Source organism: Elephas maximus, chromosome 8, assembly GCF_024166365.1.
Source record: "Elephas maximus indicus isolate mEleMax1 chromosome 8, mEleMax1 primary haplotype, whole genome shotgun sequence".
Taxonomy (NCBI): domain Eukaryota; kingdom Metazoa; phylum Chordata; class Mammalia; order Proboscidea; family Elephantidae; genus Elephas; species Elephas maximus.
This window is the reverse complement of record NC_064826.1, coordinates 91,421,355-91,493,443: the sequence shown is the minus strand read 5'-3', so window position 1 is coordinate 91,493,443 and position 72,089 is coordinate 91,421,355. Positions and strand designations below refer to the sequence as shown.

The 72,089-nt window shown below is 43.9% G+C and overlaps 1 protein-coding gene across 1 annotated transcript; it reads right to left on the bottom strand.

Annotated features, from left to right (window-relative positions):
- Positions 1 to 38,092: 38,092 nt before the first annotated feature.
- On the bottom strand, positions 38,093 to 67,472 carry MTURN (maturin, neural progenitor differentiation regulator homolog). Its single transcript, XM_049894053.1, has 3 exons — positions 66,876 to 67,472; positions 56,283 to 56,405; positions 38,093 to 43,862 (listed from the first exon to the last, which is right to left on the bottom strand). The coding sequence occupies exons 1-3, from the start codon at positions 67,035 to 67,037 to the stop codon at positions 43,752 to 43,754; spliced, it is 396 nt and encodes a 131-aa protein (XP_049750010.1). The 5' UTR covers positions 67,038 to 67,472; the 3' UTR covers positions 38,093 to 43,751.
- Positions 67,473 to 72,089: the final 4,617 nt, after the last annotated feature.

The window sequence follows — 72,089 nt, the reverse complement described above, 5'->3', positions numbered from 1 at the left end:
GTTCTTTTGTGACTGACTTATTTTACTCAGCATAATGCTTTCAAGATCTAATCATGTTGTAGTCTATACCAGGTCTTTTATGGTCTTCCTTCCATACCACTTCCCCAAAGAAAGTCATCTCTTCACTAGAAGCAAGAGTCCATCAGCCATCGAAATTCACAAATGACCACACAATGGCTGCTGTCTTGTTCCAAGGCAAGTCTGTCATCCAGTAGTTGGTCATTTTTCCTCACCTATATAATGAAGCTTATGATTTATTACAAATTTGGTCCAAGGCCTAATTTCTGTTTATAAAACCCTGACATCCTTGGATGAACTGTGCTGTTTAAGAGCCAAGATTATAATGAAACACTAGCTTGACAATTCCCATCTGTGGGAATTAGGTAATATAGTAGATGCTGTCTTCAACAGTGAACAAAGAAGCTCAGAGTACCCAGTGTTACCGCCTCCGAGCTGTCAGGAGAGACTGCCTCCTTTCATCCCCTGTTCTAACATTGCCAAGTCTGGATCCTCATGTATTAATTGAATAACTTATCTTGAAATCAGCCCAATGTCCTTATTTCAGATCTTTTGAGATACCAACCATCTCTTCCAAGAAGTTTACTGAAATTAGGTGGAAGTGAAATAATGAACTTCCTCCTTATCCTGTTACCTTGGAACAGTTTCTTATTCCTCAGCACCAAAACTGGGACCAGCTCTTTATTTCATTCATCTCCAGATGGGTTCCTTTATCTATAACTGTGTTACAGTAACATTTTCTAGAACATTATCTTAGTTATCTAATGCTGCTATAAGACAAGTGGGCTAGCTTTAAAGAATAGAAATTTATTTTCTCACAGCTCTGGAAGCTAAAAGTCTAAATCAGGGTCTCAGCCATGTCAGTTCCTTCCTTGTCAGTAGCCCGAGGTATTCCTTGGTTCCTTGATATTCCTTGGCTTATAGAGGATCCTGACATGGTATCCCTTGTCTCCTGTGTCATTTCGTAACTTAGAAGTGATTAGATTTAAGATCCACCCGACATTGGTATGACCTCATTAACAAAACAAAAGAAAAACCCTGTTTCGAATCAGAATCACATCCATAGGTATGAGAGCCAGGAATGCAACACATATTTTGAGGAGACACAATTCAACCTACAGGTGGCTGAGCTATATAACATAAATGGCTGAAGACATCAGACTGGAGATATCTAAGAATAAGGAGACCTTATTAGATTTTGTATGTCCTCTAGAAGGAGCCTGGGCGGCACAAGCAGTTTGCAATCAGTTGCTAACTGAAAGGTTGATGGTCTGAACTCATCTAGTGACTCCATGGAAGAAATGCCTGGCAAATTGCTTCTGTAAAGATTACAGCCAAGAAAACCCTATGGAGCATTTCTACTCTGTAATATGGGGTCACCATCAGTTGGGGGCCAACTCAATGACAGCTAAACAACAATAACATGCCCTCTAGGGTCCAATACATGCCAAACCAAAACCAAACCCATTGCCACCGAGTCAATTCTGACTCCTAGCAACCCTAGAGGACAGAATAGAACTGCCCCATAGAGCTGGTGGATTTGAACTGCCAACATTTTGGTTAGCAGCTGTAGCACTTAAGCACTGCACCACCAGGGTTTCCTAAATAGTAGATTTAATAATGATTATGCTACTGATTTATCAGCTGAAAAGACTCAAAAGATGCTTCACACAATCCCCGGTATCTTTTAGGGCTATGGAAGGCTGGGCTGTGTTCCAAAAGGAAAAAAAAAAAAAAAAAGCACAACCAGAAGAAACAACTTGGACCTTGGACAAATAGTAACAAAGCCAGAAAAACTTAGTTCTGAAATGAGCAGAGTCAATTATCCAGCCATTGATTTCTTAGTATCTGGAAATTTACAGGAATAATGAGACGTTACCTTGCTAGTTACTCCAAATTACTGCTCCTTAGTCACTTAGCTTCCACAGGCTTATATTTTCTTTAACCCCAAACTACAATGGTCAGACCCTCAAAACTATGTACTGTAACAAGAGACACGTGCACTGCCATGGCATTTCTCAGTGTGTTCAACTTAGCAGCAGTCCCAGGAGCTATTTGTTTTAGAAAGTATTCAGTGGCCACGTGAGTTTAGTCAACATCGCATTATTATACCTCTGTCTTATTCATCTAGTGCTGCTATTACAGAAATACCACAAGTGGATGGCTTTAACAAAGAGAAATTAATTTTCTCAGAGCCTAGTAGCCTAGAAGTCCAAATTCAGGGTGTCAGCTCCAGGGGAAAGCTTTCTCTCTGTTGGCTCTGGAGGAAGGTCCTTCTTGTCAATCTTCCCCTGGACTAGGGTCTTCTCTGTGCAGGAACCCCAGGTCCAAAGGACTCGCTCTGCTCCTGGCGCTTAGTTCTTGGTGGTATGAGGTCCCCAACTCTCTGCTTCCTTCCCTTTCCTTTTTTATCTCTTCTAAGATAAAAGGTGGTGCAGGCTGCACCCCAGGGAAACTCCCTTTACATTGGATCAGTGACGTGACCTTAGTAAGGGTGTTACAATCCCACCCTAATCCCCTTTAACACAAAATTACAATCCTAAAATGGAGGACATCCACAGACTACTGGGAACTGTGGCCTAACCGAGATGCCGTATATTTTTGGGAGGACACAGTTCAGTCCATGACAACCTCCATCTTTGGCATTTGCAATGTTTGGTAGTATATTGAAGGCTCTGAGAAGTTGACCTTTTAAGTGTCTTTGGTCACAGAATCTTATTTTCATAGAATGTCTATTACTTTTGTATGGAACTCACTTTAAGAAACATTGCTCTGCCCTGAAGGTCACTAGTATGGATAGAACTGTGTCCCCCAAAAATATGTGTTGGAATCCTAATCCCTATACCTGTGGTTATAATCTTATTTGAGAACAGGGTTTTCTTTGTTATGTTAATGAGGCCATATCAGTGTAGGGTATGTCTCAAATCTAATGGTTATGAGATGTAAAAAGAGCAGATTAGGCACAGAAACAAGCAAGCACAAATGGGGGAAAGATAGATGCCATGAGGTGATCACCAAGGAACCCAGGAATGCCAGAGTTACAGAAGCTGAGATGAGTGTCCTCCCCCAGAGCTGAGAGAGCCTTCTGCTAGAACCAGTGCCATGAATTCGAACTTCTAGTCTCCTAAACTGTGAGATAATAAATTTCTGTTCTTTAAAAACCACCCCCTTATGGTATTTCTGTTATAGCGGCACTAGCTAACTAAGATAGTCACCAAGAGCGTTCACCGGCAAAGGGAGATGGTAAGCGAACTTGTCTGTCTTTGAGTTGGCTCCGGATGGGGAAAATGTATTCCATGATCATTCCTAATCATTGGTCTACCTACACTTATATGTGGGCTTCAAATTTACATTGCTTGCATGGTCTCGTAAAAGAAAAGAACAAAGAAGTTGGTCTTAAATCTGTGATACACTTGAGGAGGGGGAATGAGAAGGTAGAAGGGGACAGAAGCTGGGTGAATGGACATGGAAATAGAGGGTGGAGAGAAGGAGTATGCTGTCTCATTAGGGGAGAGCAACTAGGAGTATATAACAACGTGTATATAAATTTTTGTACAAGAAACTGACTTGATTTGTAAACTTTCACTTAAAGCACAATAAAAATCTTAAAAAAGAGAAAAATACTACTACTAAAAAAAAAAAAAAAAATCTGTGATACCCTTGAGACATCACGAAAAATCAAAGGCAGAACCAACCTGAAGGGAGGGACACATCTTCAACCCAGATCATGCTGCTAAGGCCCCCCTTAAGTGAGATTACAACCCAAAATTACAAAACAAATAAGAAAGTGATCCACCATGACCAAGAGCCAGCAAATGAAGCAAAACGTTCAGGAACGGGCTCTCTGGTCTTCAGTCCAAAGTACTCTCAGATGTTATGCTCTTTGCTCAAGCCCATGAAGACTCCCATGCCAATCTTAGGCACAGGGATCTTGCAAACTGGGAATACTGGTACCTGGGCTCCAGTCTCCCTAGGGGCACCATGCACATGCCTCCTGAGATCTTGCCATTAACCCAAGGTACTAAAAGGGAGTGTCTTAGTTATCCAGTGCTGCTATAACAAAAACACCACAAATGGGTAGCTTAAAAAACCAGGAATTCATTTTCTCACAGTTTAGAAAGCTAGAAGTCCAAATTCAGAGAGCCAGCTCTAGGGGAAGGCTTTCTCTCTTTGTTGGTTCTGGAGGAAGGTCCTTGTCTCTTCTGAGCTTCTGCTCTGGGCAATCTTCATGTGGCTTGGCATCTCTCTTCCCCATCTCTGCTTACTGGCCTTACTGGCGTGCTTGTTTAATCTCATCGTATCTCAAAAGAGATTGACTCAAGATACACCCTACACTAATCCTGCCTCATTAACATAACAAACACAACTCATTCCCAAATGAGATTATAACCATAGGCATAGTGGTTAGGACTGACAACACATATTTTGGGGGGGACACAATTCAATCCATAACGTTCCACCCTTTGGCCCCCCAAAATTCATGTCCTTATATTGCCACATGCAAAACACATTCACTCCATCACATCATCCCAAAAGTCTTAAATCAACTCCAAGCCCAAAATCTCATCTTCTGAATCATCTAAATCAAATATGGGTGAGACTTTAGGCATATTCCACCCTGAGGCAAAATTCCTCTTCATCTGTGAACCTGTGAAATCTAACTTACAATTTATTTATTTCCAAAGTACAATGGTGGAACAGGAACAAGTAGACATTTCCATTACAAATGGGAGAAATTGTGGGGAAAGAACGGATAACAGGCACCAAGAATGTCCAAAACCCAGCAGAACAATTTACGTTAGCTCTCAAGGCTTGAAAATAATCCCCTCTTCTTTGGCACCATCTGAACAAGGGCTCTGCCCTCCAGACTCTGGATTTTGGCCACGCCCTCTGGATTCTGGGTGGAGGACCCCTAGCCCTGGGGTTCAGTTCCACCTTGTAGGTCCACTGGAACAGCAAGCTGGCTCCCTCCAATTTGGGTGGCCCCATTCTAGCCCATCTGAGTGGCGATCTCACCCTCCTGATCTTGGCAGGCCCCATTCTTCTGCCCCTTGGACATGGCAGCCCCGCCCCCTAATCTGCTGATTAGTGCTGAAGAGAAAAGGATGGTCCATTTGTTAGAGGACAACAAATGTAGCTTCTTTGACAGGTTTCCTGCCCGTAGAATCTCAAGAGTCAGATAGTTTTCTTTCTTTCTCTGTCCCCTTCAGTCTGAACTGATGGGTTTTCTGCTGTTGTACTGGTTGGTTAGATCCATCAGTCACAAACTTGATCTCTTTAATAAAGATTGTGTAGCCACATCCTTGGTGAAAATTCTAGGACATGTGTCTTTAGTTTTGTACGACAGAATTTTCCAAATCTTTACGTTTTGTTTTCATTTTGCATTGTTCATTTTTAAGTCATCTCTTTCCTCTCACATTTTACTATAAGGGGCAAGAGAAACCACGTGGCCCCTTTAAGATCGTGTTTAGAAATCTCAGCTACGTCCAAGATCATCACTTAGAAGTTCTATCTTCCACCAAACATGTGAACATAATTTAGACAAATTCTTTGCCTCTGCATAAAAAACAGTGTCCTTCTTCCTTTGTCCAATCACATGTTCACATTTCCTTTGAAAGCCTCACCAGAAGAACATTTACTGTCCACATTTACAGCAACATTCTGTTGCTGGTGTCATATGTATTCTCCACGACTATAGAGACTTTGTCTATATCTCTCCTCACTTCCCTCTGAGCTCTCACCAGAGTTGCCTTTGAGGTCCGTAATTCTACCAACAGTCTCTTCAAGGCAATCAAGATTTTTACTATTGTTGTTGTTAAAAAAAAAGGTTGTTAGGTGCCATCAATTCAGTTCTGACTCATAGTGATCCTGTGTACAGCAGAACTAAACACTGCCCAAACCTACGCCATCCTCACAATCATTGCTGTGTTGGAGCCCATTGTTGTAGCCACTGTGTCAACCCAACTCATTGAGGATCTTCCTCTTTTTCACTGACCAAGCACTTTACCAACCATGATGTCCTTCTCCAGGGACTGGTAACCTCCTGACAACATGTCCAAAGTACATGAGACAAAGTGTCACCATCCTCGCTTCTACGGAGCACTCTGGCTGTACTTCTTCCAAGACAGATTTGTTTGTTCTTCTGACAATCCATGGTATATTCAATATTCTTCACCAACACCATGATTCAAAGGTGTCAATTCTTCTTTGGTCTTCCTTACTTGTTGTCCAGCTTTTGCATGCATGTGAGGCAATTTGAAATACTATGGCTTGGGTCAGGTGCACCTTAGTCCTCAAAGTGAAATCGTTGCTTTTCAACACTTTAAAGGGGTCTTTTGCAGCAGATTTGCCTAAAGTGATATGTTGTTTGATTTCTTAACTGTTGCTTCCGTGGGCATTGATTGTGGGTCCAAGTAAAATGAAATCTTTGACAACTTCAGCATTTTCTCCATTTAATATGACGGTGCTTATTGGTCCAGTTGTGAGGATTTTTGTTTATGTTGAGGTGTAATCCATACTGAAGGTCTTTGATCTTCATCAGTAAGTGCTTCAAGTCTTCTTCACTTTCAGCAAGCAAGGTTGTGTCATCTACATATTGCAGGTTGGTAATGAGTCTTTCTCCTACCCTGATTCTGTATTCTTCATATAGCGCAGCTTCTAAGATTATTTGCTCAGTGCACAGATTGAATAAGTACGGTGAAAGGATACAACCCTGACACACGGCTTTCCTGATTTTAAACCACGCAGTATCCCCTTGTTCTGTTCGAATGACTGCCTTTTGATTTATGTACAGGTTCTGCATGAGCACCATAGCACAATTAAGTGTTCCGGGATTTCCATTCTTCACAATGTTATTCATAATTTGTTACGATCCACACAGTTGTATGCCTTTGCATAGTCAATAAAACACAAGTAAACATCTTTCCAGTATTCTCTGCTTTCAGCCAAGATCTGTCTGACATCAGCAATGATATCCCTCATTTCACATCCTCTTCAGAGTGCAGCTTGAATTTCTGGCAGTTCCCCATCCATGTACTGCTGCAACCATTTTTGAATTATCTTCAGCAAAATTTTACTTGTGTGTGATGATATTGTTCAATAATTTCCGCATTCTGTTGAATCACCTTTCTTTGGAATGGGCACAAATATGGATCTTTTCCAGTCGGTTGGCCAGGTAGCTGTCTCCCAAATTTCTTGGCATAGACAAGTGAGCATTTCCAGCGTTACATCCGTTTACTGAAACATCTCCATTGGCATTCTGTCAATTCCTGAAGCCTTGTTTTTTGCCAGTGCCTTCTTCCTTCAATACCATCAGTTCTTGATCATATGCTACCCCCTGAAATGGTTGTATGTCGATCAATTCTTTTTGGTACAGTGACTCTGTCTATTCCTTCCATATTCTTTTGATGCTTCCTGCATTGTTCAATATTTTGCCCATAGAATCCTTCAATATTGCAACTCGAAGCTTGAATTGTTTCTTCAGTTCTTTCAGCTTGAGAAACGCCAAATGTGTTCTTCCCTTTTGGTTTTCTAACTCCAGGTCTTTGCACATTTCATTATAATACTTTATCTTCTCTAGCTCCCTTTGAAATCTGTTCAGCTCTTTTACGTTATCATTTCTTTCATTCACTTTAGCTACTCTATGTTCAAGAGCAAGTTTCAGAGTCTCTTCTAACATCCATTTTGGTCTTTTCTTTCTTTCCTCTCTTTTTAATGACCTTTTGCTTTCTTTGTGTATGATGTCCTTGATGTCATCCTACAATTTGTCTGGTCTTCTGTCATTAGTGTTCAATGTGTCAAATCTATTCTTGAGATGGTCTCTAAATTCAGGTGGAATATACTCATGGTTATACTCTGGCTCTTGTGGACTTGTTTTAGTTTTCTTCAGCTTCAACTTGAACTTTCATATGAGCAATTGATGGTTTGTTCCACAGTCAACACCTGGCCTTATTCTGACTGATGTTGTTGAGCTTTTCCAACATTCCTTTCCACAGATTTAGTCAATTTGATTCCTGTGTATTTCATCCAGTGAGGTCCATGTGTATAGTTGATGTTTATGTTGTTGAAAAAAGGTATTTCCAATGAATATGTCCTTGGTCTTGCAAAATTCTATCATGGGATCTCTGGCATCATCTCTGTCACTAGGGCCATATTTTCCAACTACTATTCCTTCCTCTTTGTTTCCAACTTTGGCATTCCAATCACCAGTAATTATCAACGCATCCTGGTTGCATGTTCGATTAATTCCAGACTGCAGAAATGGATAAAAATCTTCAATTTCCTCATCTTTGGCATTAGCAGTTGGTTCATAAATTTGAGTGATAACTGGTCTTCATTGTAGGTGTATGGGTATTATCCTATCATTGACAGTGCCGTACTTCAGGATAGATCTTGGAATTTTTTTTTTTTTTAATAATGAATGAAACACCATTCCTCTTCAGTTTGTCATTCCTGGCATAGTATACGGTTTATCTGATTCAAAATGGCCAATACCAGTCTATCTTAGGTCATCGGTGCGTAGGATATCTGTGTTCAAGTGTTTCTTCCAATTTTACTAGATTCATACTCCATACATTCCACATTCTAATTATTAATAGATGTTTGCTGCTGTTTATTTTCATTTTGAATCATGCCACATCAGCACCTGAAAGTCCTGAAAGCTGTACTCCATCCATGTCATTAAGGTCAATTCTACTCTGAGGAGGCAGATCTTCTGAAGTCGTATTTTGGTTTTCCAACTTGAGGGGCTCATCTTCTGGCACTATTATCAGACAATGTTCTGCTGCTATTCATAAGGTTTTCACTGGTCAATTTTTTTAGAAGTAGACTGCCAGATCCTTCTTCCTGGTCTATCTTCATCTGGAAGCTCCACTGAAACCTGTCTACCATGGGTAACCCTGCTTGTATTTGAAGTACTGGCAGCATAGTTTCCAGCATCACAGCAACACGGAAGCTACCACAGTACAACAAACGACAGACAGGTGGTCAGTTACTATTAAAACCCAAACCAAACCCACTGCCATGGAGTTGATTCCAACTCATTAGGTACCTTACTTGACTCCAACTCATGGTGACCACGTGGGTCAAAATAGGAATGTGCTCCATGGGATTTTCAATGGCCGATTTTTCAGAAGTAGATCACCAGGCCTTTCTTCTGAGGCACCTTGGGGTAGACTGTAACTTCCAACCTTTTGGTTAGCAGCTGAGCTAACCATTTGTACCACCCAGGAACTCCCTGGTCCTATTTAGGTACTATTCAATAATAATAATGCTAAAACAATAGCCAATAATTACTGAACACTTCCATTATTCTGAGCACTTGACATGTAGTATCTTATTTAAACTTACAACAACTTTATGAGATTGGTGAAATTATTTTCTTTTACAGGTGGGAAAACTATGGCACAAGAAAATTAAGTAAGCTGTCCAAACCCATACTGTAAGCATCGGAATTGGAATTCAAATCTATATAGTCTGATTTCAGAGCTTACTTGTCTTAGTTTGAATTTTCCCAAAAGTAGACCTTTGAGATAAGGCTCTGGGTACAAATAGTTGGTTTGGTAGGCAATTTCAGGAAACTGAGGTGAGGCAGTGGAGAAGTTAGACAGGGGAAGGAAGGAATCCATTAAACAGTACATTACTGAGAGGGTTTCTGCTGCAGACAACAGGGCTTAGTCCTGCCAGGGACCTTCTGAAGGGCCGCAGACAACATACCTCAGAATTGTTCCCCCAGGAGTGAGGGGGCTGGGGTATTGATTCTCTAAACGCAGTGCCTCATTTGCTGAGTGCTGTTCCAGCCAAGAACAGGCCTGCAGCCAGAGGAAGCCCTCAGGCAGACAGACACAAATGCTGGAGGTAGAAATCAGGTAGTGTGTATGGAAATGGTCCTAGGAAGTTATAACCTCCATGGTGGGCCAAGGGGATATATAAGCAGGCCACCAACAGCATCTGCTGCACCACCCACTCACCCATATGCCCTCCTGCCTCTCCGTCTTACCACTATTGTAATAACATTTGTCACGTTATCGTGAAATGTAGATTTACCTGTCTGCTGTATTAATCAGACAGCTGAACTTCAACCCTGAAGAGCACTTGGTAATTAAAAGCCTGTGCCAGTTTTCCAGGAGTGCCTTGGGTGGATTTGGAAGTGTGTCTCTTTCCTCGACAAGAGAAGCAGCTTTTGGTTTGCTCCGTGAATGGCCAGTCCTAATGGCACCCCAGGGGAAGCAGCTGTCTGCGGCACAAGGCCAGCTTTGTTTCCAGGCCAGCTGGTGACCCTTCCCTCCTGCTGCTGGGAAAGGCAACCTCAGAGGGGACTTCAAGGAACTCAGTGCTGGGGGGCAGCAGGAACCTCCTGAGAGGCAACATCCCAGTACATTGTTGTTGCTGTTAGCTGCCGTAGAGTTGCCCCTGACTCTTGGGGACCCCGTGTGTGACACAGTAGAACTGCCGCATATGGTTTTCTAGGCTGTAATCTTTATGGGGAACCCTGGTGGCATAGTAGTTAAGACCTTGGCTGCTAACCAAAAGGTCATCAGTTTGAATTCACCAGCCACTCCTTGGAAACCCTATGGGGCAGTTCTACTCTGTCCTATCAGGTCACTATGAGTTGGAATTGATTTGATGGCAATGGGTTTAGTTTTTTTCTTTTTCTTTTTCAATCTTTATGGGAACTGCTGGGCGGGTTCGAACTGACAACCTTTCCGTTAGCAGCTGAGTGCTTAATCTTTGCGCCAGCAGGGCTTCTCCCAGTACATTCAAAAACTTGTTGCCATTGAGTCAATTCCTACTCATAGCGACCCTACAGGATAGAGTAGAACTGCCCCATAGAGTTTCCAAGGAGCTCCTGGTGGTTTTGAACTGCCAACCTTTTGGTTAGCAGCCATAGCACTTAACCACTATGCCACCAGGGTTTCCAAGAAAAACAGATCTGAACCTACCTAGAAAAAAAAAAAAAGTTAAATGAGATTGCATAGTCCTGAAACTGAATTTTCTTTCCTTTTTTCCATAGAAATGGATTCCCAGAGGTATTGAGGTAGAATGAAATGAACACAGTTCCAACCAGAGGGCACCTATCAGGAGGATGGGGGAGGGGACAAATAACCACGTTAATGGTTCTGTCACTGTCCCATCTGTTATCTAAATAAGAAAATTAAAGGCAGGCCTATCGTTCTGTTATTGCCAAAACCATACATGAGAAACCTGGGTTTTATTTCACTGATAATATAGTCATGCCCAAAGGAATTTAAAAATGAAAGGTAAAGGTATTCAGAATGTGAAAAATTTGAATACCATTTCTTTAAATAATGTAAATTAATATAATGTTTAAAATAAAAAAGTTTATATTTTCAAATGTATATTTTCTTCTAAAATATTCAAAATTGATCTCTAAGATTAAAAAGGCAAAATACACATAATAAAATGAATATGAAATATTTAAATCAAAATTAAAATCATTTTTGTATAAATGAAACTATTCTAGTGTTCAATGTTCATCTAGTTGCCAATGTAAAGAATGTGTCACCGTTCAGGCGTGTTATGTTGAGTCCTACATATAAAATTGCTTGAAAGTAATGAGTTGTTTAGTATTGCAAAATGTCCCCCAGTTGCCACGGACATCTGTTGTGAGTACTGTGCCAATTTGTGAACTCCCTCGGAACTAGGAATCAAAGCTCAGAAGAAAGGACGCTGGCAACACTGGCAACTGATGCTTTGTTATGCAAGGATCTATCTACTACATTTATACCAAGATAAATGACTTGCCAAATTGATCAATTTGTCTTTTCTCCTATCTATGGCCTGATGGTATAGTGGTTAAAGCTCCCGGCTGCCAACTGAAAGATCAGCGGTTCCAACCCCCTAGCTGCTTCTCAGGAGAAAAATGTGGCAGTCTGCTTCTGTAAAGATTTACAACCTTGGAAACCCTACGGGGCAGTTCTACTCTGTCCAGTAGGGTCACTATGAGCTGGTATCAACTCGACAGCGGTGGGTTTATGCCGCTCAAATCCTTCTCGCACCCGGAAGCCCACCCCAGGCAGGAACAACAGAGCCTCGAACCTTTCTGCTATGGAGATGTAGTCCCTTTTGTTCCAAGGCCACGGGCAGAGATATGCAGGTTTCAGTCATGAGGACTGAATAGTGCTGATCTCCATAGCGGATACTTAGGGTTACCACCTGCCAGTGCCATGGCCCGAGAGACAGCACTGCCATGTGCTCTTCAACAAATTTATTTTTGTGTGGTTTGTGATACTGGGGTCCGCTAAAGCAGGAGTCGGCAAACATCTGCACTCGCCCCTGAAACTACCCAAGTCTGCCATTGTGTAGTGCAAAAGCAACAGAAGACAATTTGTAAATGAATAATCCTGGTTGTGTTCTAATAAAACTTTATTTACAAAAACAGGCCCGGTGTGGTCCTGTTCACTGACCCGTGTTCTAACTCACGCACAGACCTGTGAGCAGGGGCCTCTCTTGCCTGGTTCTCAAGGCAGTCCTGACTGTTCCGGTTCTACAATCCCATGATTTTAAGCATTTTATAAAAATATATTTTATTGTGTTTAAGGTAAAAGTTTACACAGCAAATTAGGTTTAAGCTTTCGCAGCAGTAATGAGAACACTGGTTGCCTTTGCTGTGTGAATTGCACAAATCACTTAGCCCTTCTGAACTTGTTTCCTCATCTGAAAATGGTCAAATTGCCATATTGTTGGAAAAGTAAAAATAACAATGATGGTGAAAACACTTCTCATTTGCAAAGTGTTTTATAGTTTTCCAAATTGTTTTCAATGTAACCCCTATGAAAATCTTATGTGGTAGTTAGTAAAAATTAGTATCAGCCCCATTTTTACACAAGTGGGAACTATGAGGCATAGAGGTGTAGGTAACTCGATGAAGAACTCCCAACTGGTAACCAGCAGGACCAGGTCTCAAAACCAGGTCTTTGCAATTCCAATTTAGGACCACTTTTACTTCAACTACGTGGGATCGCTATGTAAAATATTAAGCGCTGTGTAAAACCAGGACACCCTGGTGGCATAGCGGTTAAGGGCGACAGCTGCTAACCAGAAAGTCAGCAGTTTGAATCTACCAGGTGCTCCTTGGTAAACCCTCTGGGGCAGTTCTGCTCTGTCCTGAAGGGTCGCTATGAGTTGGAATTGACTCGATGGCAATGGGTTTGGTTTTTTTTTTTTTTTTAATGTAAAACAGTGTTTTTTCAAAATATTATTTTTTAGTCTTGGACCAGAGGCCCTCTGGATTATAATTCTCCTAATACTTTAAACTCGGCTGCTAACCAAAGAGTCGGCAGTTCAGACCCACTAGCTACTTCTTAGGAGAAAGATGTGGCAGTCTGCTTCCATAAAGATGACAGCCTTGGAAATCTTATGGGGCAGTTCTACTCTGTTCTATAGGATCACTCACTATGAGTCAGGACCGAATTGATAGGAGTAGGTTTTCTGGCATACTTTAAACTGACTGTAGGCACTAGACATTCTCTCACAAATGTCTGTGCTACGTTTGACTTATTACCAAACAAACACCAATTATGCCTGTATATTGGGTTGTGCCAACAGGAACAGAAAACATGCCAACTTTACTAATTTCTCCCCCTATAGGCTTTTCCATTCGGTTGCCAACAAGCAAGCTCATTGCCAGCTCAGCAGTGAATGTCATAAGCACTGCTACCTCCATTATCTTTTCCACAAATGGCTGTCACAAGTACAGGTTCAAGGTGTGGTTTGAGTAGGACATTCAGGAAACTCCCTTCTATTTGGTGGGCTTCATGATTAGATCTGATGCTGCCTCAGTTGTTCTCCATGGCTCCTTAACAAGTGGTGCAAATTTTGTTACTGTAAATTCCTAGTGAAAGTTCAATCTCTTTTTGTTGCAGGGAAATTACAATTTGTCAACTATCTCCTGAAGCTGGATTGTTTGACCTCTAAAGTTTAGAAATGGCTCGTGTTTTGTGCATTTTTGCCCTAAAGAAATGTAACAATTATGCCCATCACTCAATAAAAACTTCATTCTTTCCAACATTTTCAATCCTAATAAGTTCTACGTTTCCTTATACTTCCACTGAATTGTTCTCTCACAACATTTGCCCTTTCTCACATAGACTGGCAATATCGAATCTTATAGAGTTATGCTGCCCAACAGGGTAGCCACTAACCACATAGAGCCATTTAAATTTAAATTAATTAAACTTGAAAATTCATTTGCTCTAGTCAAATTTCAAGTATTCAATAGCTACATGCTGCAAGTGGCTCGAGTATTGGGCAGCACAGATATAGAACATTTCTATCATCACAGAAAGTTCTATTGAACAGCTCTGTCTAGTGGATTCAAACTTCATGGTCTGCTACAAATTCATTTGAGGACTGCTCTTAACCCACCCACCTTCCTCTTTCAAGAATTCATGCTAATATGAAGGCTAAGATCAAGACTGTAAGTAATAACAGTATCATTTGCTGATTACCTATCATATACCACGTGCTGAGCCAAACCCTTAGCATATATTATATTATGTCATTAAATATTTATAATAAGCCCATGTTATTATCCAGACTTATTTGGAACTCGAGGCTAAAGGTCACACAGTAAGAGGCAGGTCTGAGATTTGAACCCAAGTCTTGCTGGCTCCAGAGCCTGATTACTTTATCACTCGGCTCTCATCATCATCCTCTGCCTGCTCCCTGTGCTGGTGTAAGCCTGATCAGGCAACCCGGGGATAAGGCCAAGGCCGAGTGCCATGCTGTAGGGGGCACCCTGCCAGAAGAAGGGCATGAGTAGGCAGCATGAATTACCTTCGTGGGGATGACTCAGCCCAGGCTAATTTTGTGCCAAAATGAAATGTGTCCTTCATAATAAAACTAGTGAGGCAAGTCCAGTGGATATTATTCCACTGGAAATACCCAAATAAGAGTAATCACTAGTGGGTCTGTTAGGATTGGTGAGTAAAATTCGACATTAACCAAAAGAAATGAATGTGTGTGTGTATTCTTCTTATTTTTAGTATCTTTTTTTCTTTTTCAAAGCACTGATTTCATTCCACAGATCCCACGTGCCAGCTATCACTGCAGTCTGTGTTTCAAAAATTTTCTCTGAGCCAACTCTGGGAGAGGACTAGCTGCTGTCACTGGTTCAAAGAAAGCAGCCCATATGCCTTCACTGAGAGTTGAGTTTGTGCTTTGAAGCTTAAATTTAGTTGTTTTTTTCCTTTTTTTCTAATACAAACTAATCTGCAGATTAAAAAAAAAAAGATTAGATAGCAGGAAATTTGTGTCTCTAGGGAGATGGCCTAGAGGTTTCCTTTAGCTCACAATGAAAATTCTGTGTTTCACAATAATCATGGATTTCTTACTATAATCTTTCTTAGCATTTCTTTCTTCTCTTTTTCTCTCCTTCACGTGGTTTCTCGAAACTTGGTTTTTCGGTGGCCAAGACTTGCCATACCTATCATTACTTTGTTTATAAGTCATAACTTTTCCAGAGTGAGTTACTCCAAATTGGAGTAAGTAAGACTGAGAGCTTCCGCCAAAATGTGCTTTCACAGAAATCATGCTAAAAGCTCAGGATTCAGGGAAAAGGTCTTTGGAATCAAAAAGTGTCATATGAGCTTCAGGATCTACTTCAGTCTCCTTAAACCTACTCTAAGAGAAAAGGTGCTGGATGACAGTGCATTAAACTTCACTCAGCACCATGGTTCTCTTGAACCTGAATATGGTGTTTCAGATCCAGTCATTAGACCATTCATTAAACATCCATCTGGCATATCAGACACATTGGGTAATTAGGAGTAATGAATATGAACACAAGAGCAGATCAATTTAAAAAGCTCCCCCTATTAGTCATGTTTCAAGTCACCAACTGTCAAATACCAGCCAAATCCTGCCCATAATCAAGAATAAAATAAAACATCTATTGAGAAGGCTGACTTTTGAGATCATGATGTTAGAATTGGGTTGAACTGCATGAGTCAGAATGGAAATTCACTAGGTCAACATTCAGAGTGAATGATACAAGATAATGGAACTTGGAAGAGTTAGAACCAAAGAGCTGGGATATAAGAGGATCATGTGGCCAAAGTCAAATTCAAGATTTCAGGACTAGCCTTGAGTAAGATTGGTACCAGACTCTACATTGTTGAGTACACTGTAAGTACGGGGGTGAGAGGCCATGGACCATATCTATTTTACTCCCCATTGTATCTCCAGCATCAGACAGTGCCCAGCATAAAATAGGCATTCAATGAGTATTTTGTAAGTCAATGAAGTAATAGATAGATGAATAAAGTGAAATTTCTCTTCTTCACTACCACTTTTTCTAATTCTTTGTCACAAATACTGCCTCTCTTGGTCAACCACTTCCAAGGTATTGTGAGAAGTTATATGGGTGCCTAGGTGCCCCAAATGGGCAGGCCATAATAAGCAACCTTCTGTTCTTTAGACATCCTTGTTTTGTTTTTCTGCTCTCCATCAAACATCAACTATCACAGAACTCTTGCTCTCAGAGCTAGCTCACTTGATTATCTTATTTGCACTGGGTGGATGTACAATTCAGTGACATTAATTACATTCTTCGATTTGTGCAACGATTCTTGCCCTCCTTTTCTGATTTGTTCCTCCCCCATTAACATAAGTCACTGCCCCCTCTGGCTCCTACCTAATCTTTCTAGTTGCTGTTGTCAGTTTGATCCCATAATGCTCAAGGTAGACATTCTTTACTAGTTAAGCTAAACTACTGTTTGCTTTTAAGAATACTTCAGGGGATATTTTTGGTTTAAGGCTTAAAGATTATCTCAGGGCAATAGTTTCAGGGATTCTTCCAGCTGCCATGACTCCAGTCTGGATTCCATGAAAATTTGAGATTCTCTTCTGCATTTTTCACTTTTGACCAGGATTCTTTTGTAGAATCTTTGCTCAAAATGTTCAGTAATTGTAGCTGGGCACCACCCAGTTCTTCCGGTCTCATGGCAAAAGAGGCAGTTGTACATGGAGGCAATTAGCCACACATTCCATTTTCTCCTTCTATTCCTGACTTTCCTTCTTTGTTGCACTAGGCTTATAGAGATGAATTGTTGTGCCTTGGATGGCCACCTACAAGCTTTTAGGAAGGTCTCTCTGCTTTTAGTATTCAAATAAAATTAGTCTGAGCCCAAATTTTGCATATTGTGATTAATGTCTTTACTCACGGAGTCCTCTTTCCCATGTAACCAACTTCAGAGAACTAACTGAAGAGGTTACTTCTCATTGTTATTAGGTGCTGTTGAGTTGGTTTTGACTCATAGTGACCCCATGTGACAGAGGAGAACAGCCCCCATAGAGTTTTCTAGGCTGTATCTTCATAGGAAGGAGCCTGGTGGCACAGTAGTTAAGTGCTTGGCTGCTAACTGAAAATTTGGCTGTTCTAACCCACCAGCTGCTGTGTGGGTATGCTGCAGTCTGCTCCCATAATGATTACAGCCTTGGAAACCCTGTGGGGCAGTTCTACTCTGTCCTATTGGGTCACTATGAGTCAAAATTGACTCAATAGCAACGAGTTTTGGGTTAAATCTTAGTTTTCTCATCTGTAATTAAATAGTTGTGAGGAAAAATCAAATCCCACTTTTCACGCCAAACTGTAAGAATCAATCAAATAAATTCAATTTTGTTCCACATCTGTTCTAACACCAGCTGCACATGCAGCACTTCTTCCTCTGATCCTGACCACCTGGAGCTAGGTCAGTTTTCACAAGCAAAGCACACAGTCTTCCGGACTGCCAAGTCTGTCCAAGACCTCGGACGCCAGCCACAAGCTTAGGAGTCCCTCACTTCTGACCTGCTGGCTACACATTTGGGAGTTCTTTATGCCCCCTCAAAATATCATCCTTAAGTTTTGGAATCCTTAGGCCCCTCACTCCTCACCTGCTACTCCCTTGGGTTCAGTAATTTGCTAGAACGACTCACAGAACTTACAGAAAGTTCTATGCCTACAAGTACCGTTTTATTACAGGAAAAAAGATACAAATGAAGAGGCAAACAGGGCAAGCTCTGGGAGGGTCTCCAATGCAGAGTGTCCATGTTCCAAAAGGGATGCTCTACCCTTCCCACATGATTGGTATCTTTCACCAACCAGGAAGCCCATGAGCTTCCATGTCTACAGCCTCTACTGGGGCCTCATTATATAGGCATGATTGATTGAATTATGCCTTTTCCCCTTACCTGAGGTTGGCTATTAACGGCACTGGCCTTTCTGGCCTGGACACCCCCCACCTGAGTCACCTCATTAGAATAAACCTTCGTATGTGGTTTGGAGACCTATAGATAAGGAGAGCACCTCAATAACTCAGGCAATGCAACAGTTTAGAGTTATCTCTGAGCAACGAAGGACAATGAACAAATTCTTTGGTAAAGTAAAATTCTTTATTCTCCAGTAGTACAATACCCACTTCATAGCTGCAAGGATTAAGTAAAACTGTCCATGGAAAGTGATTAGCATGGTGCCAATCATACAGAATGCTCACAATAAGTCCGTATTTCTCAAAGTGTGTTCCCAGACCCCAGCTTCAGCAGCTTCTGGGAATTTGTTAGAAATGCAAATTCTCAGCCCCACAGGAGACCTATCAGTCAGAAACTCTGGAGGTGGAGCCCAGAAATCCTTGTGGTTTAACAAGATCTCTACTTGATTCTGATGCATGCTAAAAGTTTAAGAACCACTGCAGTATATGTGGGAGCCTTGGTGGTACAGTGGTTAAAGCACTCAGCTGCTAACCAAAAGGTTGATAGTTCGAACCCACCAGCTGTCTGTGTGAGAAAGCTATGGCAGTCTTCTTCCATAAAGACTTACAGTCTTGGAAACCTTATAGGGTAGTTCTACTCTGTCCTATAGGGTCACTATGAGTTGGAATCGGCTCGATGGTAGTGGGTTTGGTTTTGGGGTTGCAGTAAATGTTAGTGTATATAATAGCTAGCATTTATATTATAAAAAAGTCTTGGTATTATTATTATTACTTCAACAGGGACCATCTGGAATACTTTTTTTCCAACCAAGTTCTGGAAAACTTCAGGGTTCATGGAGGCACCTGAGAGGCCATTACAGGATTTGAGGGGCAGATCACAAAGATTTAGGCTGCCCCCTAGCTCTGCTTTGACAAGTGAGCTCAACTTTATCAGTTTCATATATTTTAGTTCCATTTCAAGTTAAGTTTGCTTGACAAAAGAGTTCTGCTCTGAGAAAAAGCCTTGAAAATCACTGCCTCACCCAAAGTGTCAATGGGAATCAGGCTGGACTAAGGGGAAAAATGGGACTAAATGAATTTCCCTGGTCCATCACAATGTAAGATGATTAATGTGGCCCTGCATTTAGACTCAAACTCTACATTCCTTGGGAACTGTGCTAGGTACATCTTGTTATACATCATATTAAGTCTTTACAAAGTGCTCTTATCCTTTTTGGGTGAGAAGTGAAAGTGCAGAGCTTAAAATCAGGAAAGGTGTGTGTCAGGGTTGTATCCATTCACCATACTTACTCAATCTGTATGCTGAGCAAATAATCCAAGAAGCTGGACTATATGAAAAAGAACACAGCATGAGGATTGGTGGAAAACCCCATAACAACCTGCCATATGCAGATGATGCAATCTTGCTTCCTGAAAGTGAAGAGAACTTGAAGCATATACTGATGAAGATCAAAGACCACAGCCTTCAGCATGGACTACACCTCAACATAATGAAAACAAAATCTTCACATCTGTGTCAATACGTAACATCATGATAAATGGAGAAAATATTGAAGCTGTCAAGGATTTCATTTTACTTGGATCCACAATCAACACCCATGGAAGCAACAGTCAAGAAATCAAATGACGTATTGAATTGGGTAAATCTGCTGCAAAAGACCTCTTGACAGTGTTGAAAAGCAAAGGTGTTACTTGAGGACTGAGGTGCGTGTCTTAGTCATCTAGTGCTGCTATAACAGAAATACCACAAGTGGATGGCTTTAACAAAGAGAAATTTATTCTCTCACAGTCCAGTAGACTACAAGTTCAAATTCAGGCTCCCGGGGAAGGCTTTCTCTGTTGGCTCTGAAGGAAGCCCCTTGTCATCAGTCTTCCCTTGGTGTCTTAGTTATCTAGTGCTGCCATAACAGACTGCAGCAGCTGATAAAAATCTTCTATTTCTTCATCTTTGGCCCTAGTGGTTGGTGCATAAATTTGAAAAATAGTCATATTAACTGGTCTTCCTTGTAGGCATATGGATATTATCCTATCACTGACAGCATTGTACTTCAGGGTAGATCTTGAAATGTCCTTTTTGATGGTGAATGCAACACCATTCCTCTTCAAGTTGTCATTCCCAGCATAGTAGGCTATGATTGTCCAATTCAAAAGGGCTAATACTAGTCCATTTCAGCTCACTAATGCCTAGGATATCGATGTTTATGCATTCCATTTTATGTTTGATGATTTCCAATTTTCCTGGATTCATACTTCGCACATTTCAAGTTCTGATTATTAATGGATATTTGCAGCTGTTTCTTCTCATTTTGGGTCATGCCACATCAGCAAATGAAGGTCCCGAAAGCTTTACTCCATCCACGTTGTTAAGGTCGACTCCACTTTGAGGAGGTAGCTCTTCCCCAGTCATCTTTTGAGTGTCTTCCAACCTGGAAGGCTCATCTTCCAGCACTATGTCAGACAATGTCCCGCTGCTATTCATAAGGTTTTCACTGGCTAATGCTTTTCAGCAGTAGACTGCCGGGTCCATCTTCCTAGTCTGTCTTAGCCTGGAAGCTCAGCTGAAACCTGTCCTCCATGGGTGACCCTGCTGGTATCTGAATACTGGTGGCATAGCTTCTAGCATCACAGCAACACATTTTGATACATTTTCTTATGCCAATTGACCTAGATGTCCCCTGAAGCCATGGTTCCCAGACCCCCGTCCCTGCTACTCTGGCCTTCGAAGCTTTCAGCTGTATTCGGGTAACTTTTTTGCTTTTGGTTTAGTCCAGTTGTGCTGACCTCTCCTGTATCATGTATTGACAGATATTTTGCGGGACATAATTCAATCCATAACAGTGTGCCTGACCCAAGCCGTGATACTTTCAATTGCCTCATATGCATGGGAAAGCTGGACAATGAATAAGGAAGACAGCAGAAAAATTGATGTCTTTGAATAATAGTGTCAGTGAAGAATATTGAATATACCATGGACTGCCAGAAGAACAAAAAAATCTGTCTTAGAAGAAGTACACTCAGAGTGCTCCTTGGAAGAGAAGATGGTAAGGCTTAGTCTCACAAACTTTGAACATGTTACCAGGAGGGACGATTCTCTGGAGAAGGGCATCACGCTTGGTAAGGTAGAGGGTCACTGAAAAAGGGGAAGACCCTCAACGAGATGGATTGACACAGTGGCTACAACAATGGGCTCAAGCATAGCAATGATTGCGAGGACTGCACAGGACCAGGCAGTGTTTCATTCTGTTGTACAGAGGGTCTGTATGAGTGAGGATGGACTCTAGGACATCTAACAACAACGAGTTTCAGGTGCAGCCTTCCCCATTACAGTCCTTGCTCTGACAGTTTTGTAGGGGCCTGGGGTGACAGATGACAAGAATAACCTCACAATACATATTGTAAAAGATGGGAAAATACAGATTTAAGTATATAGAGTAAAATGTGAAAGTCTTCCTCCCTCCCTCCCATTATTCTCATTCCGCTCCCCAGAGGAAACTACTATGAACAGTTGAATGTGCACTTACTTATAAAAATGAAAACATACATTTCTTTTTAGAGAAATAGTTTTGCCCCACACATATTGTTTCCTGACTTTCCCTTTTCAGGTTGTTGTTGTTAGTTGCCATCGAGTCAATTCCGACTCACAGATTGAGTTTGTTTTGGAGTAGAACTGCTCCACAGGCTTTTTGAGGCTGTGACCTTTTGGAAACAGTTTGCCAGGTGTGTCTTCTGAGACATCTCTGGGTGGGTTTGACAGCCAGCCTCTCAGCTAGTAGTCAAACACTTAACTGTTTGTGCCACCCAGGGACTCCTTTTCAGATAACCATGTGTATTAGAACTGTTTGCTGAACCTAAAGATCTACCCATAATCACATGGCCATGATTTGTCAACTGCTAAGCAGCTAGATTGTTTCCCTTTTATGGAAAATATCACAAGCAATACTACAATAAGCATCCATATCCTAAGTGCAGTTATTTCCTCAGGATAGACTTTTAGAAGTGGGATTGTGAAGTTAAAGGGTTTACACACACAAAGTTTAGTAGAGACTGATAACTCTTTTTAAAGTGGCTGAGCCAATTTGCATTCCTACCAAGTGTTGATACTGTTTTTGCAGCAACGCTGGGCATTATAAATCTTCTGAAATTTGTCAAGAATGAGGTCTTATTTTTAATTTTCAGTTCCCTAATTTTTTTTTTTTTTTTAATGACTAGAGGGAGCCCTGACGGAACAGTGGTTAAGAGTTTAGCTGCTAACCAAAAGATCGGCAATTTGAATCCACCAGCAGTTCCTTGGAAACCCTATGGGGCAGTTCTACTCTGTCCTATAGGGTCGCTACGAGTCAGAATAGACTTGACTGCAACAGGTTTGCCTTTTTTGGTTTTTAATGATTAGAGAGTTTAGGCACGTTTTCATGTATTTATTGACCGAATATATTTTTCTTCCTGTAAACTGCCTAATCTGTATCCTTCGCTAATTTTTCTGTTGGGTTATTTATCCCAAATTACTAAAGAAAATCTGAGGACCAAAGAAATTAACTTTTTTGAGGTCCCACAACTAGAATGTGGCTGAGCTGGAACTTGATCTCAGCTCTGTCTTACCCTAAAGTACACACTCTCAAGCACCAGGTTATTCTGCCTTCTCAGGAATGGTCAAGTTAGCTAATGTGCAGTCCCTGGATGGTACAAAGGGTTAAGGTGCTCGCCGTTAACTGAAAAGTTGGAGGTTTGAGTCCATCCAGAGGTGCCTCTGAAGAAAGCCCTGGCAACCTACTTTAGAAAAAACCATTGAAAATCCTATGAAGCAGAGTTCTACTCTGACACACCTGGGGTCACCATGAGTCAGAATTGACTCCAAGGCAACAAGTATATAACTAACGAATGACAACCTGAAGCTGCATAAGGGAACAACTACTGCTCACTTGTAGAGGTGAGTCCCTTCCTGCTTTTACCTTACCCCGCCCAGCTGTATGTTTGGCTCCCTCTTTGGGTCCAGATGCTGCCAGCTAGATAACAGGGCGTTGCGGGAGCTCAGGGAAGGCTGGGCCTATAGGCAGGCCCTGGAGGAAGGCCTTCGGGCCACCTGCCCAACCAGGATGACAGTTGTCCTGCACTGCCCTGGCTGCTCATTCTACTGCATTTAACAAATATGTTGGCCTCCAGAACTGAATGACAACTTATGGCTTGTGGCCATTTCTGTACTCAAGCCAACCGAGTAGGGAAATGGCTTGACAGTTGAGTAGGGAATTGGGGTACACAACCCCTTTTTTGTGCAATTTTGTGCAATTTATCCTCTAAAATTGAAACCCAAGACTCTGGACAGCTCTGTGAATCTGGCAGAGCTCAGCTGTGGCGAGGGACCGTGCAGGCAGCTGCTGTCAACTCATTCTGACATCCATCGCGCCAGGCTGCCTTACGCTGTTCATGGCAGCACAATGCTCTTCTCTGGCAAAGGGAGGTCTGCAGCCCCACCCTTCAGCATGTGCCAGGGACTCAGTCGACTTCTCGGCAGGCCTGAGAGAGCTGTGCGTGCCCAAGGAATGCCTTTCCTATAAATAGAAGTCATTTGCAGGCTTCCACTGGGCTGGCCGCCAGGACAACATCAGCATCATGTTATACATTCTGCATGGGGCCAGCTGCGCCCGCAGTAGTGAAAGACAATCCCGGGAGAGGAGCTGGTGCTGCTGGCAGGCCACTTTTCTGATCGCATAGCCTGGGGTGATAACACACCAGGACTGTGTGCAGACCCGCAGCTGCCGGGAGATTCACAGGGAGTCCAGGCAGGTTAGAGATTGTGTTTGCCTGGCAAGATAATGAACTTGATTTTTCCATCGTTCCAGACTCACTGACCCATCTTGGACACTGATTCCAGTCGTGTCCTTGCAAACAGGTTACTATGACATGGGGCTCCCTGAGGTTCACAGAACACCTGCTATAAGAAGATGCTACAGGATCCAGTTCTGCCACCCAGGGGCCTGGCTTCAGGAAGGTGCCAGAGCTCCAACTCATTTCTCTGAATACAGATTCTCATTCCCATCTTTGGAAATAGCAAGGAAATGCTACTCAATTTTCTATAAGTTTAAAGCAGAGGGATCAAGTATATGGTGGGGGTGACCACATCTGGTAACCTGCCTGCCAGTTGGTCATGGGAGAGCATGTCGGATCAGTGATGAGGAGGGAGGTGCTGACCCAGGAGTAGGAAATGGACACCAATTAAAATCAAGGTGCAGTGGTTAAGAGCTTGGCTGCTAACCCAAAGTTCAGCAGTTTGAATCCACCAGCCGCTCCTTGGAAACCCTACGGGGCACTTCTACTCTGTCCTATAGGGTGGCTGAGTCGGAATTGACTTGATGGCAACAGATTTAACCAGAAAGGGAGGGCAGATAGGAGCTAGTAACGGGGTCTGAGGACACTGAACTCCAAAGGCCAGTGTGTCAGAAGCTTCCGTGGAATCAGCGGCCCAGGATTGGCGGACAGGCCCTGTGAGGGCTTCACGAACCCGTCCCCACCCCATCAGTGATCATGAAATCGTAGAACCTGATGGAGGGCAGGGAGAATTCACCAAAGATTCTTTTACAAAGAGAGTGGTCACGCAAGAGGCCTTGTGGTTCCAGGATCTCTGCGACTCTGAGAATAGGCGACCGGGGGCTAGATGTGTAGATGTAGTTCTAGATGCAGAAACCTGGGTAGCTTTATTAGAACAGTGGACCCCAATCTCCCACCACTGTATGGGGGGACACCGGGCATCTTTCTGCCCCTTGGCTGCCCTGCTAGAACAGGACAGTTTCCCTTAGAGAGCAGCACCAGCCAGCAGTGAGCACTCTTGTGCCTAGGGCAGCCGATTCTAGGTTGGAAATTGTACAGAAAGGAGGGGTCCACAGCATATTCTCTGCCTTCCCACCAGGAGGCATTTAGGGCTGCACCGCTCCGGGGTTCTCCCATCTGCTGCAGGTACTTCCTGGAAGGTCATGTAGAGACCATGAAGTGGGAGACACAGAGACTACCCACCCAGCGACTCCTGTTCCCATTCCCCAGTAAACTTGAGAAGTCTCGGAGACTTACCAACAGCATTCCCAACTCCTGGATACAGAGAGTTTCCCTGAGACAGGAGGACAAAGCAGAGCCCTGGGATATAACTTGTGTCTTGCATGCAATGTAATTCCAGAGCCTGGCACTGAACATGTGAACGAATGAGAGCAGGTGACTGTGGAGTGATGCTGGTGCCCCACCCTCCCGGCAGAAAAAATAACAGTGCTTTTCTTCCCCTCCACGCCCCATTCATTCCTTCATTCCACAAAGCTTTCTTGAAAGCCTACTATGCACCAGTACTGTGCCAAGCATGGGGGATACAGTGGAGAACAAGACAGCATCTTTGTCCTTGTGCAGCTCAAGATCCAGCGGGGTGGTCAGGCAATAAACAAGTGAACAAAGAAATGAGTGCAATAATTACATATTTAAATGATGGAGTCTCCTGCCCTGTGCCCTCTGCTGGTAAGGGTCATCTTCAGCTGGCCAGCCTGAAGGCACAATTACACCATGGGCAGTGTAGTAAATCTCAGGGGTCCTCTGATTCAATCTTATGCTTGCCAGTCCCTTTGAAATACTTTCAGTTCTTTCCTGTTGGGGCTGATGAATGTACTGAGACACTTTAGTAGTTTTTAGCTGTAATAAAGCACAATTGCCAAATACATCTTGGCCTCGGCCCATTATTGTTCCCCAAATGCCATCAGAGCTACGGGGTGTCCCGTGATGAGAGACCAGGCTGCGGAGTCAGCAGATCACACTTCTACTCCCAGTTCTGTTCCCATATGAGCTTAGAGGAAATACTTTCTCTCCTCCAAGTCTTGGGGTTTTAACTCATTAAAATGGGGATAATTGTGGGAACTCAGTAAGGATTTTTCTTTTTGTGGAATAAGATGTTTTAAGATCATGAAGGCATTTTGCCCAGCATCATCTACATGGTAACAGCATAATAAATCTTGGTTCCTTCTCTAACGTGACAAATGGTTTCTAGCCTGGAGGCAGGCTCAGTCCCAGGGTTTCTCAGAGTGTGGTCCATGGACCACCTGCATCAGGACCACCTGGAGTATTTGTAAACACACAGCTTCCTGTGTCCAGTAGGCCTCTGGGGTAGGGCCCAAGGATCTGCATGTGTCACAGGCTCCTCGGGTGGTTACTTTTCTTTTAATTTTATTATGGTAAAATATGTATAACAAAACATTGGCCACTGTGGTGTGATGGATCACTTTCATGTGGCCTTTCTAGCCATGATCTTGTAACTCCCACCCAAGTGATTTGGTGGGACTGTGCAGATACGGTAATTGTGGCCCACCAAAGGATTGGTCAGTTTTGCCACCCTGCTGGGCTTGAGGTGGGCCATCCCAGAGCCAGGAAAGAGAATAAATAATACTACCACCAAGGAAGAAGAGCCAGCACATCCTTTGGACTTGGGATCCCTGCTCTGAGCTCTTGGAAGCAGGAGGGCAAGCTGTAACCCTGAATACAGTGAGAAGCGGTGGCAAGAGAGACAAGGCAGGAGAGACCCAGCAGCAGGAGACGGCACAGTGGGCTTCCCAGCCCATGGAGAGAGAAAGCTGAGGGCCTTTGGGCAGAGGCCTAGCGCCAGGGAGAGGCATGCCTGTGAGCACGGCTGGGAAAAGGCCGTCCTGGTGGACGAACTGTATCCTTGAATGTTCCTGAGCCTGAATTGTAATCTGTTACTTCCCTAATATGCCCCATAATCATGAGTATGGTCTGTGCATTCTGTGTGGCCACTGCAACGAATTATCAAACCCAGCAGAAAAGTAGAGAGTGCCGTGGGAGGGACGGTTGGTGTCAGAGTTGGTAAAAACAGCAGAGAGAGGAGACATGTTTAACCTCGACCTCACGAGACTCAGACTTGGGCTGTTGATCTTGATTCTCCGTCCCCCTTGTGAAGTTAGAGGTCGTCAGACCCTGCCTCCATGCCATTTTTACAGCTACTTTAACTATTTTTAAGTGTGCAATTGAGTAACACTAATTACACCCTCCATGTTGTGCAAGCATCCACAAACCAAACCTGTTGCTCTCCAGTTGATTCCAACTCATAGCGACCCTATGGGACAGAGTAGAACCGCCCCATAGGGTTTCCAAGCAGCAGCTGGTGGAATCGAACTGCCGACATTTTGGCTAGCAGCTGAGCTCTTAACCACTGTACCACCAGGGCGCCGTGCAAGCCTCATCACTATTTCCTAAACTTTTACATTACCATAAACAGAAACTCAGTTACCCTTCAGCAATAACTTCCCAGCCCCCTTTCCTCCCAGCCTCTGGTAACCATTACTAAACTTGGTCTCTATGCATTTGCCTGTTCTAGATATTTCACAGAAGTGGAATCATACAATATTTGTCCTTTTGTGCCTGATTATTTCACTCAGCATAATGTTTCCAAGGTTCATCCAAATCATAGCATATAATAGGACTTCATTTCTTTTTATGGCTGAGTAATATTCCGTTGCATGCATGTACCACATTTTGTTTATCCACTCGTTCACTCATGGACACTTGGCTTGTTTGGGCTCTTGTGAATAGGCTGCAATGAACATTGGTGGACAAGTAACTGCTTGAGTTCTTGCCTTCAAGTCTTTTGGGTAGATACCAAGGAATGGAGTTTCTGGGTCATATAACAATTCTATGTTTAACTTTTTGAGGAGCCGCCAAACTGTCTTCTACAGCAGCTGCACCATTTTACATTCCCAGTGGCGATGGATGAGGATTCCAATTTTCCCACATCCGTCCAAGAGCTATATCCACCCTATTTCAGGAGGATGGCAAATCTTAGCTTACGCCATTTCTGGACATATTACGAGGACAGGAAGGTGGACCTGCCAGGAGCTTGTTTACAGGAGGGTCTGTGGAGCCTCCTAGGACAGAACCCATTTAAGAAAAGCGTCAGGCTCACAAGTTGGATTCAAGGATGACACTGGGCAAGGTTGGATGAAAAGGTGATTCTGAGTCTGTCACTCAGGGCATTGCCTAGCTTTTTGCAGCGGCTAGAATAAGAGTAAACACTGCAAGAGCATCACAGGGCACATCCGCATCGCTGCAGGCAGCCTCTGAAGTCACTGGCCATGGGGCCCTGGCCCAGACACCCTGGTCCTCACCGTCTCACACCGCAGCCTCAGGACCAGCACTGGCAGTGGTAGTACCTTTGGTAGGTGACAACTGTTCCCATCTGTGGGCCCTGGCAACACAGCTGCCGTTCTGGAGTTCTGCAGCATTGGCAGGGACTGCTGTGAGTGAAATCCATGAAGGAGGAAAACACCAGATGCCACAGGGTGCCTGGGAAGATGAGTTTGTGAAACACAGAGGAGGCACCGCCTGAGGACCACAGCTAGAACATGAGGAGGAATATGAGGGGGGCTCGGAACCCCCAAAGGGGGTGTTACCAAAACCTAAACCAAACCTGTTGCCATTGAGTTGATTCCATAGGGGTTTCTTGGCTGTAATCTTTACAGAAGCAGTTCACCAGGCCGCTCTTCTGTGGCACCACTGGGTGTGTTTGAACCATATACCTTTAACTGAATGCAAACTGCACAACTAAGGGACCTTAAAGGGGGTGTCAGAGCCAAAGAAATGTGAGTCTGTGACTGTTGGTGTAATTCTTTTTACCCCAGGCTGGTGGGGGTTGGGGAAGAGGGATGACATCAGTAATGGAATTAGTTACCCTGCTGCTCAAGAGAATGAATTCCCTAGTTCCTGGCTCCTTGGTGACATCACTTCTCCAAATGTAGCACACTGTGGTGCCAGAGGAAAAGTCTATTTCTAGAGGAGTCACCGAACTGCTGTTACTTGATGGTGGGCTAAAAACAGGCTAAGGTCACCATGTCCCCAGCAGCCGCCCTGCTCATCTCCGCATCTGTAACCCTCTCCCGTAGCAGCTGGCCAGACTGTGCTGGGAGACCAACCCTAAGTAGCAGGCGGCACACCTGACTCAGCGTTTGCGTTCTTTTCTCAACATTCCATCTAGAGTCACCAACGCTAACTTCCAAAATGAATTTTTTAAGAGCTTGTTGACGATTTTGTTTGTGCCCTCCCAGAGTTTAAGAGTGCAGGGTTTGTCGTTCCCTGCTCCTCCCAGAGCAAAATTTGAAGTACACCAGGGGGAATATTCTTTCATGTATCAAACAGCTTGGCCCTAGTTCTACAGAGACTAGACTACAAGATGGGTCTGATCAGTTCATTAGCATCGAGCTAGATGTCGTCCTGGGCTTGCTTCTGGGTAACAGATCTTTTTCAAAGGCTTGAGAGGTGTTTGTGAAGGTGCTTCCCACCCACCACGAGAAAGGGACTGGGTTGTTTCCAGCACAGCAATAGCTTTAGACAAACCACTCTGATTATCTCACGTCTTATAACCGATTAGAGGAAGGAGGCATTTGGGAGCAGGCTAGGTCGGAAATAGGATCTTTGAAGAAAGGAGAAATAAAAAGTTTTAAATTATAATTTTAAAAAATTAAATTAAAAAAATACAATAGATAATTTTAAAACACACATAGAGGTCAGGGTAGTTTAGCTCTACTACCATGCATAACCTACCCTTCAGCCAATGACTAGGATTTTTTTTTTTTTTTTAATTGTGGTAAATATACATGTACCAAAACATCTGCCATTCTAACATTTTTTACATGTACAATTTAGTGACACGAATCACCTGTTTTAATTAGGGACAGTGGATGGGCAGGAAAGCGGGAGAGAGAATGGAGGAAGGGTGGGGAGTGGGCAAAAGAAAGCAGACCTGATAACAGCCCTCATTTGTTATCAGGATTTTGGGCAACTTTAATCATAATTGGCCAAAAGTAAGCAGTAAAAAAAAAAAAAAAAATGGCTGAAGCTCCTCTCCTCCTTTACCCAGAAAACTTGGCGAGGTGAGTGCCAGACTCCACCCAAGTAAGCTGCTTGGCTGGCCTAAGGCCCCCGGAGCTGAAATCTCCACAAAACACTGGAGAAACAATGCGAATTAACCGATGCCTTCATTCATCCCTTCCCTGACTTTTCAACACCCTCTTCCTCACTCTTCCCAGGATTCTGCATGGAAAAAAAGGATGGTTAATGTTAGTCCTGAAGGAGTCCCTAGGGGTGAAAACAGCTCAGCAGCTAACCAAAAGGTTGGCGTTTCAAGTCCACCCATAAGCACTTCATAAGAAAGGCCTGGCGATCTACTTTCAAAAAATCAGCCATTGAAGATCCTATGGAGCACAGTTCTGCTCTGACACACACGGGGTCACCATGAGTTGGAGTCAACTTGATGGCAACTGGTTATGTTACTGCTCAGTACTGTTTCCGACCATGCTGGGAGCTCTCAGGTATAAGCCAGCTCACAAATGGCATGGCGTCAATAACAGGATCCCTGGTGTTGCAGTGGTTAAGCGCTCAGCTGCTAATCAAACAGCTGGCAGTTTGAACCCACCAGAGAAAGATGTAGCAGTCTGCTTCCATAAAGATTTATACCTTGGAAACCCTATGGGGCAGTTCTACTCTATCCTATACGGTCGCTATGAGTCGGAATCGACTCAATGACAGTGGGTTTAAATGATGGCCCTTTTTCACTAAGGGATTTCTGAGTACAGTTTGGAATCTAGGACCACTTGCAACAGGAAGGACATGCTTCTGTAGTGCAAATGTTGCCTAGTAAAGAGTTTAACCGTATCTCCGTATTAAATTTTTTTTTAATTGTACTTTAGATGAAGGATTACAGAGCAAATTAACAAATGAGTTTCCCATTAAACAATACACATACTGTTTTGTGACTTTGGCTGCCAACCCCGCGACATGTCAACACTGTCCTCCTCTCAACCTTGGGTTCCCTGTTAGCGGCTTTCCTGTCCCCTCCTGCCTTCTCGACCCTGCCCCTGAGCTGGGTGCCTATTTAGTCTCATTTTGTTTTATTCCCCATATTAAATTTAGGCGATAAACCCTGAATTGTAAAGGGCTCAACGTGAGGCAAGGTGGGAGAGGATGGAATGGAGGGAGAATGGGGTGTGGCAGGAAATACAGACAGCTGAGGACAGCCCTAATGAGATGTCCCCTGATGAGAGGAAGAATTCAACTTGAAATCATACTGCACAGTGCGATTTGAGGGGGGACTATATATTCCACATCCTTTTCTGTTAACAGATTTCCATTTCTGACCACGGGGAATATTTAAGTCAGTTAATCTTAAAATTCGGACACTTTCCCGACCCATTCTAAAGCAGACTGCCCACAGCAGTTTGTATTGTTATAGCTCCTCATAGCCCGAGGCTCAAAGTGCTCCCTAACATTTCAGAGTGAAGAAATGGACGATCTAAAAGAACAAAGGTCATTTGGGAAGCAAAGGTCAGATCCAGAAAACTGGTCTTTCTTCATCACCACGAGACACTGTTTCCTCATCTTTCTAAACCTGTGTAGCTTTATAATCCTTGGAGTGTTTATATTTTTCGAAGGTTTATTTTCATCTCACTTGCATTTCAAATTTCATGTCCTTTTTGTTTTTCATTTTCTCACCTGTGCATCATTGGAAAAAAGCAGAATGCACTGGCCCTGAGGCTTACCGCGTTCTCCCTGTAGCCACTCACACTCACGTCCCCGAGGGCCATGCAATCATAAGGGATCGACGTGATGACACTCAGAATCTCCTTGTCGTTAGCTGCTGTGGAGTCAGCCCTGACTCACCGCGACCCCATGCAAAACAGAATGACACTGCCCGGTTCTGCACCATCACCATGATCGGTTGCAGATCAGACCGTTGCAACCCACACGGTTTTCATTGTAGATCACTGGGCTCTTCTTCCTCGTCTTAGTCTGGAAGCTCCATGGAGACCTGCTCAGCATCATAGCAACACACCAGCCTCCACCGACAGACAAGTGGCGACTGCACATGAGGTACATTGGCTGGGAACCGAACCCAGGTCTCCTGCATTTTTTTTTTCAATTGCCAGGGCAAGGCTGAGGGAACCACCAGCTTACCTACCTTTTCTGGACCTTTCTTCTTAGATCTTACTACCTGAAAAGCCCTTTATGAGAGCCTTACAGACTACTACGTGTCTCCTTCCTCATAAAAAAAAGGGCTTTTACCCAAACTTAAGCTGAAACAACCAGCAGCAGGAGTTTACCCTCTAGTCAAGCCAGGGCCTGAGAGCAGGAAGAAAGCGCTCCTCTGCTGATCCCGAATAGAGCACAACTGAGTCACCGTTACACACACTGGGGATTTCAGCCTCCATGTGCCTTCCTCGCATAATCCAAACATACTTCCAGCCTGCCTTCCAACCCTTTCCTTTCCCACCTCCGCGCAGATACAACAACGTGGGCACGTACTGTCAATACCACCACTGCTACGTAATTGCCACATTTGTCTATAAAATGCTGTGCAGAGGGAATGAACGGGAATTAAAGAATGCATTTCAAAGGCAAATTCAATTCCCGTTTAAGCTCATCTGCTTGTGTAGATGATCTCAGCCATTGTTACCTCCACTGATGCAAGGGAAGTCCATCCATATTAGTATCCAAGAAGAAATGCTGTTGGTGCACCAAACCTGCTTTCCTTGCTTCTGAGATTCCGAGTGGGGGCAGTGGTGGCGTAGCGGTTAAGAGCTATGGCTGCTAACCAGAAGGTCTGCTGTTGGAATCCACCAAACACTCCTTGGAAACTATGGGGCAGTTCTACTCTGTCCTGTATGGTCACCGTGAGTCAGAATTGACTTGACGGTAATGGGTTTGGGTTTGGTTACATAAACATTTGTTAAATAAAATAATGTTATATATGTAACAGCATATATATTTTGGGTATATCCACTCGGATTCAGGACAAAACAATGGAAAAGTCACCAGGCTGTTCTGTACTGGCAAAGGATATGGCCAACAACAGGGACACGGTAACGTAGAACTTTCGTCCGTATTCACCAGGATCTACAACCAACATTTCAAAATCTAATGTAGCAGTGACGCCACTGTTGAGCCTGCTGAGCGTTAGGATGTTTTTCCACGGAGTCTGGGCTTCCGCTGTGCTTGTGCCATGTTTGTTGTTCTCTCTACCAACAGCAGTGGGTGGGTGGTACCAATATTCTTTCTCAGCAAGTGGGCCCTAGGCTCATCCCGATCACCCAGCAAAGACTGATCTTCAACGTCGTCTGATTGTGGTGTGGATCGGACAGGAACCATAAAAACGCTGAACACAAGGGGCAATGGAGAGTGAGGGGAAGAAGGCCTTTGTGTGGTTTCTCCTTCCTGTTCCTTGTTGGGAAACCCTGGTGGTATAGTGATTAAGTGCTAGGGCTGCTAACCAAAAGGTCAGCAGTTCAAATCTACCAGGTGCTCCTTGGAAACCCCGTGGGGCAGCTCTACTCTGTCCTTTAGGGTCGCTATGAGTCAGAATTGACTCAACGGCAATGGGTTTGGTTTTTTTTTAGATTTGGTTCCTTGTTAGGCTAAAAGGAAACCGCGGGGCAACTCTAGGAGCCTTTGGGAAATCCCAGGGCTGCCGTTGGCCTCTGGTGGTCTGCAAGGCCTGTGGCCATCCCTGCAAGGTGCTCTTGAGTTTGTACCTCAGAGGCCCCAGGAGAGCTGACCAGTTTTTAGGGGCTCCCAGCTACCTCAATTCTGGCCAGAACTCCTATGGATCACCAAGCCCCCCCACCACTACGACCACCTACCTAGGCCTTACAGAACCCGATCTGGGCTCCAAGTAGAAATCTCTGGTCCCAGTGCTGTCTACCACACCTATGTGTGATTGGAAGCTGCACGATTTAACAAAACCTGTTGGCTAATAAAGAGGAAGGTCTCAGAGCAGAGTAGCTTTCACCCTGCTCAAAGCAAAATGAAATGTGCCTTCCGATGTCATCTTTGGCATTTTCCCCGGCCCTTCTTACAGCGAGTTAAATGCCACGCTTCATCGATTGGTCAATAAGTCGTGTTTATTGAGCTGACAGCGTGTGCGCACACGGGCATGAGAGCTGCAGAGAAAGATAGATGAGAAAGAAAAAAATCAACCCGAGCCAAGTATTACGCATTTGGGTATAAAGGAAAGGACTTTCCATCTTCATGTCCTGTGCACAGCAGAGCTATTTACTACTCTTTTCCCACTTTGGGAGTTGCTAGCCCTCATTTCCCAAAGGCTCTGTACAGACAGGGCGGCTAGACTACCCTGAACTCGAAGCCCTTTCTTTATGTACTGCTGACCTCTAGAGGCTTCCAATTAAAAAGCATCCCAAAGGACCAGCTTAATTTTACTGCCCGTTTTTGGGTTTTTTGTTTGTTTCTGACATACAATGTTGTTGCCGTATTTTCCTAGAAAATCTGTCTGCTACTTTAAAGGTTCCTTATTGGGAAATGCCTACTTTGTTCTTTGACTGTTTAATTACAGCTCGTCCAGATTTTTATAAATTACATTGTTTTCTTCTCCAAAAAAAAAAAAAAGTAGGTCAGAGATAAAGTATTAATAGTTTAATACTTACTAGCTGAGAGTTTCTTGTGGTAGTTGTGAGATGAAATAAAACCATAAAGAAAATCTTGTGTAAATAAGAAACCAAAGGCTAAATCTTCGGGAAACATACCTATATGTACATGTGTAATTAGAGAAAGCCAGTCAGCTGATGGGACAGAGAGTCAGGACAAAACGCGAGAGAGAGATGGGATAATAGCTTTAGAAAAGAAAAACAAAAAATTGAACAAGACCTTTTTAAATGACAGATGGGGTTATGCATGTTTGTGAAATGAGCTATTTGCCTACTTCAATATTAAGAAAAAGCACCAACCAACCAACCGGCTGCTGTCGAGTCGATTCTGACTCATAGCGACCCTACAGGACAAAGTAGGACTGCCCCATAGAGTTTCCGAGGAGCACCTGGTGAATTCGAACTGCCGACCTTTAGGTTAGCAGCCACATCTCTTAACCACTACACCACCAGGATTTCCAAGAAAGAGCACAGTGCCAGCTATCTCAGGACACGCATCTTGAGTTTCCAAAGTTCCAGATGGCCGGGCTTGTCAAATGGAGAGAGGACTGTTCACTCACCCCATCAGCAGGCACCAGGCAAAACTATCCGCCAGATACTCCTGCACACACATGCACCACTGTTTGCTCCCACCCTGCTGCAGGTTCAAACACTGGGTAGTGGGGTTTTGTTTTGCTTATTTTAATTCAACCCATACACATTCACAATGAAGAGTAGGGAAATGTGTGCCCTACCCAGCCTGACTTTACCACATAAAAGAGGCTCATTTCTAAAGGAAATGAGATTTATCTCATATGCCTAAGCAAAAGGTCCCAAAACTTCCTATTTTGTGTAGGTTTTTATATCTATTATTGATTACAAAGAGAAGGGAAGTGTAGGAAGAAAGGAGAAAGCACTCAGGGACAACCTAGTTGGGCTCATATATATTTACTACAGTATTTTTTTTTTAAAAATAACATGCCCACATAAATAACACGCCCACATGTATAGTGTGCAGAAATGATGAAATTAAATTAGTTACCACTCATGTCTCATGACCTTTCCAGAAGTGAATTTCTACTTCATTCACCCGTCCTCACATATTACAAGTAAATCATTGTTACTTTTGATGATAAACGTAAAGGTATTTTTTTAAAGGTATAAGCTATGGTCGAGAAGTCATGGATCAAGTCTGGTAGTCCCCCTAGTGTTACGGATTGAATTGTGTCCCCTAAAAATATGTGTTGTAAATCCTAACCTGCATGCCTGTGGTTATAAAATCCCATTTTGGGAAAGAGTTGTCTTTGTTATGTTAATGAGGCAGGATCAGTGTAGGGTGTATCTGAGTCAATCTCTTTTGAGATATAAAAAGATTAAACAAGCAAGCCAGTAAGCAAAGATGGGGAAAGAGAGATGCCAAACCATGTGAAGATCATCCAGAAACAGGCTCCGAAGAGACAAGGACTTTTCTCCAGAAATGACAGAGAGAGAAAGCCTTCCCCCCTAGAGCTAGCACCCTGAATTTGGACTTCAAACCTCCTAAACTGCGAGAAAATGAATTTGTTTGTTAAAGCCACGCATTCGTGGTATTTGTTATAGCAGTACCAGGTAACTACCACACCTGGTCATCGGAAAATAAACAACCAAAACTGTGTGTTTGTGTCTACTGATTTAAGTTGGTATTATAGCTCATTAGCTCAAGTTGATCTACACGTGAACACCTTTGGCTTACATTTCAAGTAATATATAATCAATACCTACCTTAAGTGAAGTTTCCATGTGAGCAGAATTAAAAACTGAAGGCAGCAACATGCAAAAAACAAACCGGCACAGCATGCTTACAAAGGTAATGTGTAGAGGAAAGGAGTTGTGTAGTTGACAAAATACATGTAACACATACATTGTTTGATAAAAATACGGTATATCAACTGGGACCTTTGTTTCTAAAAGTAAAAGGCAGAGGGGTTCAAAATCAGAGAATACCATTTTGCCAATACCAGTCGCCCAGCCCTGGTTTGGTGAAACAGGGTTTCCTTCAAAAACTACGCTCTTCATCCTCCACACCAACTCTACTAGTCAAGATGAGATACATTCCCAAAATGCCAGTGCCAGAGGGGATAAGGGCCACACAGCTGGTTTGCACAGATTAGGAAATAAAGACTAGGGAGCCACGTGCCTACCATCAGTCAGTGAGGGAGGAGTCTGGCCTGGGCTAGAATCTCTGCCTCTTTCCCAGCCAACTGACCAAGTGATTTCAAAAAGATTAATTGGACAGGTGTCGGTATTTCTAAAACCTGTTCCTATACTTAAAGAAGCCAATCCGCACTGTAGAAAATAAACCTATAAGAGTGCTCAACTAACAGTTACAAAGGCATTGTCCCATAAGAAAGGCTTTGTTTGGGGAAGAACACACCACCAAGGAGCAGTCAGCCTCCTAGGTCCAGAGTGAGGTTTGGAAAGGTGCATACTGTCCCCCCACTTCAGTACACTGACCACAGCTGTACTGAAAACCAAGAACCACAGTTTATCTAAAATGTACACACTGCGCCCACTAAACCGATCTCTAAAATCTAATTTAACAATCTATGGAGAATCATTTGTTTAAGAAACGTCTCTTCAACAAATAATACACTTACCAACAACTTCCAGATTTATTCTTTAAATGCTATTTTTGTAAAGTGAATAACAATACCTGAGAGGAACGAGGTGGGGAAATGGTGTCATGCCATCCATAGAATGACCGTAAGATATAGATTTCTAATTGGTGCCACAAAAGGTTCCTGACATCAGTTGCTGTCAATTCTGACTCACGGCAACCTCATGTGTGTCAGAGTAGAACTCTGCTCCACAGACTGTGATCTTTTGGAAGTAGATCACCAGGCCTTTCTTCCAAGGCACCTCTGGGTGGGCTTAACTACCAACCTTTCAGTTAGGAGCTAAGCGCATAACCATTTGTGCCACCCAGGGACTCCTGATTCCTGACTAAAAAAACCCAAACTCATTACCACTGAGTCGATTCCAGTGTATTACGGAGCAGAATCACTGGGTTTTCCTGGCTGTGATCTTTAAAAAAGCAGATCACCAGGCCTTTCTTTTGCAGTGCTGTTGAGTGGGTTCGAACCGACAATTTTCTGGTTAGCAGCTGAGCACAAACTGTTTGCACCACCCAGAGATTTTGGGTCCTCACGTACAAAACTAAAGTACTAGTTTAAAGGAGAAATGAAAGATTACTAAATGACAGCTATGGCATCAGCACAGATATATTAATATCCCAAAACACATGAATTATTAACATTTGAGTCTTCATTAATGTTTTATGTAGCCTCCTTCCTCCTCCTCTGTCTCCCAGCTGTTCCCCTTACCCCAAGCAGCAACCACAAAACTAGCTGATGCTCCTTACTCCTCATTTATAAACCACATTAGATTTTCTTTAGAACCAAACATTGTGGATGGAGTAAAAAAGAGACAAACATCACAGGATTTTGGAAGGCTCTTTAATAGCAAGCGTATGGTAATTACATCATTGGATGAGATCCTCACTCTCAGGAGGGAGGAGGGCGCAGATGTGGACAGGGTTCAGTACAGGATTTACACTGTTTAAAGCATCTAACAAAGGGCAATAGTTTTTGGCAACCCATTTCACAGTTTTGTAATTTACAAGAGATTTCTCCGAAAGGAAATATAAAGGCAAAGAAAGCACAGACACCCTACATGAAACAGTTCTTGCCTAAAAAAAGCTGCTCCGTGCTTTTGCGTCTCATGTAGATGGCTGAATCTTGCTCCCATCCACAAAAGAAGGCTGGATCACCAAGAATTTCAGATTTCCCCTAGAACTGAAGATTTACTTTCTCTAAAAAGCTGACATCTGTACACAGTACTGCTCTCATCTTTACCTGCCTAGATATCAGAGGGTACTTAGTAAAAACTAATCTTTAATAAGGCAAAGCAAAACAAACAAAAAAAACCAGGAAAATGTATTTTTACAAAGAACAGACTGTAGGCTTTCTCTGCGGTACCAAATACCTCTAATATGTTTTTAAGCAAATTAAAAGTTTATTTTTACGTGGCCTGACAAAGCTTTAACTGCCTGTGCCTGTTCAGCTTAACAGTGCTTAAATGGGGTACTGAGCATGAAATGCTCATAGGCCCTCTACTTTTGTAACCTGAATTTAAATAAAAATATAAAGGACAACATGTTATTTAACAGTTCGCCCAATGAGCATAAGCTATAGATATTTTCCCCTGGACACCATATTGCCATGGACACCACATGCTACTGGCATCCTGGCAAGGTGTAGAACTATTCTGTATAAAATCTATAAGACTTCAGCTTTTCATGTCATATCTGGTATCATAAGACCAAGGTAAGTGATTGGGTCTTTATGAAAGAGAATTGTTTTATTTTATTTTTAATTTAGGCTTCTCTGGTAATCTGAAGAATAAGCCATCAGCAATGGCCGCTCTTTGGAGTCACCACTCACTATAGGGAGGAGGGATCTGTGAACCACTTTTTACATTGTGCTCTTCCTACAACCCTGAAGCAAGCTGGAATAGGCGGGCTCTGCCCCTGCCTCGCTGGCCACTGGGTTATTCCTGACCCATGGCCTCCTTGGCAGCTGCCAGTGAGACCAAGACCCGAGTTTGGCTCATGTTCTACCTGCCAGATGATTGGACCGTCTCTTGGATCTATTAAAACTCAAAAAAAAAAAAAAAAAAAAACCGTTGCCATTGAGTTGATTCCAACACATACCGTGTCTACAGGACACAGTAGGACTGCCCTGTAGGGTTTCCAAAGAAAAATGCCTCATGGATATGAACTGCCAACCTTTTGGTTAGCAGCCATAGCTCTTAACCACTACGCCACCAGGGTTTCCTTGGATCTATTAGCACTTCGTAAAGACAGGCTTCTCTGGCTGACAGCTTGTTTAATGGAAGAAAAAAAAACTCCACCATATCTGCAGAATACCTGCTGTCTCCTTGGCTGGGGGGCACTTTCAAAGTCACAAGGCCATCACCAACACAAGACCTTGCTTCTCAACATCTAGTCATCCCTCTGAGGAAAGCAGGCCTCTAGCAAGACGGCCATGGAAAGTTTTTCTGCACATTACATGAGAATTTGGTCTCAGCTGGTCTTTCCAAGTCAGAAGCTAACTTTGCCATCTCCCTTACTCACCTCCACCCAGCCCAAATGAAGTCCTGGCTCTTCCTGGTCTGCCTCTCAGGCCAGGGTACATAAGAGTTGTTCCTTCCACAGTTCCCACCTTGTGGATTTTATGTGCAAGGCAGCTTCCTAGGATATAAAGTCTGATGGCACCCTGGTATCACAGCTCCCCTGGGTCCATACGCTTTGTGCTCTTATGAAACAAACAATATTCAGAGATGGAATTGTGCTAGAGAATGGTTTCTGTGTAGATGTGAAAAACGACAGGAACTATCAAAGGAGAGAGGTTTTCACTTACATCCACTAGAAACTTAACTCTGGCACCAGGGCACAAGGAGAATCCCTAAATGAGACTTTTCAAGTACTAGTTGTGGTGAAAGAAAAAAAAAAATACTATGTGCTCCATGGGCCCAGGAGACATGAATGGACGCCTCAGTATAACTGAATCCATGGTGGAGACAGGTATTGCATGGGGGGGCGGTGGGGGGGGGGTGGCGTGGATCATAGCTTACTCTCTGATTCCCAAAGTCAGCTTGCTCTGATTATTAGGCAGAGGGAAGTAATCAGGTAACCATAGAGAAATGTCACCATGACCCAAACCCAGGACCAAGATTTTGTAACATTACCTTGAACATGGTTGCACAGCTGGCCCACAGTGATTAACAATTAACCAATCAATCATCGCTCCCTCTCCCTCATTCTCTCTCTCTCTCTCACACACACACTCATTTACTCTCTTTAACTCTCACTTCTGTTTACTGGATGACATGGCAAAAAAATGAAAGTGCTCATCTTTCACTCGCTTCCAGCTATTCTTCCTATAAAACCTTTCTTTTCAGTTATGTTAAACTTAGACCACGTCCAAAGCCCCAATCTGTCAGGGCATAAAAGAAACCTGTCTTCCATAGGCAGGGCATGTACAATTGGACAAGGACATTTTCTATAAGCTTTATCTTACCCTCCATCCAGCTAAGGAACAAAATTTCACCAGCCCCACAGGATCGAGCACGAGAGCACATGGACCCTAACACACCAACAGAAACACGTTTTAAGGTAGCTGTCGTGTGGCTGGGACCCTAAGGAAAGCATGTTGGCAAGGTTCAATTGTCTCCCCTTTTCATTCCCCTAAAAGTTTCCTTGATTGTTGCTCTTTACACACACACATATTATAAGGCAGTTAGAGAAGCATAGTGTTAAGCTAGAAGGGCAGATACCCCTTGATTCACAGGGTAGTTGAGTGACTTGCCCAAGGTCACGCAGTCATTGGCAGAGTCAGGACTAGAACCCAGGTCTCTCTCCTAACTGCCAGTTCAATACTCCTTCCACAACACCATGCCACCTCCCAGGGAGTATGTTTATAGATTTGTGGAAGGTCAGGAACCTGTCTAGCCATGGAACCGTTTCCATGACAAAAATCACAGGTTGCCTGACCTCTCTGACCAGGTGAAGCTTCATCCCATCCAGGACGCATGACTCTGTTAGAACACCCACAGTTTGGGAGGGAGTGTGTGTGTGTGAGTGTAGGAGTGTGTGTGTCTGTAAATGTGTGTGAGAGATTATGTGTGAACAGTGAGTAAATGCGAGGTATGAGTGTGAATGTATGTGTGAGTGAATATGTGTGTACGAGTACGTGGGGTGTGTGTATGTGAATTTGTGTGTGTGAGTGTATGTGGTGTGTGCGGTATGAGAGTAAGTGTGAGCGTGCAGTGGGAGCACTGGGAGGGATATGCACACAATAAGAGAAAAAGCACGTTTTAGAGGGAACAATCTGGATTTGCTAATGCCTTTTGGGGTTTTGCCATGAAAGTAAATAACATACAGCGGTTTTATCCCTTACCCCTGGGGCGGAACAAAGACCAGAATTCTTATCAGCCCACTGATGGCTGACTCTCTCTCAGCTTGGATTTTTATAAACAGAGAGCACTAACCTAATAATACAGAAATGTATTTGGTCAAAGTCTAAACACTTTTTTGATAAAATACATTTTATATTAACGTCCACTCCATTTTCAAACATATGTAAATTTAAATTTTAAGCCTCTCTATATAAAATTCCAGTTCACCTTCAAATGGAGCAAGCTAGTTAAGTTTCTTGATTTCAGTCGCAGGAGTCCCTCTTACAGCCTATTGTGTTTACACGGAGGTGACCACACCTGGGCGATATCTACAGAATTTACAGCTCACAACTGTTTCAGCTCCTGAAGAGAGCCAGTTAAAACACAGCCAAGGCAGCCAAGCGGAATACGCTCGCCCCACTGGATGAAACACTAAGTTTTGTTTTGTTAATAGGCTACACTGAAAGACATTCATTTCACTTGAAATCAACCTTTAATACGTTTTCTCACGAAAAGAACAAACGTGGGTAGTGAAGCACGGGTGGAAACCACTGTATTACTTTACCCGATGACTTAAAACCGCGGACACTGTTTTACCACGAGCAGCTGCACTCCTCACAGCACCAATCAATTAAAACAGAAAACAGTGAGACAATCAGGTTTACACTGACATGCCTGGAAGATATACAAGGCTCCTGTTCGCTCTACACCCTCTGCTTTTCACCCCCCCCCTTAACTCAAAACTGACAATCTAACAGGCATGTGTGTGTGCATGTTAACGCACTCCCACCCCAGATGCTAGGCAAGAGTTGGACAAAAGGCATTCTGCATCCTACGTTATTAGGACCAGAGATGGGAAGGCGTCCAAGAAAATGAACGTTTCAAATAATTCCATTTTAGCATAGAATTTCCCCGGTAAGAATCTGATGGCCAGATGACAACAGCAGTGTTTCCTGTTATTACAGCAGGTGTTTCTGTGAGTTGTCCAATTTTGATTAAAACTTTTCCTTTTAACCAAGCTAACCTACGATAAAGGATTCCTACTTTTGTATCGCTTTAAAACTTTACAGAAATTAGGTTCTTTGAAGAACTTGATTACAAATTTTTAATAAATTATACAATGGGATTTTTTTTTTGTAAAGAATAAAAGTTGAAGAAAGGCTTCCATCATATATATTTTTTTAAATTATCCTGGTTTATCTTCCTATTAAATTTATCTATGGCTTCAAAATTTAAGTGGCACTTGGATTTTGGAAGCTTTCATGATTTCACAAGTTGCCATCTCGTTATAAAGAAAATAAAAGTTTCACTTCATATGACGGATGGTTTATAAATATATCTAAGAAATAATTTGTCTTTCACCCCATTTTCCATGATTAGACTTTTAAAACAGCTTTGGACTTAGCACATTTTGAAAGAACTGAACACATAGGTAATGTTTACACTTAACCACAAACCAGTTGCTACATTTCCAGGTAATTTAGCAATTTAGGCAGAACGCTTGTTTGAACAAGGGCTTCTCCGCCTCTCTAACCCTCTTAATCCAAAACGAAGTGATTATCCTCCTCTGTCCTGGTATTTGCACTTGTGCAGTTTAACGACTAGATACTAAAACTCATGCTTTATAAGCAAAACCTTTCACTTATGGACACTGAAAAGGTACCTCAAAAGTGCAGACTGCCACTTCTCTTCTGCCACGCTTCCCCTCAGGAGGGTCACCTGTGAGGACTCGAAACATATCCTTGGTACACTCAGAGTTCTCTACATTCAGGTCAGCGAAGGTGAATTCTCCAGCATAAACTCGAGAGGGAAGAGTCAGCCACAAAATGGACTCTAAATTTAAAATGGCAAAGGCTACCGAGACAACTCCATAGAAACCCCACTGAAGCAGGAGTGAAATTCAGGTCACTTGTGAGCAAAGCTCATCACAGATATTTTGTGGTCATCAAAAAGGTATTTCATTTTAATTTGGATGCCAGGAGTCAGACATCCTGTTTTGAAGCGCTAACGCAAAATGCTAACCCGGAGCACACGACCCCACCTAGGGCACCACCGGGCTTACTCTTCTCAGGTACAAGCCCTCGGAGGTTTACTGCTGACTGACCCCCATCTGGGGGTGGTCCGCCTCTGGCTCCTCTTCTTCCACGTCTGCGTTGTACTCTTCAAATGCATCGTCATCCGCATCCGGAAGCCCCAGTAACTACAGGGGAGAAAACCAGAATCAGCCGTGAGTGCCAGATGGACCACGAGCAGGAAGACGACCAAGGGTACCTGATCCAAATTAAACAGGACTTAACACAACAGCTAAGGATTTCCCACTTGAGTCAAGTACCTACAATGGTTTTTATACTCTGGTTTGACAGAACTGTCAATCTTTTCAAAGGATCAGGGTCCAAAGGAGCCTGGAGATCCTCTATTTTTAAGAATCAGAACATGGAACCACATACAACATATGAACAATCTTAAAGTCGTCCAAAAAGTAATTCCACACACTCCTGGGATGTTAGCAGTAGTACAGCTGAACACTGCTGTCTCAATCAAAAGATCTGAAATCTATTCCCTACTATATTTTCCCCCTAAAAATACACGATGCCATTATTTATAACACACTTATAGAAATGTGGAAACTACTAAAATGTTCAACAAGAAAATTGGTTAAATAAATTTAGGTGCATAAGTCAGATGGAATCTTATATATCCACTTAAAATAGCATTTTACAATAATTTAATGATATAAATATACACTCATAAGAGTAAAGAGGGCACGATGAAATTGCATTTTCATTACCATACAGTTTTTCTAAAATATTTACACATACATGCATAGAAAAAAAGACTTCGATGAGATACATCCCAAATTTAAGAGTTCTTTTTTAGACACTGATGTAACGGGGAATTTTTTTTTTCTTTTTGTATTATCCAAATATTCTACAAGTATCGTGAGAGAAATTCACAATCAATTCGCAATAAACACTACTTTTTAAAGGACTGACTGATCTCTGGTTAGAAGTGGCACGCCATTTGCTGAGTCTGATCAGTAAGAGCAACATGAAGCCACGGCCTTCAGGGTTCCTGGTCCTTGTCAGTGACAACAGGCTCCATCTACAGCACCATGATGAGATCTACAGTCTGCATGCGGCCAAAGAGCTTTCTCACGTGGTGGCCCCTTGGTTGGCCACTTTCAGGTGACTTCACTAAATGGCCCCAATGACCCAAACACTAACTACATTAAAAAAAAAAAAATTTTTTTTTTTTTTTTTTTACTGCATTAAATAAGACAGACCTGTTTACTCTGCAGTGCCTTTCTGGTCCCCTGCTGCCCCCTTCCTCCCCCTCCCTCCCACCTGCTTAAATGAGGAAAAGTTAAGCAGAATCTCTCATCAAAGTAATGCCTTTACTTTGAAGTTCTTGAACCACAACTCTTCTAGGTCTTACAGAGTCCTATGAGCACACTCAGGCGAAAGTCACCTGCTAAGCATTACTGGTCACATTGTGCATGTGGCCTGCCAGGGTGGATGCGGCTGGCTGCAGACACGTGCTGTCCCTTAGAGCTCCGTGTGCTGCAGCTGTCTCAAAGAGGGCACTGTTCGCCTGGAGGGAGGGACAGGAAGAGCATATTACAGCTTGTATGGACACCCATTTAGTGTGTGCGCGCGGGAGGAGGGAGAAGCCCCTTTCTCCTACTACTGTCTCCCTTCCAGGTTGTGGGAGATGGAATAAAAGAAGAACTTTGCCTCTAAAGAGAGGGAGGATGGGTGATCACAATGAACATGATTAATATTCTGGTGTTCAGTTTTTATTTGAGGAGCTGCTCATGACACAGAAAGATGAGAAGTGTCAAATGAGCAGTAACATTTAAATACCTGGTAAGATATAAATGGAGTCTTTTTTGGGTGCTGTACACAGTTAATGCACTTGGCTGCTAACCAAAAAGTTGGAGGTTCAGGTCCACTCAGGTGGCTCGGAAGAATGGTGTGGTGATCTCCTTCCCCAAACTAGCTACTACAAACCTTCTAGGGCACAGTTCTACTCTGACACACATGAGGTTGCCATGAGTCAGAATCAACTTGATGGCAGCTCTTTTTTTCTAAAAGATATATATACATATATATACCCACACATGCGCGCACACACACACATACATATATATATATATAGTTGCCACCACCAGGAACTTAAAAAATCACCTAAACTCCAGAAGACAATGCATTAATTCAACAACAGACGTAACTGCTCATTGCACTGAAGGAATACCCCTAAAAGGGGAATGACCAGAGGGTGTGCTCTCACTTAACAAGTCTGACTGGTAATGGCTGCCTGAAACCCTGGGTTCAGGGGGATTCTGAGGCTCAGTGGGAAAGGTCATGGTCAATTAGCTATGTCTACAATGGGTAAAGAGGAGGCAACTCAGGCATGCATCTACATGTGCCATCCTTGTCCTAGAGAGATGTGCCATAGATTCTTCTTCACAATATACTTACGTGATTCACACTGACCCAAACCAAAGGTAGCATTTAACACCCTCCCTCTCAGCTTTGGGTAGCTTAAAGAAGGGGATCCTGCCAGCCAAGCCTAAGAAAGCTACCCTCCATCCCCTCCTTTTTCTAGTTCCCTACCTTACCTTACACTGGCATCCAAAACACCTTGCTAAAGGTCCTACAGCATCAATCACATGGGAGCCTTCCCTTTGGCGGGAAGTATTTTGTCTATTTCAAGAGCTTCTCTCCCCTTTCCTTTCAGAAGCGGTAAAAAGAGAAGTAGTTCTCTATAGTCTTCCAGACTCGAGGGTACCTGAGTACAGGGTCTGCAAAATCACTGAGAGGCTGTGTGGAAATGGTACTGGATCTGAAGCCAGGCAGCCAGGGCTCTAGTTAGTTTGGGGACCTTTGTCAAGCCACCACCTTTGCAGAGCCTCAGCATCCTCATCTGTAAAGTGGGAACCATGACACCTGTTTTACCTCACACAGGAACTACAGAGAATAAAGAAGAAAATGAACGTGGCCATGGTCTGCAAACTGCAGAGTCTTCTATCAGTGTATTTAGTTATTTTATCTTGCTTCTCAGACGTAAGTCAGTTTTAAAGCGAAGCACTCAGCTGCTAACTGAAAGGATTGCGGTTCGAACCCACCCAGCAGCTCTTCAAGAGGAAGCCCTGGCGAATTGCTCCCTTAAAGACTGAAGCCTAGAAAACCCCAGGGGGCAGTTCTACTCTGTCACATGGGTGGCTATGAGTAGAAATCAACTGGGCACCTAACAACAGTTCAATTATTCAAGAGGAATTACTGCTGCGTTAGTAGGTGCCTCTGGTTCCTGATTCTCCTCCTCTCTTCTGCTTACTGTGCTTTTGGACCCCTCTGTTAATTAGTACTGCAGGAAGTGAGAAGAGGTGAAACTCCATTCTCTCACTCTCCTAATTTGATTTATTAGTCCGTTTAACCAAGCAATTTTGTCTTATTTCAGGATTTAATAATAGTAGTTAACATTCATTAGCTTATCATTTGCTGGGCACTGTCTTAAGCAGCTTTGTACATATTAACTCTTCAGTTCTCAAAAAACCCTATGGGGTAAGGCATTATTATGATTACCATTTTACAGGTAAGGTCTAGAGAGATCAAGTACATTGCCCAGAGCTACTCATTAAACAGTAGAGCCAGGATTCAAACCCAGGCCATCTGCTACGCAGGAAATTCCTTTCTAACTCTCAATGCTATTCCTATTAGTTGCAGGTTTCACCGTTTTCGACTGGATAGTGCACCTTTTAATAAATATGTAATTGCTAGTGTCTACATTTATGAATATGTATGATTTGGAAACGTGTAAGAGATCAAAGCACTAGAGTTGGAATTTGCCTGTAATTTCAAAGGACATCATGACATGTAATAATCTAGTGTCATCACTTCTCTCCCCACTCCCATCTATGGTGGGCAAATCCACATTTAACTTCTGGATCTAAATTTGCAACACTCAGGAAGGGGTATCAGTCACAGGAGTAAAAACAGACTGGTTCGAATCCTGGAGTCCTTGCTTTTATTGCACCTACACATTCTTACATGGAAAAGGAGACAGTCTAAAAAAATCTGAACCAAACCAAAACCAAACCCATTGCCGTCGAGTTAATTCTAACTCATAGCGACCCTACAGGACAGGATAGAACTGCCCCGTAGGGTTTCCAAAGAGTGCCTCGTGGATTTGAACTGCTGACCTTTTGGTTAGCAACCAAGCTCTTAACCACTGCTCCACCAGGGTTTCCAAAAAATCTGAACAGCCTGGTATATTTAAGTGATTCCCGATAATTACAATCATTGGTTCCTATTTTGATAACTTTTTTTCAGCTGACTGGAAAGAAAAATGCATATGCTCACTCTAGACAAAGGCTTGGGATTTGCCATGTCTTGCTGGCCACCAAGACTCCTTTGCAGAATCTGTGATCACATAAGAACTGCTGGGCCCGCTTGTCCTAACAAGGCTGCACTGGGAAGTTAGAGCTGCCAACCCTTGAAAATTAAGGTTTTCAGACCAAGAGAGTATCAGTTTTCTGAAGGACCAAATCAATGTCTTCTTTAGTATCTGCTGTTTCTGAAGGTGGCGCTCACTGGGCCCAGTGGGCTAGATGCCTTTATAAAAACAGAGGAGGAGGTATCTATGCCCTGGAGGAGCTCAATCAGTTATGGCTTGGGGTGTCCAGCAAGCACCCTGTGGCTTCAGAGGCCCCTGGAAGCTCTTTTCAGAGAATTCCTTGAAACAGCCCCTCTCCCACTTTACCTAAAATGCAGATTTGGACTCGATGGGTCTTGGGTGGGCCCTGAGATTCTGCATTTCTAACAAGCCCCAGGTGATGGTGGTATTGCTGGCCTGTGGACCATACTCGTAGTGAGATTCTAAAGCATTTGGGGGATTTGACACTATTTATTTTAATTTATTTATGATGCTGGTGGTACCAAGAAACCCATGAAAGGGATCTTGGTCAGTCTGTCTTTTTGACAGAAAGATGGATCTAAGACTCAAATACAATTTACTGCTAAATTGGGGCTAAGAGTAGTAGGGCCTCTCTTTTAGGGACTATTTTACTTTCTAAAAAGATAAGGGTTTGAATGTTCACAACATGAGTAAAAAACAAAAGCAATGATAAATTATCAACATTCAGTGTCTTTTATTAACACCCACGTTGGTGCATGGGAATCCCTGAGTGGTGCAAACAGTTAACGCGCTCAGCTGCTAACCAAAAGGTTGGAGGTTTGAGTCCACCTAAAGGGGCCTTGGAAGAAAGTCTGGCAATCTATTTCCAAAAAATCAGCCACCAAAAACCCTGCGGATCACAGTCCTATTCTGACACACACGGAGTCCTTGTGAGTCGTAGTCGACTCAACGGCAACCAGTAACTGATATGTACATTATCTTGGCTTATCGGACATTCTGACCCACTGAGGTGGCTTCCCACAGGTGGGTTCTTCCCCTTCTTCCAGGCTCTTGGTAAGGCTACAAGAGCAGAAGCAAGAAATGTTCTTTTTCTGTGCCACAAAGGGTTTTCCTGTGGGGGTTACTTCCTGGCACTCCAGCCATCAGTGGCAGACCAAAAATATCAATCTTGCTCATACTGGTGAGCTACAATTAGGCAAATTTTTCTGGCAGAACTGTCTCTGGTTCTTAAAGGAAGAAATGTAGAATCACATAACCAGCAACCCCAGGGAGGGGGCCAGGATCAACCAAAGTGAAACTACAGAGAAATCACGGGCTCTAACTCCAGGTTGGGCCATCAAGGAAACGTCAACCCAAACGGCAAACAAAACTGTAAAATCAACAGGTGCCTCGTGACCCTCATGCTAGCAAAGGGGAGAAGAGTAATTCTAGGAAAACAAGAATTCCCTCTTATGTTTACAAAACCCTGAGAGAATCGGAACGGGCAAAGTTAAGGTTTAGCTTTATAGCTAAATTGGACATATTAGGCCATCTCTTCTCTTGTGAACTGCTTTTCAAGCAGGGGTAAGTCTGTCAATCATCACTAAATAAAAAATATAAAAACACTGAGAAAAAACAAGTAACATGACCATCACTATTCAGATCCATAACCACTATTTTATTATCTAGCTCAATCATGAGATGACCAGCAACTGTCAACCAAGAGTCACTTAAACAAGAAAAATGTGGTCTCCAACGATTATCCAATTCATATATTCTAAAGCTATTGATCGGTATCTTGGAAGCCATTGTCGGTAGTAGTACACGGATAAATCTACCTACTCAGGGACGGTAACCGTAGTCTGCTGGGCGTTATTACTTGCATACATATACCATCGGGTATGGCAGTCCAGCAAGAGGGAAGGTAACTAGGTAAAGATCATACCTGATAGAACATCCTCTGCGAGACAGAGGGCCGCTGGAGTGAGACAGAATGTGGGTCACTCTAGGAGGGAAATCAGCCAGGCACATCCACTGTCATTTTTTCATCTAATAAGCATTCTCTGAATACCAGTTATAGGCCAGAAATTGAGGCTAAACTCAGCATGGTGGCTGGACTCTGACAGTCCCTTGTGTTCTCAGTCTGATCTTGAAGCTCCCCATGAATTCATGAGATAAACAGGCATTACCCCATTTTGGAGATGCGGACACTGAGGCTGTATGATCTGCTTGAGGCCACATGGCATGGAAGCACAGCAGGCCAGTGCAGGGCTGATCCACCCCCACCCAGCGACAGCTCTAAGGACTCTTTCAGCTGAGGGGACCAAGATGGGTCCTTCCAGGACTTGCTCCTTAGCCAGTCCTCCTCCTTGTCTGAGCTTATCTAAATCCTGCTAATCCCTGTAGTCCCACCTCTTCATGAAGCTGTCACCCAGCACTTTACATTCCACAATGAGACTATTATGTCTGATAATTCTTCCCCTTCTGATATATTGTAAACAATACAGCTCCTTTAAGAAAAAAAACAAAAAGCCAACATATTTTTGTATTATAAATGTTTTCTGTATTCATCATAGAAAATCTGGAAAACATGGAAAAGAAGAAAATAAAAATCACTCATCACCCATTACCCAGAGCTTCTTTGGTCATATGCAGACCCTGCCCCTTGGGGGAGAGAAGCATCCGTTCACCCTCCTTGTAGTCCTAGCATCAAACACAGTTAGTTGTACGATTAGGTACTCAATGAATGTTTATTATTTTGCTAAAATCAATGTTGATAAACTTTTGGCTTATCCCTCCAGTACCTTTTAGCCAGATGTTTCTGTTAGCATGTGTTGAAATCATTTAGTAAACTTTCCTCTCTACCAAAATTCTAAGGGTGCCATAAAAGGTTTCCTTAAATACGGCTCACTTCTCAACAGCCTAGGGCCCCCATCTTGTTCACATTAATGCTAACATTTATGGAGAGCTTACCGTGTATAATGCGCTGCACTGAGTCCTCAACAAGAATGGCATCATTCAATCTTCACAGAAACCCTAAATAAGTATTGCCACTAGTTTCCTGATTTTACAAATGGGGAATGTGAGAGACAGAGAGGTTAAGGAACTTGTCTGAGATCACACAGCCAGTGGCAGAGCTGGGACTTGAACCCAGGCAACCTGTCCACAGAGCTTCAGTTCTTCATCACTGTAATATACTGACTCCACACACTGGGATAAGAGACTACAGATGACATCTAATTCACATGCACAATGTTCTCTCAGGAAATAGTTCCCCAAAGAACCAGCAATGCTGTATAAGCAGAGAAGAGAATGGGATTCCTTCATTTGCTCTACACAGCATCTGGATCAAAATAAATGCTCTGCCTTTTAACGCAGGGTTTCTCGGTAGGCCTATGTGTCTGCCTCTTCTACTAGGGAGTCAGCTCCTTGAGGGCAAGCATGGGGCACTTCATGCCCTGCCCCTTATCCTCCAAAGCAGTGCTCTGGCAAATAGCAGACGACCAAAGCATTTTGTTGAAAACGTGATGAAGAAGTGCAGGAAAAAGAAGAGGTGTAAGATGGTGAAAAAAAGAAAAAAGGACAACATTTTTCTTCTTTTCAAACCTAACAAGCGATTTCTTTAGGGGAGTCTGTGAGGTGTTTCAGCGGGAGAGAGGCAAACACGAGGCAAGGGGGAAAAGTACGCAGTCTACAAAGTTTATATGTTGACATAGTAGCGCTAAAGTGGCATGGCCTTGGCCTTGCGGGCAGGATCACCGAGGAAGGCCTGGACCCTGGCCTGGCCTGTGGAGGTAGAAGTGCACCAGTTTCAGCAACGTTAATTGAATCTGCTTGGCTGGTGCCCACAGGGCAGCAGACGGCTGTCAACAGATAGGTAGTTATCTCTCTGGAGAGACTGCACAGGGCAGGGACAAGCAATGAGGGGGCCAAGGGAAAGCAAGGATTCAAAGCCAGTGATGGGAATTGTTCTACAGTGAACACAAAAAATATTCCTCCCGTGGCTTCCGCACTAGAAACAAAAAGCAGCTGCGTGAATTGATCACATCACCACAGATTTTCAGGGAAACGATATGCTGAAGTTTTACCCACTTGATAACCTTATAGCGCCTGGGTATCTGTTTTTTCAGCAAACACTTTCAACTACAACAGCAGCAATGAAACCCTTTCCCATTTCTTATTTCTAAAGTAAAAGCTCCTTTATATAAAACAAAAAGCTAAACAGCACCACTGGGAAGAAACGCACTATTGAGCGGAGGCGGAGCAGGTAAAAGTTTCCCAGGTGATCTCCAGCAGTCCTTTATTCAAGCTTATAACACTCCTTATCCAAACTGGGGCACATCCAGACTGGAGAAATCCAAAGCCCCAGTCCAGTGTGTTACCTTCACTAACCCTGAGAAGGCGCCTCTCACCGGCCTTTCCCTGAGGTGCAGACAGGCCCAGCCAGGGGGCGCCCCAGCACTTAAACCCTTCTCCACCAACAGGGGGGCTGTACCAGGCCACGCCCGCCTCACCTCAGCAGCAACAGTCCCTGCCCACAACTAAGGCCCCATATTAGAAACAAAACCTGGAAGCCCAACAACATTAAATCAAATCGGTGTGTCTCTGTGACACACAGCAGCTTGATCTGAAAGAAAACAGTCAACCAATCTGACCGCTCTCAGCTATGCACCTGGATTTTCTGGGCCGCATTTTTTGTCCATTTACACACGGCTGCCTCATTACTGGAAATACAGCCATAGACTTAGTGGAGAAAAACAGCAAAATGAGTTCTGGCCGGAGCTTACCTACTTCAGTGGAGCCAAGTCTGCATGTATTTTGCTTTCTACCAGTGATTTCCACGTAAAGAGAACCAGGTGGCTGGCTAATGAATGGAGCGCCTGTGAGCAAACCAGCTGCAAGGTGAGTAGCATTTGCTTATCTGTATTTTTCTGGCTAAGATTTGTGGGAATACATTTTTCAACAATGTTGCCTAACTTGATAGCTCCACTTGAACATTTAATGGGTATTTAAAACACTAACATGCCCAAAACTAAGCTCCTGATAGTATTACTTCTTCCCCGTCTCAGCAAATGATGACAGACAAGAAATGTTGGCACCATACTTGTGTTCTCTCTTTTTCTCACACCCCACTTCTGATCCATCAGCAAGTCCTGTTAGATCTACTTTCAAAATATATCCAGCATCAGATCCCTTCTTACCAGCTCCACTATGACTATCCTAGGCCAAGCCACCATTGTTTCTCACCTGGGTAACAGCAATAGCCCCCTCCATGGTCTCCCTGCTTCTACCTTCCCCTCTTACAGCCTATTCTCAACAGTCATCAGAGGGAGTCTTTCAAAGTATGAAGTCAGGTCACACCATTCTGCTGCTCAAACTCCTCCAGTGGCTTGCCATCACACCAGAGTCCTTACTGTGACCTACATGGCCCGTTATTCCTCTGACTCATCTCTCACACTTCCCCGCCTCCCCTCTACTCCAGCCACACGGGCCCCTGTTGCTCCCTGAACACCAGGCATCCACCCACCTATGGCATCCGTACTTGCTTTTCCGTCCACTTAGAATGTTCTTCCCCCCAGATTTCCTCATGGCCTACTTCTTACTTCAAGTGTTTATTCAAATGTTACCTTCTCAGTGAAGCCTTCCCTGTTTCCCTTATCAAAGCTGTCAGTATCCCTGACACTTCTTACCCCCTGTCCCAGATTTATTTATTTCTTTTTGGCACTTATCACTGTCTAACACATCACATGTTAGAATTATTTATCTTGTTTCCCCACCACTATAGGGAAGCTCAATCAGGTCTGGGATTTTCATGTATTTTATTCAAGTGCTAGCGAACAGTGCTGAACACCTAGTGGCTACTCAATAAATATTTACAGAACGAGTAGATTACAGTGGGGGAGACTGTACTTTTCAATCAAACATCTATTTGAATGACACAAACTGGCTTAGAAAATTAACAAGCAAAAAGTGAATTCTTGTTGTTGCTGTGTACTGTTGAGTCCATTCTGACTCATAGCAACCCTATAGGACAGAGCAGAACTGCCCCACAGGGTTTCCTCGGCTGTAATCTTTTTTAATTTTTCACTGTGCATTAGGTGAAAGCTTACATAGCAAATTAGTTTCCTATTCAATAGTTTGTACACACAGTGTTCCATGACATTGGTTCCATTCCCCACAATGTACCTGCCCTGCCCCCATTTCCGCCCTAGGTGCCCTGTTTCCTTTTGTCCTGAATTGCTTACCTTCCTGCCTTCTCATCTTTGCTTTTGGGCACATGTTGCCCTTTTGATCTCATATAACACATTGTTCTAAAGAATACGTTCCTCTCAAGGCCTGTCATTTATTTTATGGGCCTGTGTATGGTTTGGTTGGTGGGTTGTCTCTGGAAATGGCTTCAGTTCCAGTTCAGAAGGGTGTCTTAGCGCCATAGTCTCGGGGGTTCCTCCAGTCTCTTTCAGACCAGGAAGTCTGGTCTTTTTTGTGAATTTGTTTTTTTGTTCTGCTAGGCTATAATCTATACAGGAGCAGATTGTCAGGCCTTTTCTCCCGCAGAACAGGTGGTGCGTTCAAACCACCGACCCTCTCGGTTATCAGCCACCAAGCACTTAACCACTGTATCACCCGAATGATACAAATCAGAGAGTATGGCAAAAGCCACTGAAATTCCATTTCCTATAATGGTGGACTAAGTGACTGGAACTAACTCTTCAGAAAAATTTAAAAAGCTGGATTAAATATGAACAAAAAAATATGAACAACACCTTAAATATATCGAAAATCAGAACAAGCGAGGTAAGCCTAACATAAAAAGCTGCTTTTGTCCTGAGGGCATTTGCTGATCTGACAGAAACAGCTAGAAACTTTACTGCATTCTTGGCCTACTCAAGGAGGTGGGGGACAAAAGTTAAAGCCCAGGGTTTTCCAAAGGAGAAGCAGCAAACAAAAACGCTCTCTAGATGAAGATGCCATCATCTTAGGCCTCAATTTATTCCTACAAATAAATTCTCAAATTGTACAATAACCAGCACACAGCCAGAGATAATTCAACACACAAGAAAACAAGATACCAAGAGTGAGAACCAGCAGAAACAAAAGACAAAACAGACTTTCAAAGACTGGAGATATTGGAATGTCAGACACCATCTATTATGCAAACAAGCCTACTATGTTCCAAGAAACGAAAGCTTGAAAATTTCAACAGAGATGTAGACATCATAAAAAAATTTTTTTTGGAAAAGAACAGAAATTCTAGAACAAATACCACAGAATATGTAGAGTATTTATGGTGGCAGGGAACTGGCCCTGGGGGAGGTGGCAGGACATTAGTAATCTGACTCTGTTTTCCAATAAAGATATAGGAAAATGGGTGATCTTCAAAATAGGGGTGGGTATTCATTTTATATGTTTAGCAGCTATGAAAGAAACTGTCAGCTAGCCACAGACATACAGATTCCTAAATCCCAAGAGAGAAGGGGGGTGGAGGAAGTAAGAGAAAAAAAAGCAGGCTCTCTCCAAGAGAGTTTGTATAAAGAAAAAAGAACTGGCTCAATGTCCAATTTCATCTTTCTCCACACCCACAGACATAGAGATAGATCCTTTATATAGCCTTCTCCCAGCTCCCCAAATATAGGTTCCACTACTGTAAGACAAGGGGTCCTGGTGGTGCAATGGTTAAGCACTAGGCTGCTAACCAAAAGGTCAGTGGTTTGAACCCACCAGCAACTCCATGCGAGAGAAAAGACCTGGTGATCTGCTCCTATAGAGATTACAGCCTAGGAAACCCTATGGGGCTGTTCTGCTCTGTCCTATAGGGTTGCTGTAAGTCAGAACCAACTCCATGGCACACAGAAACAACAGTAACATTATAAGAGAACTTCAATAGCACTTCCAAGCATTTTGGTGTTAAGCCTACTGGGTGAGAAGAGGAACACTCAGCTGTCTCACAAAGGATCTGTTTGCTTCCCACCCTATCAGGGATTCTCAAGTGATGCTAGAAATAACCATCACCCCTGCAACAAACAGCTGTGTCACATCCTTTCCTTCCCCTCTCCGCCCCGCTCCCATCCTCCCAGCACTAGCTGCTATCTTTAAGCCACAGGGCAGACAAGAGAAAAACAATTAGTCATCCCAGGTTTTGCCCACTTTCCCCACAATCCACGTGATTCAAAAACGCAATGGCTGTGGCAAGCAAGCCATCTTTAGAAGCCAAGTAGGCACCTACGGGTCTGAAAGACTTGAAGACTTTTTCCAAGACTTCCTGGAGCGTCTTCTTGCCGCAGGAGGAGATGTAATCCTGAGCTAGCTGCAAGAAAGGCAGGCAGTCCTCGCTCTCACTCCACACGTGCTAGTGCCCACAGGAAGGGAAAGGAGAAAACAGAGACACACACGTCATTACACTCAGTGGGAAATACACAAAGCCAAGCAGATTTTTTTTAATTAACATGAATTTGAAGACAACCTTCATTCCAGAGTAAAACCCACGCATTTGTTTTTGATTCATTTGCACTGAAAAGCATCAGAAAATGTATAACGTACAGAAAACCTGCACATTTGGGGTCCATCATCTCACCTGCTGAATTCGCCATCAGATCTAGGTAGCAAAAAGGGCAGGGGGACTGATATTCTACCACCCATGGTTTCCGCTCTTCACCTCTAGTGCAGGTTAGTGATGTCTCCACAACAGGAGGGAGGAGAAACCACCAGCCTGCACAATCCTTTTAACTGGAAGGATTCATTAAGAGTAGTTTGTAACCATTAACTCAGAACCTGGCATTCTTTACCCGGGTCAGTCTGTGAGTGGAGGTGATGGTAAATTTACTTCAAAATGAAAAGAATTTAGGGGAACACAAAGTCACTAAATCATTGGGAAACGAAGGCTTTCAAAAAGCTCATCTTCACTTAAAATGCTCTAAGAGGACAATACACCCAAGCATTGTTTCACAATGTAACACGTACTGAGAAAATAGTTTCAGGTTTTTTGTTTTTCTTAAGGCTAGGCAAGTTTTTTTAAACGTACGGATATCGTTTTAGCACAGCTTTAAGACTAGGCAAGCCTCTCCCATAAATGTTCAAGGATCTGGAATAAACCCAAGAAACAGGCTTGAGAGACCTAGCTGCAGAAGCCCCCTGCTCTGTATAGCTGCACATATGCTCTGCGCATGGGGCTAACCCAGATTATCGGGTTTCTGTCAGGTTCCATGAATCACAATTTAGAGGGGATGGATGACAGCCCAACACTGGTGAAAACGGGCTCAAGCCTGGAGGAAGGAAGACAATTAGCAGACTGAGGGAGACACAGAGATTCGGCAGCAGGAAACCAGGGTCTATTTGGAGAAGTGGTCCGTGTGGAGCACACACTTGCTCCTGTTAACACAACTGATCAGGGCATCTTACCAGAAAGTTACACGCCTGCCACTTAACACACTTCACCTCCTTTTTTCTCCCTGCATAATTCCTGAGAACTAGCTCTATAAACTTAAAGTGCTGCTCAGATCTAAGACAGACAAGGTGCTCATGTGCCATCTTTTCACCCCAATTATCTGTGTTTCATGAATGGAAAGTCCCATTTCTGACAACTGCTGCTCTAATTCCAGCAGACTTTTACAGTGGCTTTTTCCTCGACCTAATAAAGACAACTTCTAGATTGTCTAACTTTAGAGAACAGCTCAAATGCTATTCCCTATTAATTAGAGACCCTTACAGTTGTAACACCATTGAAATGTTTATGTAACAGCCTCTTACATGGTACCAAAGTGTAACAGCACAAAACACTTTTATATCTATATCCATTATCTCACTTGATTCTTACTGGGGATTCAGTAAGAACATCAAAGTCCTACTTTAATAAAAGTTCTGCTCAGCATCCACTTTCGTGCTAAATTTTTTTTTTCATACTCAAATTTTTTAAAGTTGCAGTATATTTCAAATTATTACCCAAATTAAAGATGGGATTAAGATAGTGCAACACAAACTAGAGCCTTGCCTAGACTCGTAAAGATTAGGCAAAAAGCCAAAAGTTCATCAGATGCCTGGCTGGTGCGTAGGAATACTCAATAAACGGTGGGCACAAGTACACTCTTTCCCCTGATGCATCTGTGGAGGGGTGAGAAATGGCGACGGGGCGGGGATCCCACAGGCCCTCCTGCCACAAGGCTAAGGTCACACACCAAGCCAATCAGGCACCCAGTGTGACTTTACGGAGAACATTAGCCAATGCAACGTGGGTTGAGGTTAATTCAGAAGTAGGTAGATCTATGAAAAACTTGAATATCTACTTTTTTAAAACTGTGAGAGTGTTTTAAATTAGAAAGTAAACCAAGCAAAGTATATCACTCAAACAGTTACAGAACTGCAATGTATTTACTACCATTTGGTAATCAGACAGGTTCTTTAGCTAAGGGTTTCTGGGGCATCCCCAATATCAGGAGCAAATTGTTCTTGCCATAATTTAATTATTCCACTTTTAGAGCTGTTGATTTATGGACAAATATCTTAGAAAAGGATGATTTAACACCTATTAAAAGGTCTTCTGTCCTGTCTATCTTAAATGTCCCCATCTGGCTGTCTACATCACCCTGAATTCTCACTTTGTTGGTTTTCTGAGTTTTAAAAAAGTTTAACTGAATCCGTGCCCACACGGTACAGAGAAGAAGCCTGGGATTTGGAGTCAGGCAGACCTTTGTATAAACAGCCACTTAAAAGACATCATCTACTAAATGCTAATTGTTTTATATTTTATATCAAAACAAAAAATAATGAATTTTATTTAAATTTCTTCTTTACGAAATGAGTCAGTACATTTGACAAAGGTTCGTAGAATACAATATAAGACAGACTAAAAAAAAAGTCTATAGTTGGGAAAATAAGGTCAAAGAGAAAACAATGGAAGGAAAATAAGATAAAACCAAGAGTGAGATTAGGTCAAACAGAATAAGGGCCTATCCATGTAGTAGCTTGCATGTTGCTATCATGTTGGAAGCTTTGCCACCAGTATTTCAAATATTTTAAGGGGTCACCCATGGTGGACAGGTTTCAGTAGAGCTTCCAGACTAAGACAGACTATGTTATGGACTGAATTGTGTTCCCCCCTAAAACATGCATTTTTTTCCCCCCTAAAACATGCGTTTTAAATCTTAATCCCTATACTTGTGGTTATAATCCCATTTGGGAATGGGTTTTCTTTGCCATGTTAAAGAGGCAGTATTAGTGTAGGGTATGTTTTAAATCAATCTCTTTTGAAACAAAAAAGAGCAGATTAAGCAAGCACAGACAAAGGGGAGGATACATACCACATAATCACTAAGTAACCTAGGAATAGAAGCTAAAAAGAGACAAGGACCTTCCCCCAGAGAGGGCAGAGAAAGAGAGCCCTCCCCTAGAGCTGGTGTCCTAAATTTGGACTTCTAGCTTCCTAAACTGTCAGGAAAACTAATTCCTGTCTGTTAAAACCACCCACTTGTGGTATTTGAGTTACAGCAGCACTAGATAACTAAGACGACTAGGAAGAAAGGCCTGGTGATCTACATCCAAAAATTAGCCAATGAAAACCTCATGATCACAACAGGACATTGTCCAACTTCCTTGCTTTGGACACATCATCAGAAGGGATCAACTGCTGGAGAAGGACATCATGTTTGGTGAAACGGAGGGCCAGTGAGACCGAGGGAGACCCTCGGTGAGACGGATTCAAACCTGGTGATTGTGAAAATGATGCAGGACTGATCAACATTTTGTTCTGTTGCATATAAGGCTGCCATGCATCAGAGGCAGCTAACAACAACACGCAAAGAAGCATTGACAGTCACATGAGGTGGTGTCCACCAGATAAAAACAGACCAGCTGCTCAGGAGAATTAACAGGAAAGGAGCTGGGGGCAGGTTGGCAGTTCTCTTAATGTGACCATGCGCCAGAGAGCATGGTCACAATAACCTCAACTTGGAAAATATTTTAAGCATGTGTAACCAAACACCCACTTTAACCATGAAAAAAACTATAGCACACATCAGAGAACCTCATGCCTTGAACAATGTAACTTCCTGGTAAGTATAAACCCAGGTACAGAATGTATTGACTTTCCAGTAGGGTGGTTAGAGCAAAGGCAGATTACAGACCTTCGTGTTCTAATAGAAGAAACGCCAAGGAAGGCCCAGGAAAGACTTCATGGGGGAGAGGAATGCAGAGCCCACTGGTTCCCAAGCTTCAGTAGGCATCAGAATCACCTGAAGTTAAAAACACAGATGGCTGGGCCCTACCGCTACAGTTTCTGTTCCAGCAGATCTGGGGTGGGGCCTAGGAATCTGCATTTCTAACACACTCCCAGGTGATGCTCATGCTGATTTTTCTAGGACTACATTTGGTAAACTACCAGCAGAGCTAGAATTTGGGCTAACTCCATATTTGGGGAGTGTGGGGGCAGGGGGGACGGACAAGTGCTACATTTAAAAATATTTCCAGAAGAACTTGAGCAATACCATTACCAACTATCTTAGTCACCTAGTGCTGCTGTAACAGAAATACTACAAGTGGATGGCTTTAACAAAGAGAAATTTATTTTCCCACAGTCCAGTAGGCTAGAAGTCCAAATTCAGGGTGGCAGCTCCAGGGGAACGCTCTGTCTGTCAGCTCTGGAGGAAAGTCCTTGTCATCAATCTTCCCCGGGAATAGGAGCTTCTCTGCGCAGGAACCCCGGGTCCAAAGGACTCGCTCTGCTCCTGGCACCGCTTTCTTGATGGTATGAAGTCCCCTACTCTCTGCTTGCTTCCCTTTCCTTTTATGTCTTTAAGATAAAAAGTGGTGCAGGCCACACCTCAGGGGAACTCCCTTTATTTTGGATCAGGGATGTGATCTTAGAAAGGGTGTTACTCCCACCCTAATCCTCTTTAACACAAAATTACAATCACAAAATGGAGGACAACTACACAATACTGGGAATCATAGCGCAGCCAAATTGATACATATTTTGGGGGGCACAATTCAATCCACGACACCAACTAAAAGCAGCCCCAAATCTCAGGGCAGCATGAGTTTCAGTGAAGTGGCCCTCCTTGTCCCTACTCTTCCCTGGCTGTTAAAAGTTGAAAATCCCTTGTGAGAACCTGACTTGTAGAACAGGCCATCTGTGGCTCTTCTTTCTGTTATTAAGTTGGGGCAGGGTTTATTATAAAAACTCCCCAGCTTAAGACAATACAATCATGTCATCTTAAGTAGGAAAGTGAGCACCTTTCTGTCTTCTATTCTGTAGATGAGAATACCCAGGTTATCAAAAAATGGTATTAGATCATTAAAATGATTCAATTCTACACATATTTTTTAAGCACTTTCTGTGTGGCCCTACTGCTCCAAGCACTGGAGGGTACTATGGTGAGCAAAACAAGCTCAGTGCCTGACTTCTTGGTGCTTAAGCAGGATGGGAAGTAGGAGGAGAGTAAGAACACAGCCCTGTTTCTCAATTTGGACACAGTTACTTGCTCTGTCAAAGGGCCATTCTTACTCTCCCTGTGGTATTGAGGTGTGGGTGCCGTGCTGTCATCTGTACCGGAGAAGTCCATCTTGAATTGGTGTGGCTTAATTCAAAACTGACTCCTGTCCACAGAATTGACACTATAAGAAGATAAAAGCCATAAACCACCTCATGCCACTAACAGATGTCTGCACAGGGTGGGAAGAGCATGGTTGGCCATACCTACATCAATCTACTCATTGTGTTGTCTGTTGACCTGTTTTACCAATGAGGAAACTAAGGCTCAAAGAGATTAAACAATTTGCCTATGGCCACACAGACAGCAAGGGGCAGGGCCAGGACACCAACCTAGGTATGTACGCTAGGTACTCAACTCTACCCTGTGCAAGATGTTTAACCTGAGCCTCAACATCTTTGTAAATCTGAGAAAATAAACTACTCATACGGTGGTTATAAAGATTATAGAAGATTACCTGTAGGCTGCCTCTCACCATAGCTTTACTCTCTTCAGGATTTCAGGAATCTACAAAAGCCTTTTCTTTTTCCCTGAAATAATCTCTATATGAATAATGCACAGCCATTGTGGAAAGCTTCACAGTTCACCAAGCACATCCACATACACTATTCCTCATTTAATCCTCATAATAGTAATATGATTATGCCCATTTGACAGATGAGGAAACTGAGGAGTTTAAATCAGATAAGAAAGTGCTTTCTCTTTACTAATCCACCAGTAAACATGATTTGACCTCATTTAAACATGTTATATTTACTTTCTCCAAAATGAAAAAGGGTGTCATTTGGTTACCTAGTTAAGAACAGCGACATGCCTAGCTACAAATATGGAAACACACACATACACACATTACACCACACAGTCCTTCCATAAGTAAAAACTGTTTTCTTAACCATGGCAATTGCTGTCTTTTTTGTATTGAAGAGTGATCATAAAAAATTTCAGATCCAAACATGTTTTTGGGGGGTTGGCAGAAAAGATATGACAATAAATGAGCCTTCCCCCCCTGCAAAAAAAAACATTAGCACCTCGGCACCACTAAGTGACAGCTGGTGCTCCCGTGCCCAGTGGCAAGTGCACACACACACACGCGCGCGCGCTCCTCTGTCTGTCCAGCATGCCTGCCTGCACTCTACTCCCCAAGCTAACAGAGCCCCAGGACCTCCGACTGGCAGAAGGGTGGAAAGAGCCAGCCTGTCTGCGAACTCACAGGCCCCTCCTGCCTGGCCCCAGAAGGCAGTGGAGCCCACCCTGTCACACCTGTAGGCAGGTGTAGCTCGGCCCCTGAGCTCTTGCCACAGACAGGACACTCTGTCCTAGGACTGTGGGCTGTACAGAGAGAGGCGCCCGAGTTAGGGCAGGAGTTTGGAAAGGGATGGCATGGATGGGTGGCCTGTGAAGCAAGAAGGGGAAAAAGCGCTCAAGGGACTCAGGAGCCACCAAAGTGGAGGAAAAATAAAAAGAAGTCCTTGTTTCTGGGCCCCTGGAGCTACTGGGCTGATCCTGCCTGTGGGACATTCTGCATGGTGGAAAGAACAAATCTGAGGCCTGGACTCAAGTCCTAGCTCAGTCGGTCACCTTTTGGTGATGCAGTCCTGGATGAGTCCTTGAACACTCCTTGAGCCTCGGTTTCCTCACCTATACTTCACTGATAAAATGGAGATAATAATGCCTACCTCGGAGTTTCTGCAAGGCCGGGTAAGAAGCTGCCCTTGAACCCACAGGCTGGCTTGGGTCACCCGCCACTACTCCTGCGATACTATGTACTCGGTATAGGGCTACGGTTCAAGTCGCTCTACACTAACTGCTCTCACTGAGTCTCTGTTCCTTCATTTGTAAAATAGGGGTAATCATACAGCATTCCTTGTGAGATTACCACTAAGATTAAACGAGCTCACATATACAAAGTGCTGAGAAGACTGATACAGAGTAAGGTGCACATAAGTAGTAGTTATGTTGTTATTCTTTGCAGCTATTATTCTTGAAATTTAACATGTCTCCTACACTAGTCTGTAATTCATTCATTATTACAAACCCGTATTGAGTGTTATCACATCCTAAGACTGTTCCAGGCATTGGGATACAGTGATGAATAACACAGATGAATAAGGTCCCTGTTCTCATGGAGCTCATAGGCTAGTGGGTAAGGTAGAAAATAACCAATAGCAAGTACTAATGAATGCTATGACAGGGATAAAAGAGGGAGAAGTGAGGAGTGTGTGGTCAGAAAGGCTTCTCTTAGGCCTGAGTTACCCTGTGAAGATCTGTGGGAAAAGTGTTCTAGGCAAAGGGAACAGCAAGCGCAAAAGCCCTGAGATGGGAATGAGCTTGGCATGTCTGAGGACCAGAAAGGCCAACGTGGCAGGAAGAAAGTTCCAAGATGATGCCAGAGAGGTGGCAGGAGACAGCTTATATGGGGGCCTTGAGGCCAGGGCAAGGGTTTAGGTTTTATTGTACCAGTAACAGGAAGTCAGTTCAGACAAGGTGGGGCGTGGTGGTGAAATGACCTAGATTGTATTTTAAACAGGCCCAGGGTGTTGTGTGGGGATGGGTTTTGGGTGGCAGGAGGTGAGGGTAGGGGAGATTATAAGTAAAGAGAAAAATTAGAAGATACCATTAAAAGTACTCATGGCTTAGGCTAGTCTGACAACACAGGGGTGAAGAAAAATAGATGGATATTGGATATAATTTGCAGGTGACATTGGCAGAATTTTGAATTGGATGCAAGAAGTGGTAAAGAGTGAAGTCAAGAACATCACCTAGATTTTTGACTTGAGTTAGATAGGTATTTACAAAGATAATTACAGTAACTTTTTTTTTGAGCATTTAATACAAACTAGACACTGTTCTCAACTCTAGAGGGAAGCACTAGGATTAACATCCCCATTTTACAGATGTGGAAACTATGGCACAAGGAGGTTAAATAACTTCCCCCAAAGCATACAGTTAGAATGGGCTGTTGAGGTACAAAGCCAAGTAGTCTGACCCCAGAACCTGTGCTCCTAACTACCTACCACACTGGCTCTGTGATGGATAAAATGGCCCCAAGACGAGGAGGGCAAAGACCCTACTTTTATTCTAGAAAGCCCTGGCCTGGCACAGAGTAAGCCCTCAATACATGCTTGCTGAATGAATAAATGACGTGAGAACACTTTGCAAATTGAGAAACGCTATGCAAATATTAATTCTTATTGTTAACAAATCCTTCAAATAACAGGTATTCCCCTCACCTCAAATCTTTGAAAGCTTAACAGAGTAGGACACTTGCTTCATCCTGTTAACTAGAGGTAAACAATAGGTTCACAAACCTGGCCTGGGACAGGTTTGAGGAGAGAGTTGAGCTAAGAATCCCACAGTTGGATCTCATCCACTATGGCTTCCAGAAAGTTTGAGAAAGTTCCAGTCTACCCAAGAAATTATTTCCTCCCCCATCTTCTATCTTCCTTATCTGTTTTCACTTAATTCTGAGCAAATGAATACTTTCAAGCATTTTACTCATTGCTTGGGAAATATTTAAACTATAATACGGTGCCCTCAAAAAAGGCCTAATATAAACAATGTTTAAGAATGACGGCTTGATATACATATTTAAGGCAAGAGAACAGCTCCATGTTTTCCTCTGTCCACCTACAGTATTCTCCTCGGAGTCATTTCTTTGAAAACCCTACGGAGCAGTACTCTGTAATGGGGTCGCCGTGAGTCCGAACAAGCTGGACGGCAACGGGTTTAGTTTTGCTGCGCTTCTGGGCTGTTAGATGCCCTATCCACCTGATTACCTGGGCGCTAGCATTTTTTTTTAGTATTATTGCATCCATTTTTTGGATGTGGAAACCGCGCTCAGGGGAAGGCATTTGCTCAGAGTCACACACAGCCAGAACTCAAACCTGGCTGTCACTCATCCCTCTTCTAGAGTGCCGCTCGGCTGAGGCCCAGGTGGGTTCTTCCCTTCCGAGGGGGTGGGTGGGAGGGGAATGCTTTATGGCCAGTCATACGCAAACCTTAACCTGTCCAGTATCAAGAAAGACAATCTTGCAGTCTAACTCCCTTGCGAACTTCCCGGGGGTAACTGGGGGCGCGCGGTGGCCGGGATCACGGCCTGGCTTCGTCTCACCCCCACCTGAGGAGCCAGCTCAGAGGCCGCGCCTCCGCGCCGCCCGGCCCCGCCCGCGTCCGCGTCCGCAGGGGCAGCAGCAGCAGCAGCGCCAGGCTCAGGCCGGCGACCACACGGTAACCCGAGCCCACAGCCGTCTCCATCTTACATTTGGGGACCATTATTTTCCCCTGTCCTTACAGGCACCTGAGGAAGGGCCTCCCACTCCAACTCCCTTGCTTTCCGCATCCCCTTCCTAAACTGCCAGCACCAAGATCCCAGGTGGGCGCAGAAAGCAAAGTCGAAGGTGTGGACACCGCAGTTCAAGGTCCCGGTCCCTCCGAGCCCAGGGTAGATAGCTGGTGAGTGAATTCCCCCTCATTCGGAAAAACGAAGGGTTTTGGCATGGCCGTGGCCACCACCTTGACCGGACAGAACCCATCTGGGTCACACACACCTCGCTAGCAGCTCCAGAGAGCGGTGGAATCACGGAGGGGGGAGGTGACAGGCGTGCCCGTGTGTGTGTGTGTGTGTGTGTGTGTGTTGTGTATGTGCGTGTTGAGGTGTGTGCGCACGCGCGCGTGTGGTTTTAAGATCCGGGGTGTAATTCCGCTAAGAAGGTCCAGGAGATCGGGCATCGCTAGCGTGGACAGAGGCTTTGTGTCCAATCACGCAGTGCTGGCAATAACCCGGGGGGTGTGTGGAGGGGAGGGGGTGTCTCCCCGGCGGGGAAATTCGGGGAGTTGTGTCTGTGCCTTGGGAGGGGAATGGGATTCCCTGTCCCGGACGGGACGCTGGGTGTTGGAAGCTCCGGACTCCGGATGCTGTGGGAGGGGCCGTGCGCCCCGGCCACGGCGGATGGGACACGGGGACATGCCCTGCATGCTCGGGGCCAAGCACCACGCACTGGCCGCGGGGTCGCGTTACCGAAAGATCGTCCACAGGAGGCAGGGGGTGCACTCCATGGGACGCGACGCCTCCCGCCCCAGCCCAGCTCCCCGGCCTCAAAGTGCGCCCCGCGCGCCTCCCCCCGCCGCGCCCCTGCCCGCCGCCCACCGGGCCCCACCCGGGGCCTCTGGCGGAGCGAGAAGAGGAGGGCGCGGCGTCAAGCCGGTTACACCCCCCCCCCCCCCACTTGTGCCCCACAACCTCCCCACCGCCCGGGAGCTCGGGCGCGGAATAGCCGGTGCGGCGCTCCGGAGCGTCCCCACTCCCGCCGGCTCCAGCGGTCCCTCCACCCGGCACTCACAAAATTGTCCCCGCAGCCGTTGTCCGGACACAGCACGTAGAAGGAGACGCCGGGGTCGGCGTAGAAATCCATCCTGCGCTCGGTCTCCTCGGTGGCGATGAGATCGAAGGGTGTGTTGGAGCACCATTTCTCCGCAACGTCAGCCAGCTGCTGGAAATCCATCCTGGCCGCCGCGCCCGCGCTGCCTCGGCTCCGCGCTCGCTGCCTGCCTGCCTGCCTGCCCGCCTCCCTCCGCCCCTCTCCCTCCTTTCCGGCTCGGGCGCCCTCCTCCCGGGCGCGGGCGGGCGGGCGAGCGGGCGGCGCGGGCTCTCCGGGCGGGCAGCGGGCCGGGCGCGGCCTCGGGCCGGGCAGCTCCGCTCCCTCCGGGTCCCTGGGCACCTCCCGGTGGGGACTGTTTACATGCTGGGTGCAGCGAGGCGGCGGGCGCGGCGGGGTCGATGCGGCGCCTTGGCCGCGGCTCCTCCTTCTCCCCGCCTCCCCGCCCGCCCCCTTGGGCCGCCCGGGAGGCTGGCGCGGCCGGGACGGGCACCAGCTGGCGGCGGGCGCGGGGCGCGGCGGGAGGGAGCTGCCGGCACCTCTCGGGCTCCTCTCCCCGCCTCTCTCCCCACTTTCTTTTCAACGCGCCCGAAGGTTCCCCGAGCCCTGGCGCGCGCAGAAACGCCCCGGCTGGTGACGTCATAGCCCCCAGCCAATGGCCGGAGCCCGGAACCTGCGCCGCGGCTGCGAGCCGGGTGACGTCATGGCCCGAGCCAGAATTTAGCGGCGCCGCACCTACCTCCGCAGGTTGCGGTGAAGTGGGGGAGCGCGGGGCTACCTCGCAGTGTTTATCTAGAGCTAGGAGGCAGGGGTAAGCATTTTTTCCGAATGTGTTTTAAGTGCACTGGGCGCCCACATAATTGCAGATCACTTGTACTTTGAGGTTAGCAGTGGAGGAGCTGAGGAAATCTAAGGGAAATTGAGCTTTAATTTTTCCAGAAATCAAAGCTCTGTTCCTGCTGGGATGTAAAAAAAAAAAAAAAAATCATTTTTACCCTCAATACGTTTACTAGACACCTGTAGGTATGTCTGTTTGGAAAGGAAGATGGAAGAGTAATTTCTTTCCATTAACAAAAAGCTGAGTGTTTCTTAGAAATAAGCCTTATGTCGCTAGCATTAATATTCAGCTTTAGTTCATGTTGCATAGCCTAAAATGATCAACTGCTAGTTTGGAAGAGCAGAAAGTACATTTTAAAACGTGAGTACATGGCCTAATGATTCCACCTGTTGAATGCTCGCTGGTTGCCTGGTGCGAACAGGCATAACTCGATTGTAGAAAATGCGTTCAAGTTCTTGCTCGCAGGACTGGAATGACTACGTTAAATAACATTCACTGTACAAACATTCAATCAGCTTTTATTTTTAAAGCGTGTCCTCGGAACCAGGCACCGCTCTAGCCCTGGGGATATAAATATGAGTAATATGTGACCCCACCCTCAAAGAGCTGGCACATTAGCCAACAGAAGCTTATGACACGATGAACGCACTGCACATACCCTTTACTCAATGGAACAGATGTGATTTCGGAAAATTGTCTGTTTTTAAATTTCTGGGATAAGAATTATTTTTCCTTTGACTTCCCTTAATAAAGCTGCATTCCCATAGTGAAAATAGAAACTCCACCTAACCTTTGGTAAAAGAAGAGGTTAGTTAGTTTAGTGATTAGCCTAAAAATCATCCTGGGCATTGCTTCTTAACTGAATCTTTTTTCTGCTGGGAATTGTTTATACCTAGAAGTTTATGCTCCTGTGTAGCAATTTCTTGGGAGTCCCTGAGTGGTTCAAGCAGTTAACCTGCTCAGCTGCTAACCAGAAGGTTGGAAGTTCCGATCCAAATGTGCCTTGAAAGAAAGGCCTGGCAATCTACTTTTGAAAAATCAGCCATTGAAAACCCTATGGAGCACATTTCTACTCTAACACACATGGGGTCGCCAGAAGTTGGAATGGACTCCATGACAACTTTTTTTTTTTTTTTTAACAATTTCCTAATGTCAGAATGTCCCATATTCCTTTAGAACAATTCCATTCAGTGAGTATCGTGAAGCGTCTGTTGTATACCAGGCATAAGATACAATTTTTGCCATTGAAGAATTAGAGACTGTAAACTAGGCAGAATTCTAAGATGTCCTCCAAGATCCCTTCTTACTGGTATACACCACACACGTTCTCCCAGTTACTCAATCAAATACTCATCTAGGTGATGTGTGAGGAATTTAAAATAGGGAGATTGTCCTCAGTGGGCCTGACTTAATTACGTAAGTCCTTAAAAGCGAGTGGGCTGTTCCTGGAGAGAGATTCAAAGCATGAGGGGGATTTGGTTTGCCAGTGGTTCTCCACTGCTGGCTTTGGAAATGGAGGGAGCCACGTGGCAAAGACCAGACAGAGAGCAGTCTGTAGGAGCTGAGCACAATCCCCAGCCAACTGCCAGGAGGGAAACAGAAGCTTCAGTCCTACAACTGCAAGGAACTGAATTCTGCCAACACCCTGCATGATCTTGAAAGCAGATTTTTCCTCAAAGCCTCTAGATGAGAACTCAGTCTGACTGACGTCATGATTTCAGCCTTGGGAGACTGGGTGCCCAGACTTCTGATTTACAGAACTGTGTGCTAAGGAATGGGTATAGTTTCAAGGTGCTAAATTTGTATTAATTTGTTGCACAGCAGTAAAAAGAGAACACACGGGACAATGAAGGAGACAGTTACATGAACATAAAAATGCAGCCTGCTGTTGTAAATGATACAGATGTTCCTATTTTCTTTTCTTTTTAAATATGGGTTCCTCAAGTGAGTGATAAAGCCACCTTCCTTGCAATTTTACCTACTTCCATCATTTAAAGCATAGTATGTGTTGGTCTGAATATTTTAAAAATAAACATTTCTTAACTTTGAGACTAAAATATGTAAATTGTTTTCCCCTCTTTGATTAAATACATTTTAAAAATCCATGTATCAAGTTTATTCTAAGTGATGGATGACCATAATTACAAAGATATATTTATTTAACAAATACGTTTTGTCAGAGATGAAAAACTCTCATAATGAAAAATAGGATTTGGGGTACAAAGCAATTGCTCAATGAATTAACTGAACAGCAGCTTTGGGGTTAGATAACTGGGTTGATTCCCACCTCTGTGATTATAAGACTTATGTATACATGCAATGTACTTAATCACTCTGAGCTTCTGTTTCCTCTTCTGGAAATGGGAACAATAGCGATATAATGTAGGTGAAGTAATGAGAACAATAGCGATACAATGTAGGTAAAACCCTATGCCAGGACCCAGCACATAGTAAGAACTCAGTAAATGCCATTGTTAGTCTTAATCTGCTTTTATGGAGGATTTATAGTACGATCAGCAGATGAATTGCAAAAGTAAAATCCAGGAGTGATATGAGAAATGACATGACGAGTACTGGTCACAGATGAAGCCAAATCTCATTTTTTCCAAGTGTTTAGAGCAGTTTCTCAACAGCAGCACTGTCGATATTTGGCACCAGATGGTTCTTTATTGTGGGGGACTGTCCTGTGCATTGTAGGATGCTTAGCACATCACTGGCCTCTACCCACTAGGTGCCAGTAGCACCCCCTTCGCCGGGGTGGAGGTGGGGAATAGCCCCTAGTGGAGAACCACAGATTTAGAGAGAAAAGTTTTGCAGCAGTTCTGTTCCAGTCACTCTTATTAACTAATGCAAAGGGTGTGCACATAAAGCAGCCAGAGTTAGTCCTGGAAAGCTCATCCACAGAAGATGTTTGAACCATGGTTTCCGTAATGCAACTGAAAATTCACCAGTTGCTTAGACAAAAAGATGATAAATCCTTACTCTGCCTCTCCCCTGCTGTGATCGTTGATTTTATGTGTCGCCTTGGCTAGGCTATGGTCCTACTGGTTTGGCCAAACACTATGCTAATTGCTCTTCCATAATGTAAACTAATGAAATGTATGTAATCACCTTTTGTAATATAATCAGTCAATCAGCTGAAAGGGGAGCTCTTTAGGAGGTAGTCTGCCTCCAGACTATAAATAGGTAGGCTGGTAGAACTTGCTCTCTCTCTTGACTCTGCACTGTTCCCATCATCTGACCTACAGACCTTGGGACTCAAGCCTGCAGAAGTCTCCAGCCTGCTACCTGAACTGTGGAATTTGGACTTGCCAGCCAATCCCTTGGTGTAAATGTCTCTCTCTAAATATACATATGTTGTTGTTAGGTGCCCTCAGGTCAGTTCCAACTCATAGCAATCCCATGTACAACAGAATGAAACATTGCCTGGTCCTCCGCCATGCTCACAATTGTTGTTATGCTTGAGCCCATTGTTGCAGCTACTGTATCAATCCATCTTGTTGAAGATCTTCCTCTTTTTCACTATTTTACTGTACTTCCTCCAAGACAGATTTCTTCGCTCTTCTGGCAGTCCCATGGTATATTCAATATTCTTCACCAACACCATAATTCAAAGGCATCAATTCCTCTTCGGTCTTCCTTATTCATTGTCCACCTCTTGGCATGTACACGAGGCTGTTGAAAACACCATGGCTTGGGCCAGGCGCACCTTAGTCCTCAAAGGGGTATCTTTGATTTTTAACACTTTAAGGAGGTCTTTTGCAGCAGACCTGCCCAATGCAACATGTCGTTTGATTTCCTGACTGCTGCCTCCGTGGGCACTGACCATGGGTCGAAGTAAAACGAAATCCTTGACAACCCCAATCTTTTCTCCGTTTATCATGATGTTGCCTATTGGTCCAACCTCGAGGACTCCTGTCTTCTCTGTGTTAAGGTGTAATCCACACTGAAGGCTGTAGTCACTTAATCCCCATCAATAAGTGCTTCAAGTCCTCTTCACTTTCAACAAGTAAAGATGTGTCATCTGCATATCATAGGTTGTTAATGAGTCTTTCTCCAAACCTGATGCTGAGCTCTTCTTCATATAGCCCAGCCTCTGATTATTTGCTCAGCATACAGATTGAATAAGTATGGTGAAAAGATACAATCCTGATGCACACGTTTCCTGACTTTAAGCCACATAGTATCCTCCCCTCCCCATTCTGTTCGAATGACTGCCTCCTGGTCTATGTACAGGTTCCGCATGAGCACAATTAAGTGTTTTGGAATTCCAATTCTTTGCAATGTTATCCATAATTTGTTATGATCCACACAGTTGAATGCCTTTGCATAGTCAATAA

What these genes read in the sequence shown, in the direction of transcription:
- MTURN (XM_049894053.1), bottom strand. Translation starts at nt 67,037, where the DNA reads ATGGATTTCCAGCAGCTGGCTGACGTTGCGGAGAAATGGTGCTCCAAC. An exon ending in ACGGCTGCGGGGACAATTTT is followed by an intron (nt 56,406 to 66,875) that starts GTGAGTGCCGGG and finishes TGTGGGCACTAG; the next exon opens with CACGTGTGGAGTGAGAGCGA. An exon ending in TCTTCAAGTCTTTCAGACCC is followed by an intron (nt 43,863 to 56,282) that starts GTAGGTGCCTAC and finishes TCTCCCCTGTAG; the next exon opens with TTACTGGGGCTTCCGGATGC.